Source organism: Pelobates fuscus, chromosome 7, assembly GCF_036172605.1.
Source record: "Pelobates fuscus isolate aPelFus1 chromosome 7, aPelFus1.pri, whole genome shotgun sequence".
In the NCBI taxonomy this organism is placed as follows: Eukaryota; Metazoa; Chordata; class Amphibia; order Anura; family Pelobatidae; genus Pelobates; species Pelobates fuscus.
The window spans coordinates 162,988,471-163,049,418 of record NC_086323.1 but is presented as its reverse complement, the minus strand read 5'-3'; the positions used below and the strand labels follow the sequence as shown (position 1 = coordinate 163,049,418).

Sequence of the window (60,948 nt, the reverse complement as noted above, 5' to 3'; positions counted from 1 at the left end):
AAAAAACTGTACATATGCCCATTATATTTGAAAAAAATCCCTTCGCCCCCCAAATGGCGAATCAGCAGAAGCTTATACATGGGGACATATCAAAGCAATCGATGGGCAGAAGATGGAATGGGATCAGATCACCACATAATCATGCTGTGCCACAGTTAACAGATCTCATTCATAACTCTTTGTTTTGATAAATAGTGCTTTCACCCTGTGTATTGTCCTTGGCAGCAAAGCTTGCAATTAAGTAAAAATAGCTATTGCTAAACTAGTCAGGCGTCAAGACGTATTGGATAATTGAGATGATATTCTAATAAAAAAAAAACCAAAAAAAAAAACAAGTAACCTACATTTTATGTTGAGGCTGAAGAACTGGGAGATTTAATTCTGTGGGTGGGACAATGGCAGGTTTACCAGCTGCAAGTAAAGACACCTTGGCCAAATAAGTCATATTCCTTGTAGATAATGTAATCTTTCAAGCGATCAGGCAGTGGGAGGAATGACATAAAAACAGGACAGCGAAGGTGTAGGCGACCCATGCACTTCCGAATCTTCAAGCGGCAGAGATGTTTCAGAGGGCGAGGGTTAGCTAGGAGAAACACAAGAAACTGCATCAGAAAAGAATGGTTTAATCCTGAATGTAACATTTTCAAAAATATAGTTTACATCCAGAGAAAATCAGAATTAGCTCAGGATTTCTGGAATCAAAACCAAACCAGCAGTAGCAGTCAAATCTTCTGATGTGATCCTCCCTTATCCCTTTCCTGGTTATTTGCAGAAATCAATAGCAACCTCAACGAGCACGGCTATTGCAACTGTGACATACTGTGCCAACAGAATTGCAGGTAAGGAGTTTTTTTATCTATCAGCAAAAACACACCATAAGGTTGAGTGGATTTTAAGTCTGGAGATGGAACCGGAGAGGTCATTATATAATAACTTTCAAATTATTTTAACCCCTTAAGGACCAAACTTCGGGAATAAAAGGGAATCATGACATGTCATGTGTCCTTAAGGGGTTAACGGCCCACTCCAGACTCCATGAAAAAGTTTATGTATTTAATAGATTTTTGCTTAATTACCGGCATTTTCCATATGCAGAGCAGCAGAATTCACAAGTGGCTAGATAAATGGACAGACGTTAAATACTTTCCTTTTAGCTTGTATTTAACACCCTCTAATTTTAATCAAAAGTATTCAACCCCCATTGAAAATCAGGTTAATTGTCAAAATATACAGACGTTCAGCTGTTTACAATAAACAAATCAAACAAAAGCAATTGAAATAGCTCAACACAATGAATGTTTCAAATGGTTTCCCCAAATTCAACTGAAAATGCAACTTAAAATGACTTCTCCAGTCTCAAAATTATTCAAACCCCTGAAGAGAATGCCTCACAACAGGAGAAATATGCAAAATGTGTTGTCTCAAGCACACCTGATGCAACTAATCAAGGACTTCGTTAGCTGCACCAGGTGTGCTTGAGCTGAAACACTTGAAATACCTGAACTGGCTAAGGCAGGGATAGGCAACTTTTGGCACTCCAGATGTTTTGGACTACATCCTCCATAATGCTCTTACACCCATAATGCTGGCAAAGCATCATGGGAGGTGTAGTCCAAAACATCTGGAGTGCCAAAGGTTGCCTATGCCTGCTGAATGTCACATTTGACTGCTAGACTGTTGGAAATATGGCTTAGTCAAAAGAATGGTTCACAAATTTAAGAGACTATTTCATTGCCCTTCACAAACAAGGAACAGGATGCAAAAAAGTGAAGGCACTGAATGTTCCTAGAGACACCATTCAAAGCATTGTTCACAAGCTCAAAGGTGATCGAACAGTGGTTGCACTACCTGGACGGGGCAGAAAAAGGAAGCTATTAATGGCTGATTGCTGAGAATGCAGGTTGTAAAAAACCCTCGAGTGACTGCAAAAGACGTGCATCAAGACTTGGTGGGAACAAGCACAGAGGTTTTAGTGAGCACAGTAAGACGTGTACTAAACGCAAAAGGTTTCCATGCCAAGTTGTACACCACTACTGACCCAAAAGCACAAGAAAAGTCAGCTCCAATATGCTCAAAATCATGTAAATAAGCCACAGACGTTTTGGAGTTCTGTTCTGTCGAGCGATGAAACAAAACTGGAACCTTATGACCCAATGGATCAGCAGTATGTCTGGAGGAAGAAGAATGAAGCTTATGCTGAGAAGAAAACTCTGCCTACAGTTAAGCATTGTGGTGGCTCAGTGATGCTCTGGGACTACTTCGCATCCTCTGGCTCTGGAAACCTGCAATGTGTCCACCCGGGTCTATAAAAAAAATTAAAAGAGAGGCAGCGAGGGTGGGGCTTATTGCAAGGTGAAGGCCGGGCTCATTACTACCCGAGGCCCCTGGTAACTGCTGCACAGAAAGAGGAAAGAAGGAAGGAGTGCCTGCTTCTCCAACAACCAACTGCATCCACTCCCCCTTCCTGCCATAATGGAAAGAGGCAAGTCTGTGTGTGTGACTCCAATTGTGTGTGCCTGTATGTGTGACTATCTGCCTTTAACTGAGTGTGTGCCTATCGGCGTGCGTTAGTGTCTGCATTCCTGTAACCGTGTGTGTATGACTGTCTGCTTGTAATGAAGTATGTGACTGTCTGCTTTTGACTTTGTGTTTGGCTCTTTGACTGTCTGCCTGTAACTGAGCGTGTGTGTGTGTTTGCTTGTAACAGAGCGCCGTGAAAACTTTTCGCAACTTTTCAGTCACCTGAACCCCATAGAAAATCTCTGGTTGGATTTGAAGAAGGCGGTTGCAGCATGCAAACCCAAGATAATTACCGATCTGGAGGCAATTGCCCATGACGTTGAATTATTTTGAGACTGGAGAAGTCATTGTAAGTTGCATTTTCAGTTGAATTTGGTGAAAAGCACCAGTTGTGTTGAGCTATTGCAATTGCTTTTGCTTGATTTAATTGAAAACTGAAAGTCTTCATTTTGACAATAAAACAGATTTTCAATGGTGGTTGAATAATTTTAATTACAACTGTATTTCACCCCAATAACCTATAAAATGTGTTAAATACAAGAGCTCTCCGGTACTTCCCTGTTCGTCTGCCAGGCTCGTCAGTTTGGTGGTCCCTTGTGGACAGTGCATGTGACAAAGGCTAATTCTAGGGTCTCAGTAAAATTCAAGTATTACGTTTGCCGTTTTTTTTCCCATTATACCCGCTGGATGCAAGTGCTACCAGCCAACATAACTGGATGGCATGTACATCATTTCCTCCATTTTAATTGGGTTTGGTTCTGGTTGTAGAAGTAATTTCAAGAATGTGATGTTACACTTCAGCATACATTCATTCAAATAGCCATAAATCTGCTTGTCCTTTTAAAATGGATGCTGAAGTACAATTGGGTGCAGATCAGTTCAGCAGACAAAGCTTCTACTTTCACCCCAAATGCTCCCAGAGGCCATAAACAGTCAAATCTTCACTAGAATATTAATAGCCTTATTTTGTGTCCTAATAAATTTGGTTAGCTTAATCATATCTATTAAGCTGCTTAATTTATTTCTGTCTAAAAAAACAAACAAACCTGAATTTCTAGTAATACAAGCCAACATCAAAATAGTATGTCTCACTTACTGGCTATGCTGTTGATTTCCGGCCAAAGTTCATGATCCAGAAGCACCTCTCTTAGTTTACAGCAAAACTGTACCTGATCCATATAATCCAGCATGACCCGAACCACATTCCCGCAGAGGTGTCGAAGCCAGTTCACTGATATCACTTCACAGAACTAGCAGAAGGGGAGAAAAAGCCAGTTACAGGATGCTGGAGATCGGCACATAGACCACCCATTATTGGGGGGACATTTCCAAAAAGCACAACATATGACTGGTAAAAATCTGTTATTTTATAGTTCGGATTAAATAGGATACATTTTAACTGACAGCTCCTTGACATTTCTTTTACAATTGTAGGAGCTGCAGTCTAATAAAACCACAGTTCTTGCATCGAAAAAGATGCATGGAGGTCCCTGTTCCTTTCTCACTTTTTTTTTTTTTTAGAAAAGGAATTGTTTGCAAATAAATACTGGATCTATTTTGTTGCCAAATGGGTAAAAATGAAGAAACATTTAATTTTCACTTCCTCCACCACCTATAAATGCGAGATGCCCCCCATTTAAATGAAAAGTGTATGTCAACACTCTATTATTACTTTTTAAATAAGATGACCTCACTCCAAGCACCATCACTGCAACAGTCTGCTCTGGTGACTGTTTCCAAATGTTCGCTGGCACCTTCCTACTGCAACCTGGCATATCACTTTAGCATGGTTTAACACTTAACTGGGTCCCACTGCGCACCTGTGTGGCTTCCAGTCTTCTAGACTAGAGTGTTATATAGGCCAGAGCTGTCTCCCTCCAGCATCGAGTCAATTTCAATGCAGGACGTTACACCTGTACAAACACTCATACTGTGATAGTGTCACGTCATTTTAGTGTCATTATTGAAGAGATTCTGAGTGTTTGTACACATCTTGAGTAGTCGCCTCTTTCCTGCATCATGATTGGCAAGGCTGAGCACCCATACTGATTCTAATGATCGGTCACGTTTTGTTGGTATCAATTATGACACGAAGCTTGCTCCTCATTTCCCATGTACCTTATGATACATTGAATTACTCAAACTAATAGATATTTACCTTTGTGAATACAAACCCTTTCTGCCTCCAACTGTGTTCCCTCTTGTGGTTATTGCTGACCTCATAGTGTTCAGATTTTGTGGTTTGACCTTAGGAGTACAGAAATCAGGATAAACAAACCAACCTTTGGTTTATTCCATTTTACCCTGTTTTCTCATGCCCTTGACTTGTTCTCTGGCTATCCTTGCCATTAAGTCAGGCCTCTCAAATTACCAGTACTACATACATACATACATACATACATACATACATACATACATACATGTCTGTTCCTGTTCTTTTAATGCATTGTATATATAATACGTTTAACAAAAGTATGATACATATGAAGTTTTTGCGTTTGCATTTAAGGGATATTGGGTATGTTTGAAGTGACACTCTACTGCCCAGATATATATATAAAAAAAAAAAACACTGTTTAGTTGATAATATATATAATTGAAGTTTTTCACCCCTCCTGAGTGGTGTGTTCCTTATTCTCAGGTCCGCTACCAGAGGCCTGGGAGCTTGAGGGTTCAGTGCTCCTATCACAACTGGGACTACTACTGCATTCACTTTCCACATCCTTTCTTGCTCTTCTTTCAGTCCTTGGTATTCAGTCCTCCACCTTCTCATGTTCCTTCTTCCTGATGTTATAGTCACTGGGTATTGCCACATCGACCACAACTGCAGTCGTCTGTTCCTTGTCTACCACCACAATGTTGGTTGGCCAGCACTTGCTTATCTGGCTCGATCTTGAAGTCCCACAGGATCTTAGCCCTGTCATTCTCAACTACCATTTGTGGTATCTCCCATCTGGACTTAGGCAGGTCCAATCCATCTTCTGTGCATATATTTCGGTACACAATCCCAGCAACTTGGTTTTGTCTCTCTGTATATCCTGTCCCTACTAACATCTTGCATTCTGGTACTAGGTGCTGGACTGCCTCAGAGGCCTCTTTGCACAATCTGCACCTTGGGTCTTGTCTGGTGTGGTAGACTCCAGCTTTTATTGATCTGGTGTGGAGTGCCTGTTCCTGTGCCGCTAGGTTTAGTGCCTCATTGCTGTCTTTCAGTCTTGCCTATTCCAACCACTGGTAGGATTTTGTCATGTGAGCCACATCCACTATCTGCTGGTGGTACACCCCATGGAGAGGTTTTTCTTGCCATGAAACCTCCTCTTTTTCCTGCATCCTCTATCTGTTGTTGTCTCAGGCATTCCATTAGCAGACCATCTTCGTAAGGTACTTGTGGATGCTCTGTGTTTCATCCAGGACAGGACCTACTCATCAGGAACAAACCTCCTTCTAGCTGGTGTACAGTCTCTGGGTGCTGAATTTCGGGTGGAATCCTCCATTCATAGTAAATAGTTTCTGTGTGTTGACATCCATGGTGACCAGTCTTTCTCTTGGACAGGTTGTTATTCTAGTTGGGTACCTGATGGGCATATCAGGGCATATGTGTTGATTGCTTGGATCTTGTTCTTGCCATTGAGCTGGGACTTCAGGACCTATCTGACTCTTTGGAGGTACTTGGATGTTGCTATCCTCCATGCCTCTTCCTCATAGTTGCCATGCGTTTGTGGTACCCCCAGGTACTTGTAGCTGTTCTCTACATCTTCTATTTGGCCTGCTGGAACTTGTACTCCTTCTGTCCTGATCATCATCTGCCTGCGCTTCTCTAGTCTGAACAACATTTTGTTGTCCTTGTTGTATATCCTAGTTCAGTGGATCAGTGAGTCAATGTTCCGCTCATTCTTGGCATACAGCTTGATGTCGTCCATGTAGGGTAGGTGGCTGATGGTAGCTCCACTCTTGAACCTGTATCCGTATCCACTCTTCATGATGATCTGGCTATGGGGGTTTAGAGGCCTAAGCAGAACAGCATTGGAGATAGTGCATTACTTTGGTATATGCTACATTTGATGTTCACTTGTGTTATTGTCCTGTAATTGGCTTCTAGAGTAATTTTCCACTTGCTCATAGAGTTCTTGATGAAGGCTCTTATTGTCTTGTTTACTTTGTATAGAGCCAAGCATTCCGGTATCCATGTGTGTGGCATTGTATCTTAGGCTTTCTTGTAGTCCATCCAGGCAGTGCACAGATTGGTCTGACAGCTTGGTCTACCAGTACTTGGTGTTTTGATCCACTGGTGTTGTTTCCAGTCCCCTTCTGAGTATTGCTCATATATTGACTCATATGCCCTTGGATCTTGGAGGCCATGATGCCTGACAGGAGTTTACATGTTGTGGGGAGGCAGATTATTGGTTAGTAGTTGGATGGTGTGGTTCCTTGTGAGAGTCCTTCATGACCAGTATTGTTCTGCCTTGTGTTAACGAGTCAGGGTGGGAGCCTGTTGCTAGTAGCTGGTTCATTTGTTTTGCTAGATGTTCATGCAGCGTTGTTAACTTCTTTATCCAGCTGGTGTGGATCATGTCAGGTCCTGGAGCTGACCAACTCTTTATGTGTGCTACTTGCTAACATTCAATACAAATATATTAAACATTAAAGAAGAAATACAAAGTACAAAGACAGTATGCCTCCTAGTTCTAAAACTAGTAAATGTTTTACTTTATTGAGGAATGCACCATCATAGGCAAAGAGTATTTCTGATTTAGGAGTTAAAGGGACTCTCCAGTGCCAGGAAAACAATCCGTTTTCCTGGCACTGCAGGTCCCCTCTCCCTCCCACCACCCATCCCCGGTAGCTGAAGGGGTGAAAACCCCTACAGGTCACTTACCTGAGACCCCGCCGATGTCCCTCGGCGGTGGTTTCTGCTCGCCACCGCTCCTCCCAGTGATTAAGTCAGCCGGTGGGCGAGACTGATCCCGCCGGCTGAGGAAACCTAATGCGCATGCGCGGCAATGCCGTGCACACGCATTAGAGCTCTCCATAGGAAAGCATTAAAAATGCCTTTCAATGCTTTCCTATGGGGAATTGAGCGACGCTGGAGGTCCTCACACAGCGTGAAGACATCCAGCAACGCTCTAGCACAGGTTTCCTGTGCTATGGACACGGAAGTGCCTTCTAGTGGCTGTCTATTAGACAGCCACTAGAGGTGGAGTTAACCCTGCAAGGTAATTATTGCAGTTTATAAAAAAAACTGCAATAATTACACTTGCAGGGTTAAGGGCAGAAGTGGTCTGGGTGCCTGGAGTGTCCCTTTAAGGATCTGTGCCTGTAAACCTATTCTATCCTATTGCACAACTTTCCAGGTTGAAAGGCTATGGGAAAGGCTTTTTACAAATTAACTAAATAATGTGTATTATGTAAACATTTTTAACAATGATTATTGGCAGCCACCTTATTGGCAGCAAATGTCAACATAACCTAATAATCAAACACCCTTATCTTATTTTTTGTTAAATGCATTCTCTATACAGTGCACAAAAAGTGCTTAAAGTGTGCTGAGAGAAATATTACAGTGTTAGGAATACAGTTGTAAGTATTCATCCAATTGCTGTTTAACCCCTTAAGGACACATGACATGTGTGACATGTCATGATTCCCTTTTATTCCAGAAGTTTGGTCCTTAAGGGGTTAAACATCTGTATAGACTCTGATAAAACTACCTCTTCAGGCGGAGAATTCCATATCCTTATTGTTCTTACTTTAAAAATCCTTTTTGTTTGCCTTAGGCTAAATCTCCTTTCTTCCAATCTAAATGCGTTGTTTTAGTGCTTGCAGTAACCCTTTAATAGAAAATCAATAAAACTAGTAACACTGTTAAAAATGGGTTTGCAGGGGGCGTGGCCGACCACGGAGCTGAACAGTCGCATATCTGTGGAGCTCCGCTTCAGCCCCACAGATTCAGAGACCTAAAGCCGAGAAAACCGCTCCAAAATCACCCAGCTTACCTGCTGCTCGACAGCAGACAATATGGGGCGCAAGCACAAGTGACAAAACTACACGGAGCGACCCGAGGCTCCCGACATAAGGCTGGCGTCCCAGAGGCCTACACAGGCGCGGCCTGCCAAGATGGCGCCGGAACCCCTGAGTGAGGTGGAGATGTCTGACGACTCCCAGGAAGAGAGGGACTCCCAAGCCGCACTCCCAGGTCTGACTCGGAGGAAGTTGACTCCCCAGCCACTAAAGGAGACATCAGGAGGCTGCTGACTGACCTAAGACAGGTCTGGAAGGCTGATCTAAAAGAGACCCAGGATGACATAGGGGTCTTGCAGCAGAGAGTCCAGGAGGTGGAGACCAAAGGCAAATCCAGGGATGTCCAACTCCAGGACACCAAGCAACAAGTGGAAGGACTTGCTGAGCAGGTCCGGCGCTTGCAAGGAACGGTGGTAACACTAGAGTCTAGACACCGCCACCGTAACATTCGCCTCAGGGGCATCCCTGAGACAATAGGCGGAGAAGACCTACTACCGTTTGTCCGGAGACTTATCTCCTCCATGGGGCTCAGATGCAACTCAGACACCCCGCTGATATTATCCACCTTCCGGGTACGCAAATCGCCAGCAGCACCGGCCGGTGCCCCCAGAGACGCGATAGCTACCACCAGAGACATAGCGGCGAAAGCCGCCATCATGGCCGGATCCAGACCACTGGGATCGGTGAAATTTGAGGGAAACGAGGTGGCTATGTATAATGACCTCCCTTTCGCAGTGTTGGCTGCAAGAAGACAACTAATTCCGGTCACAAAGAGACTGAGAGAGCACTCCGTCCGATACCGATGGGGCACAGACAGCTCACTGGTGGTGCAACAGGGCACTGACGTACTCACCTTGTCCTCAGGGGCAGACCCAGAGACTTTCTTCAAAAAGCTAGATTTGCTAGCCACCGGGCACAGCAAGAGAACCGAGAAACGCAATACTTAGTCTTGCAACACTTAATTAATATGATGCTGTAATCCAGGTGTCTTTATGTTTATGTATATAGTTTCAGAAGGTTTAGAAGTTTTACACGCCTAATCTACTGCCCCATGCATAAATACCATCCACCTGACTTCACAGACACAGAAGGTGACGGTAGAGAACGCTACACTTCTGCATACTCGTTTAGCAGGGATCCTCGTATAACAGCAATAAAAGTTTAACAGTAACAACAGTATAAAATATAAATGTGAAAAGTAGAATAAGCAACTTGACACCTCGCAATGTAGATGTACATATTTCACCAACACTGTGATTAATGCCATGTTTGCATCCCACCGAAATGTTACACGATCTTGTCATAACCTATTCAATAACCCATACAATGGAAAAATGTATACTGTGTGTACAAAACCAAATAAAATACAAATTATAATAAAAAAAAAAATGGGTTTGCAGAGTCAGTCTCCTAGGATCAGAAGCACTGTAGAAATCTATGGTGCTTGGAGTGTACTTTGGAAAGTGAAAATACCTCACAATTTGGAATATTAAAATTTTTGTTCTATAATCGGAAAAGAACACTCTCTTACAACAGGGGCCCTTATACACACTGACTTCTGCTCTCTTATTGTAATTATTTTGTAATGAGCTGTTTAACTAGTGGGTGTTTTATAAGTTATAAAACTTACAGGGTTATTCACTAAAGTGTGAACTGCCAGGAAAAATAAAAGTTTAAAATGTTCACCCAAATAGCTAAATTAGAAAATGTCAGGTATGTATTCAGCTTGCCCCCAACACACAGTCACCCTCCCCAAACACTGCCCCCACTACACTGTCATCCTCCCAAACACTGCCAACGCCACAGTCACCCTCCCAAACACTGCCAACACCACACAGTCACCCTCCCTTAACACTTCCCGCACCACACTGTCACCCTCCCCCAACACTGCCCCCACTGTTACCCTCCCCAAACCACTACCCCCCACCCTGTTATCCTCCTCCAAACACTGACCCCAGCCAAATGCCACCTTCCCTAAACACTGCCTCCACCACAATGTCACCTTCCCTAAACACTGCCAACACCACACAGTCATCCTCCCTAAACACTTCCCGCACCACACTGTCACCCTCTCCAAACACTGCCCCCCCACTGTTACCCCCCAACCACTACTCCTCCCCCAAACACTGACCCCAACCAAATGCCACCTTCCCTAAACACTGCCTCCACCACAATGTCACCTTCTCTAAACACTGCTCCCCCACTTTCCCCCTCTCCAAACACTGCCTACACCACAGTCACCCTCCCTAAACACTGCTCCACCACACTGTCACCCTCCCCAAACACTGCCCCCACATACAGTCACCCTCCCTAACCACTTCCACCCACTCTGTCACTATCCCTAAACACTGCCCTCCCACACTTCCCCCTCCCCAAACACTGCCCCCACCACATTGTAACCCTCCCCAAACACTGCCCTTACTACACTTTCACCCTCCCTAATCACTGATCCACTGTACTATTGCCCTCCCCAAACACTGCTCACCCACACTTTCACCCTCCTCAAATACTGCCCCCCCCTCCCGTCACACTCCCACACACTGCCTCCCTCCTCCACTCTGTCACCTTACCCCACAGGATCACCCTCCCCACACACTGCCTGCCTCCACACTGTCACCATCCCCAACATGGTCACTGTAAACAATGTGACCAGGCCCCTTCTTATATGCAGGGATTTCTAGGAGGAAGTGAGAGACAGCCACTTCCTCCAAGCTGACACAGGCCCAGCTTTGCAGGAAGTAGAGGAGGAGGAGGAGCAGCAGCGGACTGGGAGAGTAGCAAGCCTCAGCCAGCAAAACCCTGCACCCAAAAGGTAGAAAACTAGCAGGTGGCTAAAAGTTTAAATTGTATGTGTGCTTTTGTTGTCTGTACATGCATGTATGTAGTGTGTGTATCTGTTTTTCTGTATCTGTGTACATGCCAGTGTATCTATCTGTATGTGTGTGTTTGATACAAACACACAAGCAGATACACAGATGCAATGTGTCTGTGTAACTGTATGTATGTCATTGTTTGTATCTGTATGCATTCCAGTGTGTTTATCCATGTGTCAGTGTTTTGTATTTGTATTTGTGTAAGTCAGTTTATCTCCATGTGTGTCAGTGTAAGTATCAGTGTGGCAGTGTGTCTGTATGTGTATCAGCATTTGTATCTTTGTGTCTGCATCTGTATCAGTGTGTGTATCTGTGTGTCTGTGTATCTGCATGTGTGTCAGAGTGTGTCGTTGTTTGGATCTGTGTGTCGGTATATCTGTATGTCAGTGTGTGCATCAGTGTGTCTCTGCAACTGCATGTGCATCAGTGTCTGCATCTGTGTGCCTGTGTATCTGCATGTGTGTCAGTATATGTAACGGAGCCTGTATTTGTAAGTGTGAATGGTTGTATCTGTGTGAATGTGTCATTGTTTGGATCTGTGTATTTGTACATCTGTATGTGTATCAGTGTTTGTATCTATTTCTTTGTGTGATTATGTGTGTCTGTATGTCAGCATCTGCATGTGTATTAGTATGTGTGTCCGTTTTTTTAGTCTGTTTATCTGCATGTATGTCAGTGTGTGTGTCTGTGTATCTGCATGTGTGTCAGTGTGTCTATCTGCATGAGAAGCAGGGGGAGCTTTGGGCAGAGGAGAAGCAGGGAGAGCCTGGGTCATAGGAGAAGCAGGGGATCCTGGGGTAGAGAAAAATAAATGTAAAATAACATCAACTACATTAATAACAAACATTTAGCTAATATAAGGGGTACAATTTATGGAAATGGGCTGCCAAGTGGTAGTCAAGTAAAAAAAAAAAAGTTGGGAAACACTGCTCTAAGCTCATTAATGCATAAGATTGAGAGTCTTACAGGAATTTAGGGGGTTATTGCCAATTGATCCACCCAGTATATGAAAATATATTAAATTAATTTATAAGATGTACCATTGTGTCTTTGATCACCGTGGAGGTCCATCCTTCATAATCATACGGAACATGAGAACTATCTCCTCTTGGACAATCAAAGCATTTATAGACGTTGTAGCCATAATTGAGTAGCATTCGGAGCAGGACTTCGTCTTTCAGTGCATACTGTAAAGCCGATGGGAAATGGAGGGGATTTATTTTGCAGACATAGTTCACATTGGCCCCGTGCCGTAGAAGCAGATTTACCAACTCGTAGTTCCCCATCCTAAGGGCCACCTGGAGACAATTAACTGGGTCCTGGTTAGGAAGGGCCCCTGCATCCAGGAGCAGGTAGGCAGAAGTAACATCATTGTTGGAAACCGCAAAGTACAAGGCAGATTTCCTTTCATCATCATAGCCTTTGCGTACACGTTGGTCCAGCATGAAATTAACATCAAACCCAGATTTGAGGAGGAAAGCAAGGCACTGAGGGTGTCCTCCAGCGGCTGCCGAATGAATAGGGCTGATACCACTTCTTTTAATTGCTGCATAATCTGTCACTGGGACAAGGAGCTTCAGTGCTCTGCACAAAGAAAATTAGAAGCGCTATAAACATTCACTCACAGATAAAATATCTGCATCACGGGATATTTCTTTAAGCATGGGCTGAGCAAGGCAGGAAAAAAAACTTTAGACAGTATCCAGATTCTCCCTTTAAAAATATACAGGTATTTGTACTATCCAGTGCTGTATTTAGCCCAAGGCAAACAAGGCATTTGCCTTGGGCGGCACTAACCTTGGGAGTCCCCAGTGTTTCCCCCTGCCATGGGGTGGTCCATAAGGTGGCCTGCTAGCGTGCGTGCCTGGAGCCCTTGGCGTGCGGCTGTGTTAGAATCATAGGCGGTGAGGAAATTGTGATCTCCCTGCTCTGCTACCTCGCACACCGTTTGCTGATGCTGTGCTGATGCTGAACCGAAATATGACGTCATACTCCGGCTCCAGGCATCAGTAGACTGCCTGAGAGATCACAGCTCCCTCGCCGTCTCTTATTCTAGCACAGCCACACTCACAGAAAACCCCCACTGGACCCCCAATGACAGGTGAAAAATTGAAAAGTATTATAATAATATTAATAATTAGTGTGCATGTGAGTGTATATGAGTGTCAAATCAGCGAGAGTCTGTTTGTCTTCAAGTCTATGTGTGACTATCAGTGTATATCTTTCAATGAGTGTCTGTCAGTGTTTGTGTGTGTGTGTGGGAGACTGCCAGTGTGTGATTGTCAGTGAATGTGTGTGTGCGTAAAGGGATACTATAGACACCCAGACTACTTCAGCTTATTGAAGTGGTCTGGGTGCAGTGTCTCCCTGCAAGTTTAATTATTGCAAATTACCATGAGGGGTTAACTCCTTTTGGATGGTTAGAACTGATGCTGGACTTCCTCACGCTGTGCCTGAGGACAGCCAGCGTCTGCTAAATCCCCATAGGAAAGAATTGATACAATGCTTTATTATGGGGAAGCCTAATGCAAGTGAGGAGGAGCCTGACCCAGCGCCGAGGTACATCGCCGCTGGATTCAGGTAAGTGATTTTTTCCAAGATTTTTGACAATACTGGGAGCAATGATATCTGGCGATAGTTAGATACCAAAGTATTGTCACCACTTTTATGGATTGGTACAACTTTTGCAGTCTTCCAAAATTTGGGTACGTATCCTGACACCAGGGAATCATTGATAAGTGTAGTGACAGGTTTAGCAATTGCTGGCGCACTGAGCTTCAGCAACATTGCTGGGATTTGATCTGGTCCACACTGTTTTTTTTCATTTTTAAATTATTAACGACACTAACAGGCACAGGTCTAAAATTGAATTTCTCTATATGAGAATTTTGAAGATTTGGCAGGGCCTGATCTTTATTTGTGGTTTGAAAATGAATATAATTTATCTTAGCAATCAGGGTGGTAGCAGATCCAACAAAATAATTATTAAAGGCATTTGCTACATCTATGGGGTGTTGCAGTGTTTGGTTGTCCATTATGACAGTGGAGAGTTGAGAGTGGATTGTGGGGGTTTGTATGCTATTTATGATTTTTCAGAAGTTTCTTGGGTTTGATAGGTTGTTGTTCAAATTGTCACTGAAATATTGGGACTTGGAAGAAAGTGATGTAGTGGTTATAGGGCCAGGAATGCCCAGGTGCCCTCCATACCCTATGCAATTAGTCAAACTGTTTGCTTTGACTACTCACCTGGAATCTGCTGTATGCCAGTCACTTCTGGATCAGAAGCTGGATGTTCTCTGCTCCTCTGACAATGCAGGCTCACTGGCTGTGAGTGATGAGCTGGCACTCCAAACAGGAGCGTTTGGCTCTCCATAGAGGCAGTGGATGGTATCACAGACCATTAGATATATGAAGCCAAACCATTTGTAAACGGTTTAAATACGGACATTAGGAGGGTGCCAGGGCACCTTTGGCACCATAACCACTACTGCGTTTTGTACTGGTTATGGTGCTTGAAATATTCCTTTAAGGGACAATAAGCAAAAAAACAGCTTTTAGCTTATTGAAACAGTTTAGATGTATAGATCCAAACTGTCTTTCTGCTCAATTCTCCAGTTTTTAACTCCTTAATGACACTTTGTTTATGCAGCCCTAGCCACAACTCCCACCTTTACTACAGACTGCTTGAAAGAGAGGTGTATTCCTTTAATGAGATATAGCAGAATAATTACTCACAAGAGGTGCCCTCTGTAGGCTGCCCTGTGTATAGGTAAGTGCCCAGAGTGCTTTGGCACATTGGCATCTGCTCCATATTCCAGCAATAGAGATAATGAATCCGGGTTCCCTGCTGATGCTGCTTCAAACAGAATAGAAGCAGAATCTGATGCCTGCGCCACAACATTACTACCTAAAAGAGACAGACAACAAATGTGAAAGTAGCGCATATATCATGTTACTATATTTTATAATAATAGAATAATTGCTGGCAAATTTATAGCTATTCAGGCAACAATGTAAACATTTTGTTTCTCCTCTCACTTATATATTCAATTTACTTTGGCACTAAAAATTGGAGTAGAATGTTTTTTTTTTTTTTTTTTAAAGCCGTTTTATTGGTGCAGTTGTACAGATATACACATTGAATGCCATAATAACTCGGGTATTATACATCATGGTAAATCACAGTCGTAATCTAGGTATCGGCCATTACAGATCAGATCGAATGCCGCACCGCGCGTTGATCTAGCTGACATTCGTAGCGGCAGCAACGTAACATATTGGCTTAATATTATGAACCATAACAATATTCAACTTTTTTACTGGACTCTCCATTTTGCTTGACTTTCCTGTGTGTGTACCTGTTCTCCTTCTTCCTCCCTAACTGTCAGATTAGTTCCCCCAGGATCTCTCTTCAGTGTTTGTGTATTTGTGGTCGATGTAACTTGGTTACCCCCCGTCTCTTAAGTGTATATTTGTTTAGTGTAGTGGGGGATCTAACGTAGGATCTCCCTTTGGTTCGTGCCTGTCTCCTTCCCCAATGGTTAACGTGAGACCGAGATCCCCCCTCCTCTCTCATAGTTGTCCCCTCCCTCTCATCCCATGTCCCTCAGGTATTTTCCGTGTTGGATTGTAATGTCCCAACTGTCTCCCTCCCCTCTTCCCCCCCTTTTTGTGGCCCATCTTGGTTCCTATGCTTCCTGGTCGTTGTAGGGACTGGGGCATTGAGGATCCTGTTTGTATGTCTAATGGGTGCGTTTCCTTTAGGTGCCTAGTATCTACCCTTCCTACCCAGGGGCGACTGCCAGAGGAGGGAATCGGAATGAGGAGGTTTTGGGCATGGGATGGGCATCAAGCAGATACAAGAATGTACAGCAAGGAGAGGGTAGAAAAGAGAAGTCAGCGTAGAACCAGCTCATTTTAGAGAGTATTCTCAGGCCCACCCCCTCTCCCACCCCCCGCCGGGACCGCCACCTGCCCCCAGCGGAGCCGCCAGTCCCAGCGTCCCCCGTCCACCTGCCGTGTCGTCCGAGAGTCATTTTGTCCAGTGGTACCAGGTCTGGTGATATCGTTGGGTCCGCCCCGTTGATGTGAGAATGAGTTCCTCGATCTCTCTTATTTCTTCCACTCTGTGTACCCAATCTCTAGTGGAGGGGACTGTTTTCTGTCTCCAGTGGCTGGGTATAAGGCTGCGTGCCACATTAAGTAAGTGCGGTATCACCGTCTTTTTGTATTTCATGGGTGGCATAGAGGTGACATGTAAAAGATAGGCTTCGGGGGTGAAGTCCACACCGGCATCTGTTATATCGGTAATGATCCTGTGCACCCCCTCCCAAAAGGGTTTGATGTTGTGGCAGTTCCACTAGATGTGAAATTGCGTGTCCAATTTCTTTTCGCAGCGCCAGCATTCTGTGTTACAGCTTAGGCCCGCGGTGGAAAGCCTTTCAGGAGTCTTATACCAGTGAGTGACTAGCTTGTATCCTGATTCCTGGTATTTTGTGCTAATGGAAGATTTGTGTGTGTTCACAAAAAACATCTAGCCATTGATCGTCAGTCAGCGTATGCCCCAGGTCTCTCTCCCAGTATTTGGCAAAGTATGGGGGCTGATTTCCACTGTCAGTTGGTAGTACCATTTGGTATAGGACAGAGATCCCATGTGCTAGGGGGGTGTCTTGATCGCACAGTGTTTCGTATGCAGTAAGTTGTCTGTTTGCCGATTCCAGATGAGGGATAGCCTGTACGTGCCTGGTCAACTGGTGATACCGGAAGTGCGTCAAGAAGCTCGTAGGGTTTGGTGCTGGTAAGTCCTTGAGGGGCACCATTCCACCCCCTGTGGCTATGTTTTTGAGTTTGCACCTCCGGGGCAATCCCAGGGACGACAGGAACTGCAGGGAGGATGCCGGCTTGAAGCACGGATTTCCCGCGATGGGGTACATAGGTGGTGCCATGTTTTCCCGCGGTGCCAACCTCTGCCACATTTTCATCGAGGCCGTTCTCCATCTTAATCCAGAATTTCTCCAGGGGTGCCTGACTCCATTCTACGATCCTCTGCAGGTGCACTGCTTGGCAGTATTTAAGCAGGTCCGGTAGTCCCAATCCTCCCCTTTGTTTAGTTTGTGTGAGTATCTCGTACCTCAGTCTTGCTTGCCTCCCGTTCCACACATATTGGGTGAATGATTTGCGTGCCCTGGGGTATAACTCTTTAGGTATATGTATTGGCAAGGTTTGGAGAAGATACAGCAGTCTGGGTAGTGCATTCATTTTTAATACGTTTATTCTCCCTAGCCATGTGATATGCGGTAGTGCCCATTGTTGGAGATCTTTCTTTATCTTCTCCAGGAGTGGGTCAAAGTTGTGTCGGAATAAGTCGGTCAACTTTGCAGTTATCCACACGCCCAAATATCTCAAGGCCTCACGGGACCAGTGTAACGGGAATTTCCCTCACCGTGTTCGTGTTGCATCCTATGTTCAGGATTTCCGATTTCTTATAATTTATCTGTAGGTTTGAGAGGAGGTGATATTCCTAAAAATGCTTGCATGATCGCCCGTAGGGACGTACCCGGGTATGTGACTGAGAAAAGTAGGTCATCGGCATACGCCGATATTTTACTTTCTCCCCAGTGCCCCCTCACCCCTCTCACCTCTGGGTTCTCCCGTTTTGCGTTGAGGAATGGTTCCAGGCTGATGATGAAGAGTAGGGGCGATAGGGGGCATCCCTGTCGGGTTCTATTGCGTATGTCAAATGGACGGGATAGAATCCCGTTCACACAGACCCGTGCGGCTGGTTTGCAGTAGAGGGCCTGTATCCACAAGAGCATATAAGGCCCGAATCCCACCAGTTTGAGCGCCATCATGAGAAAAGACCAATCCACCCTGTCGAATGCCTTCTCCGCATCCGTCGATATCATCAGTGCTGGGGACGATTGCTTTTGAGCTGCGTGAATGAGGTTGATCACTTTCACCGTGTTGTCCCTGGCCTCTCTGCCTTTGAATCCCACCTGATCCGGGTGAATAAGTCCCGGTAGGTAGGGTTGGATGCGGAGAGCTAGAATCTTCGTAAAAAGCTTTAAGTCAGCGTTCAACAGGGAGATCGGTCTATAACTGGCACATTCCTTTCGGATCTTGGCCGTCAAGCAAGACTGTAGTTTCGCTCTAGCCGTCGTCAGTTGCTTATATGTGGTGTCGTCCAGCTTGGCCTTGTGTGAGGATTCCATAGTAGCTATTTGGGCCAGCAGATCTGAGATTTCTTTGGTGCAGAGTTTCTTTTGATGCGAGCCGTGTTTGATCAGGAGGCCCTGAATCACACACTTGTGGGATTCCCATACTGCTGATGGCTTGGCTTCCGGGGTAGCGTTAGTCAAGAAGAATTGTTCCAAATTTGTGAGAATATCTGTGGAGATCATAGGATTTTCGATGAGGGCTTCGTTCAGCCTCCAGATCCATAGCTGTGTGGTAGGGACAGGGGGTCTGACCGATATGAGTACCGGCGCGTGATCTAACCATGTCATTGGTGCTATAGAAGGGTATCCAGGCTTCGGTGTTGCAGAAAAAAGTAGTCAAGTCGGGAGTAGGATTTGTGCGCTGTCGAGTAGAAGGTATAATCCTTCGCCTCATGGTGTAGCGTGCGCCAACAGTCCACCAGTTGGTGGTCTTGCAGCAGCGCTCTGATGCCCCTTATTACATGGTCCGGAAGCGTCGTCCCTCCGGAGGATGTGTCCTGTCGTGGGTCCATGGGGATATTAAAGTTTCCCCCCAGCACAATCGTGCCTTCCCCAAAATGCCTCCAGGGCTCCAAGCGTTTTCTTTAAGAAGGCCTTTTAGCCCTTGTTGGGGAGGTATACATTTGCGGAAGTGTACTGTACTTGGTGGATTGTGCCCTTCAGGAAGAGGAATCTTCCCTGGGGGTCAGCTTGTTCCGCCTCTCTCTTGAAGGGAGTGTCTACCGAGAAGAGAATGGCCACCCCCGTATACTTGTGTGTGTGGCATCGGGCGTCCTGTAGTCTCCGTCCATACAAGTCCCAGTTCTGTAAGCTCAGTCTCTGATGTCGTGGCCCTTGTGCCATGTATGTGTGTTGAGCAGCCTCAGTCTCATCTCTCTCCTCTCTCTGCAGCCGCGGTGATCATTCCTCCGGGCCGGCCTGGGGGAGCATGGTGAAGTCCATTCCGGTCTCTCCCCCAGTCGTGTACCTGCGGCTCCCCGGCAGCCCTGTGTTTCGCTCATTTAACGGGCAGGTGAGCCAGTTCATCACTTGTATCCGCGGTAGCCCTAATGCCTCTGTGAACTCTGGAAGCCGGATTATAGCCCCGTAATTCCTCTGCGGGCAAAGGGAAACATCCATCTGTAACCGATCCGTTCTTGCTGTAGTGCTGTCGTGATTGGCCTTAGAGCCCTTCTTGTTTGCAGCGTGAGGTGTGACAGGTCGTTATATAGCTCTACCGTTTGGCCCTCAAAGTGCCAGGCTCGTTCCGTTCGTGCTTTCATCATAATTTCTGCCTTCAGCTGGAAATCCTGTACCCTGCAGATTGCGTCTCGTGGAGGGGCTTCTGGAGGCGGTCGCGGGCGCAACGCTCTATGCGCCCTGTCCATCGCCACCCGTGTCTCTGGTGGACGGCCCAGAATCATATTAAAAAGGCGGGTAAGTGATGCTCTGAGGTTTTCTGGATCTGAGGCTTCCATCAGGCCCCTATGTTATGTCGTCGGCTTTGATTATCCAGATCCTCGATGTGCATTCGCATGTCTGCCATCTGTGCTGCGTGTTGACGGGTAGCTGCTGGGTCTGGGGCGCTCCCGCGGGAATCTCTCTCCTCTTAGGCGCTGATTCTGGTTTCCAGCGCGGTCATTGAGGTGCGCACCGCTGATATCTCTGTCTGCAGTGTGCCCTTCACTTCATCCACCAGCTTCTGGAAATCTTTTTGGGGCAGCGAAGCAAATGAGGCGTACCAGTCCGGAGTTGGTGGCGAAATCCCATCTTGTTCTGGTGTGGGTTCCGCCTCCGACAGTGACGACCCTGGCGAGGTCGGCGCCATGTTTGTGGCCTCGAGGCGTGCCGCCAGCACCGCCGGCGTTTGGAGGTACCCCCGGATAGATGTTGAGGGGGGCTCCCCCTGTGTTCTAGGGGTTGACGGTGTAATTTGGGTGCGTTTTGTGCAACCCATGTAGGCCATCCAGTGCTTATTGTAGTGGAATTAGGGCATTCAGGGACGGAGCCACAGAGTTAGGCAGCCATTCTCGTCCAGCGTCGGACCACGCCCCTGTTTTTTTAAATGTATTCCAATTTGCTTACGGAGTAGGATTACTTTCTGTAGTTCTGGATTTTCATAAACAATAGCTGCCTTTAGAGATTCCATAAATACATGCATATAGGACTAAGGAACGGGACTGGACTGGACTAAAAGCAGCCCTGGAAAGAATCCTATACCTTCTCTATTATGCGTCATCTCAGCCTAGTGTGCAAATATACAGGTGGAAAATATCATTTTCAATTGTAAAACTTCAAAATAAACATAAAAACTGCTTCATTTTAAGCAGACATACATCTGTGTGAACAAGATAGTTTTATTCTGGAATATAGGACAAAAAAAAGGATACAACGTTTCGGCCGTGAGGTCTTAATCATATCCTTTTTTTTTGTCCTGTATTCAACAATAAACCTATCTGGCTCAGCCTAGGCTGTGCAGCCTGTGGCTCTTCTGTTGTGGATATATTTGGAGGTGCTACTGATACCACTAATACACGTGTTTGGATCTTGGATCTATGTATTGTACTAACCTGTTCCTCAGCCCCCACAGCCTTCCCCCGGGGATGTAAAGGGTTAAATAAACCTTTATTCCATTACCCAATCCTAGCAACGAGCATGCCACCCCCAACATCATCTAATGAGAGGAAATAATGCACATGTGCAGTGAGCACTAGCGCAGTAGAACATCAGCAGCCCACCAGATAATTTCCCGGTGTTCCTGTGGGCCAGTCCAGCCCTGCTTAGGAAACACACACATAAAGAGATTAAAGGGAACACTTCAGAACTCTAAAGCACTTCATCTTGCTGGAGTGCTATATGTGTGAAGAATGTGTAATTTATTTGTCCCCCTATTTTACAAAAAGTGCAGATTTCAATAAAAATGAATTAACCTGGTCACACTCATTGGCTGTCAATGGGACAACCAGTCCTTTTACTTCCTGGTTTTGTTTAGCTCAGTGGAGCTAAACTCATGAGTCAGACAACTGCCCAGAGAACCTTACTTGCAAAGACTTCTCATTGAGATGCATTGGACAACCACAGAAAGTCTGAGCTGATTAAGCCTGTTTTAGATAAACTCCTAAGGTAAAATAAAAATCATAATGAAATGCTGGCAGGGCTTTAGAGAGTCTCTTTAAGGAAATGCTAACACACACACACCAGGATTATTAAAGTGTAAATTGTTAAAAAAGTCTAAGTAATATTCACTTTTTAGGCCAAGATTTCAGAATTAGAAACATTCTCCACATCAGCTAAGTTTGGCTATTTTTACTTCTAATTTAAAATTCATTTTTAATTCACTTTCAATTCATGACAATTTATTCTTTAGTTAACACATCGCGGACATGCTTTTTGTACCTTTCAGAATTAGCATTTCCATAATGTCAGGGTGTCCATTCTGGGCTGCGAGTGCCAGCGGTGTAAACCCAAAGTTGCTGGCAGCATTGGGGTCAGCGTGGGCCCGGAGTAGGAGACCAGCAATATCCTTTTTGCCCAATTTTGCAGCTTCATGTAAAGCGGTCCTGTTGTCGGCGCAAGTTAAATTTACATTTGCATTGAAACGCAGCAGGAGGGAAGCAATATCATAAGACCCACGTTGTATACCTTAGGAAAGAAAGAAAATAAATAAATAAATATATATATATATATATAAACATATACATGTTATTTAAAGAATTCCAGGGATTTTGCCAATTCTAATGTTCAATGGAGCGAGCAGGAAATCGCAGGTGAATAAATATATCCCTTACAGGAGATCTCAATTAGTGATGTCGCGAACACGAAATTATCGGTTCGCGAACAGCAAACGGGAACTTCCGCAAACATTCGCGAACCGGCGAACCGGGCGAACAGCCATTGACTTCAATGGGCAGGCGATTTTTAAAGCCCACAGGGACTCTTTCTGGCCACAAAAGTGATGGAAAAGTTGTTTCAAGGGGACTAACACCTGTACTGTGGCATCCCCCATGGCAAAACTCCCATGGAAAATTACACAGTTGATGCAGAGTCTGGTTTTAATCCATAAAGTGCATAAATCACCTAACATTCCTAAATCGCAATGGATATGGATTGACACCTGACATATGACATATTGACACATTGACATATGGATTGACACCTGTCCTAAGAATCCCTGATACACACTGACACAGAGCAGAATAGAGACTGTTCCCCCTACATAGGGTCACTTGGCAGGTATGGATTGACACCTGTCCTCAGAGACCATGATACACACTGACAAAGAGCAGAATAGAGACTGTTCCCCCTACATAGGGTCACTTGGCAGATATGGATTGACACCTGTCCTAAGGATCCCTGATACACACTGACACAGAGCAGAATAGGGACTGTTCCCCCTACATAGGGTCACTTGGCAGATATGGATTGACACCTGTCCTCAGAGCCCCTGATACACACTGACACAGAGCAGAATATAGACTGTTCCCCCTACATAGGGTCACTTGGCAGATATGGATTGACACCTGTCCTCAGAGACCATGATACACACTGACACAGAGCAGAATAGAGACTGTTCCCCCTACATAGGGTCACTTGGCAGATATGGATTGACACCTGTCCTCAGAGCCCCTGATACACACTGACACAGAGCAGAATAGGGACTGTTCCCCCTACATAGGGTCACTTGGCAGATATGGATTGACACCTGTCCTAAGAGACCTATTTGTGTAATAATGGTAATACTATTACCTATTATATAATATTGGCAGGGGCAAGGAAATCCCCTCTAAATAGATGGGTATAGGCAGAGAGTATGGAGACCGGAGTGATAAAGTGTCAATAAGGTGATATAAAGTTAAATGTATCACACAGACACCCTTTCTCTTAGCTAGTTTCCAGAAATGCTGGATAGGTAGAAGGGCTATAAAGACTCAGAGAGGTCTAAGAAGAATCCTCTAAACTAGCCCTAATCTCATTAATCACCTTCAAGGGTGTTCTAAGCTAAAGCTCAATCTAAACGTTTAGATGACTGCCTGATTTCCCATCACAGATGCTGGCTAGGAATAACACTGTGAAAGACAAAGAGTGGGTCTAAGTGCCCCTAGTGAAGTGAAGAATAACGAGCTGGCGCCCAAGAGAATAGCGAGCTGGCGCCCTATCAGGGGACGTGTATATGGCATCGATTTTAGGAACCGGGAGATGGAAAAAGATGCTTGGTCGGTCCTCCTACTTCAAATTTGGGGCACTGCGCGTGCAATCTAATGTGCCACCAGATAGGAGTGGTTTGTTAAGTAGTACTATTCCTATCAGTTTAATCCCGATTATGTGCCTTTTTTTTGGTTTGGTTTTTGAAGCCACAGTGCAGCACCAGAGGGCCGAAAAATTAGGCATGTACACATGCCTGAAAAATTAGGTATTGTTGCAGCTGCAGCGGCCATAAAAATTGATGTTTGTTTCCCAGGCAGAAAGTGCCCTAAAACATTGTGGCTTGAACCCTAGTTGGTGGCGGATAAGTCACGCAAGTCAACCGGCATTCAGAGCTAAAATACAGCAGCGTGTGGACCATTTTTAGCCCAAGGCAGCTCATCTCATCAGGCCTTTTTTAGTTGAAAGTATCGCCCAATGTCAGTCCCTTCGGGATCCATCCCTCATTCATCTTAATAAAGGTGAGGTAATGTAGACTTTTTTGACCAAGGCGACTTCTCTTCTCAGTGACAATACCTCCTGCTGCACTGAAGGTCCTTTCTGACAGGACACTTGAAGCGGGGCAAGCCAGAAATTCTATCGCAAATTGGGATAGCTCAGGCCACAGGTCAAGCCTGCACACCCAGTAGTCAAGGGGTTCATCGCTCCTCAGAGTGTCGATATCTGCAGTTAAGGCGAGGTAGTCTGCTACCTGTCGGTCGAGTCGTTCTCTGAGGGTGGATCCCGAAGGGCTGTGGCGATTCGTAGGACTTAAAAAGCGCCGCATGTCCTCCATCAACAACACGTCTTTAAAGCGTCCTGTCCTTGCCGGCATGGTCGTGGGAGGAGGAGGATGACTTTCACCTCTTCCCCTGTTAGATTCCCGTTGTGCTGTGACATCACCCTTATACGCTGTGTAAAGCATACTTTTTAATTTATTTTGCAAATGCTGCATCCTTTTCGACTTGTTGTAATTCGGTAACTTTTCCGCCACTTTCTGCTTATACTGGGGGTCTAGTAGCATGGACACCCAGTACAGGTCGTTCTCCTTCAGCCTTTTTATACGAGGGTCCCTCAACAGGCACGACAGCATGAAAGACCCCATTTGCACAAGGTTGGATGCTGAGCTACTCATTTCCCGTTCCTCCTCCTCAGTGATGTCAATGAAGGTATGTTCTTCCCCCCAGCCACGTACAACACCACGGGTACCAGATAGGTGACAACGAGCACCCTGGGATGCCTGTTGTGGTTGGTCTTCCTCCTCCTCCTCAAAGCCACATTCCTCCTCTGACTCCTCTTCCTCACAATCCTCTTCCAGCGTTGCCGCAGGTCCCGCAAGTGATGCTGATAAGGCTGTTTCTGGTGGTGATGGTGACCACAACTCTTCCTCTTCCTCTTCACGCTCATCTACGGCCTGATCCAGCACTCTTCGCAGGGCACGCTCCAGGAAGAAAACAAATGGTATGATGTCGCTGATGGTGCCTTCGGTGCGACTGACCAGGTTTGTCACCTCCTCAAAAGGACGCATGAGCCTACAGGCATTGCGCATGAGCGTACAGTAACGTGGCAAAAAAATTCCCAGCTCCCCAGAGGCTGTCCTAGCACCCCGGTCATACAAATATTCATTAACGACTTTTTCTTGTTGGAGCAGGCGGTCGAACATTAGCAGTGTTGAATTCCCACTTGAAGGACACTGAAGGACACTGACTGCTATTAGCTTACAGTGAAAAACTTTGCTTTTTAAAGGCACGCTATTGTGACACCAGATATGAGTGGCAAAGTGCACTTGCAGAGGTTGGCAGAGTACACGCTGAAGGCTTGACACCCGCTTTAAGGACACTGACTGCGATTAGCTTACAGTGAAAAACGTTTTCGCTTTTTAAAGGCACGCTATAGTGACACCAGATATGAGTGGCAAAGTGCACTTGCAGAGGTTGGCAGAGTACACGCTGAAGGCCTGACACCCAGAAGCTGGCAGACAACTAACTGCTATTCAATCTATTACAGTGAAAAAAAAAATGTTTTTAAATGCAAGCTTAAGCTATTGTGACACCAGATATGAGTGGTGGCACTGGGCAAGTGAGCACAGTATCCACTGTGAGCCTGACACAGAAGCTGGCAGACAACTAACTGCTATTCAATCTATTACAGTGAAAACATTTTTTTTTGTTTTTAAATGCAAGCTTAAGCTATTGTGACACCAGATATGAGTGGTGGCACTGGGCAAGTGGGCACAGTATCCACTGTGATCCTGACACAGAAGCTGGCAGACAACTAACTGCTATTCAATCTATTACAGTGAAAAATAGTTTTTGTTTTTAAATGCAAGCTTAAGCTATTGTGACACCAGATATGAGTGGTGGCACTGGTCAAGTGGGCACAGTATCCACTGTGAGCCTGACACAGAAGCTGGCAGGCAGGCAGGCAACTGCAATTACATTACACAGGAAAAAAAATAAAAAAAAAATAAAGCAGACTGATGTTCAAACCCTAAAAAGGGCTTTTTGGGGTGCTGTCCTTACAGCAGAGATCAGATGAGTCCTTCAGGACTGTAGTGGACACTGAATACCCTAGCCTAGCTATCCATTTCCCTATTAAATGAGCAGCAGCTACACTTTCCCTCCTCTATCTAAGAATGCAGCTTCAGAATTAATCTAAAATGGATGCTGTACAGGAGGTGGGAGGGTCTTGAAGGGAGGGTCTGCTGCTAATTTGCTGGAATGTGTCTGCTGACAGTGAGGCACAGGGTTAAAGTTTACTCAATGATGACGAATAGGGGGCGGATCGAACCGCGCATGTGTTCGCCTGCCGTGGCGAACGCGAACACGCTATGTTCGCCGGGAACTATTCGCCAGCGAACAGTTTGGTACATCACTAATCTCAATCTATTCATGGAAGTGGATTTCATGAGGAAACCAGAAAGACACAAGCTGTATACTTAATGGATGAAAACAGTAAAACCTGGGTGTTTGGGGCAAGAAGATATCCCCTGATGGCCAAAATACTGCGAGTTTCAAGATATGGATGCTTTTGTATGAAGTTATCAAAAATATACTTTTGGGCGGCGCCTAACCGCCGGGCTGGAAAGACGCACCGAGCATCAGCTCCTAACAAACAGCGACCTAATCAGGGGTAAATACCTTGAAAACCGGAGCAATCACCAGCAGGACAGCATGAGGGACGACAGGGAATCCCTGGGGAATCGACTGATACCAAGAACGAGACATTTCCTCCCAGGGAACCCGCAACAGCGAATGGGGCCTACTCGGGACCAAGCCAGAGAGAGGCGGCCGCTCTCCGCGACGGCAAAGCCTCGAGTGAACCCCTCAGCACACTCATTGCCTACCTCCCCCCCCCCCCCCATTGACCGGAGGGGGTTATCCCGGTCCTCACTGCAAGTCTGGGGCAGCCAGCCTGGAGCGCAAGACAAGCGTGAACCCAAACAACAGAGTTGCAGCACTCCACATGGCGCTCCCAAGATGGCGGCTGATAGGCGGAACAAGCAGGGCAAGCTACTGACACACGAGCAACAACCAGACCTCTCGCAGCGCCTGGAGGCGATTTTCAACCGCTTCTGGGAAGCGCTGAGAGAGAAACAACTAGCAGCCCGAACAGACCGGCTTAAAACGCAGACAGCGACTAACCGGAGCCGCAGGTGGCGAGAGGTGAGGGGGAAACTCTTAGGCGTAAAACTACCAAGCCAGTCCACTCACACTCCCCATGGTCCACCCGGGCAGCCGACTGCAAGGCCGAAAGCCCGAAAGCAACGCCCACAAGCATGGAGACACAAGCACCACAAGAGAAGGCTGACCGCCGGATCCTCCGACCTTCCTAAACAGGGAGAACTCTCAGGCCCCAGAAAAGGCCAAGGATGCCAGGAGACGCAGGCCTGCACAACACCCCGAGGCTGGAGTGACATTCTCACCCACATCAGCGCAACTGCGGACTCCCGACCAAGACCTGAGGATGAAGGAGGACTTGACAAAATCGGCCTGCCAACACGAAAACCCAGATTCCGCTTGCCTCACGCATGTGGTATTGGCTGATATAGACTTACAGACTATACCTGTGTCATTCTCTTTAGTTGTTATTATGGCATTCAGTTTGAGTTTTCGTTTAGTTTAAGACGCAGAGCCTGTTATCAAAGACATAAATAATCTTTACATATACTCCCCCACTAGCTTGCCAGACTATCACCTTATAGCCAGACAAAATGTTTCACACGCTTGGTGGCCCTCTCCCATCTGAGATACGCTTCACCATCTCAACATAAAATGTTTAACCCATCATAACCCACTTGTGCAATAGGCATCCAGAGTCAGGCTGTACGCACACTTACACTTGCACACACGCGGGACGACATACGGGTATAGTTAGACGCAACCCGCCCTACTAACCTAGAATGTGCCCTCACAAGTGAATTTCACCAGTCTGCAAACCATGTAGCATGCCTATCAAGCACACCCACGGTGTCAGGTCATAAGGGAACCCTCAACGCTAATTATAAGGGACCACACGGTGACAACACCAGATCAACCTGCCACTACACTCCTTAGCAGGTTACCACACCATAAGCAACTACGACTTGTTACAGGCAACAATGGTTCAATGAGGAAGCACACCATCGGTGACCATAGCACACCTAGCCTACCACGTCTTACTATGACAGAGCAGCAGCCTAGATAAGCGTGCCACAAACACAGGTGGTTATGAAATCTTTTGTTCGATTTATGTACCACTATGAATCTCCTGACACTCCACCACTAGCTGAAGCACTCACTCACTCACTTATTCCCTGCATAACGTTACTCCAGACATCAGTTATTGTTACTAACAATATGCAGGACTGCTATATGAATATAACCCTACAGTATAAGCATGATTATACTATATAAAACTGTGCTTTTATTTCCTTTGCCATGACGTTATATAACAGTTTTGTTTATATCGGTTTGTTGTGCTGTTGTGGCTCTACAGACCAAATTGTAAAACCTAGCACGAAAAAATAAAGAATTTAAAAACAAAAATATACTTTTGATGTGAATGTCCCTGTTAGAGAATAATACAGACAACTCTACTAAGCAGAAAAAGAAAAAGAAAAAACACACAACACACAACACACCATGCAATCCAAAGCAGAAAGAAAATATAAAATATATGTAATAAAAATAGATGTGAGTAGCCATTTCAGTGATACTACATCCCAAAACCATAAACCATTTGACCATTTACCTGTTGAATGTAAATGAACAGTTACACAACGTACAGTACAGCTACAACCCAACACATTGGAAGCAACGAGTTTGTTTTTTCTTTTTAAAAAAAAATTGCAGATAATTATTTTCCTCCAAGTGAGGTAAACCCACTAAGGGCAAGTTAGTTTTAATAATCCGTGTTCTGTTGCACCATTTTTGTTATAATACCACCTTTTCTGCCGCAACCAGCAGCGTTTCCTTTTTTCTCCAAAAATATTGCTAGATATGATGATGGTCCTGACTAACTAGAAAGTGGACAACATCTAAAATTCCTAGAAACAGTTTATGTGGCCAACACAGGTGCTGTAGAAAGTTATGCGAGCAATATAAATGGCTTAATAAGAACTCACTGCAGAAGCCATAAATCCTCCATATTTGCAGCAAATGCTGAAAGATCAAGCATACCCCCAAACATACAATGCATTTTCGGTGCGGCTTTACCTGCAATTAGTGGAGTATCGCCTGCATAATTCTGAACATCTGGATCAAAGCTGTTAGATAGCAGAAAATTAACATTTTCCAATTTATTGCTGTCAACAGCCAAGAAGAGCGCGGTTTCCCCTTTCAACGTTCTCTGTCCCCACACACTGTAACCGGAGGCTAGAAGATACAAGGGATAAGATGTGTTGACACTGTATGCGGACTATAAACCACAGGCATTTTGGTAAATGCTGTTGACTCACATTTAAATGTAATTTCCAATATATTTTTATCTTTCTGGCATACTGCCTCATGGAGGGGAGTCCAGCCTCTATCATCAGCCTCTTCAAATGCAAACTGGTGGCAGGATAATTTTGTTAAAGTCTTTTCATCACCTGTGATGAGATCAAATAATAATTATTAATTTAGATTAAATAAATAAATATTATGACATTGCATTCTAAATACAAAGACATTAATACGTAGTTGGTCTCCCCTTTGCAGCTATAACAGCTCCCAATCTTCTGGGAAGACTTTCCACAAGATTTTGAAGTTTTTCTGTGGGATTTTTGCCCATTCATCCAGTAGTGCTCAAAAGGTAGATCCCCAGATGTTGTAGAACTACAACACACATGATGCTTTGCATGTCTTTGGAATGCCTTTAGAATGGCAAAGCATCATGGAAGCTGCATGTGACGGACCGCTGGCACTGCGACTGAGTACCTCCGCCAATCGATGCGCCTAGTGCTTGCTAAGGACTCCAAGCACTCCAACCCTCACCATCAGCACTGCAGACCCCACTTCCAGCGATGCAGCTGTATCCACGACCAGGATCCAGCTCCCAGTGGGTGAACCTCTCCTAAATCCAGAGAGCGTAGCAGGAACAAATCAAGCTCTTACAAGAGCTTACTCTGGGGAGTAAGTGAGTATAGCAATCCCCAGAGTGTAGGTATCCCTTCCCCTAAGCATGAGCCAAGGCTTCAAGAAAGGTGCAAGTAGGTCTGGTTTATTGAGGGCTACCTGCCTGGTATTTATGTAAGTGTCCACCAGGTGACCTGATGGAACAATGGGACACATATTGGATATAAGCCAATCACAGACAATACAATAATATAGCTTAGATCTGAGCGCACATTATTACCAAATGGCGCTCAGATCACCTACATACAGTTCAATTGCCATTGAGCCAAAGTCTTTTCCATAGTCTTTTGTTACACAAATAGGCTCCATGGCATGGCTATCTGGGGTAGCACTACTCACATACTGAAAGTCCCGAACGCCCCAGCAGAAATACACAAATAAACCTTTCTGCAGGAGAAAATACAGCTATCAGCACAGGGGCCATAGTCGGAAGGCAGGAGGCTAGCCAGTAGTCCCCTCCAGGCACAAGTGGCAAAGGGCACTTTGTCACACTGCAGTTTTAAAACCTCTGGAGATCTACCTTTTGGGTACCCCTGTACAGAGGCAGATCTCTAATTAGGCGATTTAGGTGGCCGCCTAAAGCCTCTTGTGGCCACCTAAATCACCATAGGGCAGACTGACATGTTGGGTGTTCGATCTATGACCAAGGGCTCGACACAGGAGGGGGCTCGGCAGCTTGCCTATAATGCCGCCGGGTGTGAGGCCCCTCCAGTCAGTCTGCCTGGGACAGAGCCAGCCTTCAGACTGCAGCTCTGTTGGGTGCAGAGGTGTCTCGGGTTACCACGGCAATGCTCTGACTGGAGATCGCGAGACTTACCACGTGGTCTGTAGCCCTGCACCCAGCAGAGCTTCAGACCGGAAAACCAGCCCACCGGACCACCAGGCAATCAATTTAATAAATAGGTATTTATGACCCCATGCCCTGTCACAGTCTCAGCTCCCCCACCCTGTCACAGCCCCACTACCACCCACTACCCCCTTTCATTTTTCTTTTATTTACATACCATCAGCACCTACATCCTAGAGTAGGGATCATAACATTTCACGCCATACTTGGGGAGCCACTTTCAAGGCTCTATAACACATGAGTGCAGATCTTTTATGGTTATTTATTTCTATAATTTAGTCTGGCATACTGCAAAATATACCTCTGATTTCTCCCACATATTCGCAAGAGAAGCTATTACTACAAGAACTTCCTGCAGAGCTTGTACTCCACCATATCCTTCGGCAGGGGTCATTCCTCCCAAGTGTTCAAGCTGGAGCTGTACTTAAAGGACCACTATAGTGCCAGGAAAACAAACTCAGGGTCCCACTCCCGCTGGGCTGAAGGGGGAGGAAGGGGTTAAATTCTTACCTTTCTCCAGTGCCGGGCTCCCTCGGCGCTGGGTACTCTCCTCCCTCCAACGACGTCATCCGCCGAATGCGTATGCACGGCAAGAGCCGTGCGCGCATTCAATCAGTCCATAGAAAAAGCATTTCTCAATGCTTTCCTATGGATGGCAGCGTCTTCTTACTGTGAAAATCACAGTGATAAGCGTGGAAACGCCTCTAGCGGCGGTCAGTGAGACAGCCACTAGAGGCTGGATTAACCCTAATGTAAACATAGCAGTTTCTCTGAAACTGATATGTTTACAGCTGCAGGGTTAACCCTAGATGGACCTGGCACCCAGACCGCTACGGCACCCCCTTTTACCTGTTTTTCTACGGGACAAGAGAGACCCCAGATTTTGTAATTAAAGGACCACTTTAGTGCCAGGAAAACAAATTTGTTTTCCTGGCACTATAGTGCCCTGAGGGTGCACCCACCCTCAGGGTCCCACTCCCACTCTGAATCCCTTACCTTTTTTTCCAGCGCCAGGCCCGGCACTGGGACTCTCCTCCCTCTTCTGATGTCACCGACTGAATGCCGCTGGCGTCTTCTCACTGTGAAAATCACAGTGAGAAGCGCGGAAGCGCCTCTAGCGGCTGTCAATGAGACAGCCACTAGAGGCTGGATTAACCCATAGGTAAACATAGGAGTTTCTCTGAAACTACTATGTTTACAGCAAAAAGGGTTAAACCTAGATGGACCTGGCACCAGACCACTTCATTAAGCGGTGGTCTGGGTGCCTATAGTGATCCTTTAAGCTGCCTTTGGACTGCACCAGTACTCCATAAGCTCTGAATCCCTTACCCTTTTTGCGGATCTGTCTAAGGCCACCATGGACTGGCGACGGTCTTTGGACTCTGCCCCTGACCCAGGAACTCACTAAACATAAGGTGCCATATAAATGTAGCACCCCTCGCTGCCTGCTCCTTCCTAGGGTTACGGGAACGCTCAGTGTCCACGACACATCAGAGAGACCTGACATTCTGCAACAACTTGGCCTAGCTACTAATGCCGCCAGGCAATCTGTCATAGCGCCTGCAACGACATCACAGGAGATGTCTCCACAACATCAGTGCCATGACTTTTGCAGATCGTATTATACACAATACCTACATTTTGCATATTACACAAGTTACTTATTTTCTTAACTTCCTAACTCATAGTACTTTTTGTGTTCCACCTTACACCCACAGAGTGCTCTCAGGCACACTATTTTTCCACCCCTCATGCGCACTAAATCATATATAGGTTGTAGACCTCAAACCGATTAAAACTCCTAAACCACCACCACCCCCACCCCCTGCGACCTAGCAGTTCTCAGAGCTGACAGTTCGCTAACAGGGGTCCTCTGTAGCCCTCATTGAGGTTCCAAACTTCTACCACCTTACGAAATACCCAGAGGCATATGTAGCCCCATGCCCACACGCAACACTATAGATAGATTACTATTCCACAGCAGTACTGTACACCTTCAATACTTCCCTGTGCAAACAGGAGCATAGAATTCACAACAATGTTCTCTCTTTTATCTCACATTGTGAACCTGTGTTTATAATTCTAGTTTCCTTTTCATTTTTAAAAACATGACTAGTCTGTTAATCTACGCAGTCTTTACTTTAAAAAAAAAAAAAGTTAAATAATTTGTGCAGAAACTCATAGCCATTTATGTGTAACCTATGTTGACCATTCTGTGCTTGCTACACCTATTGTAGCCTCGCAAGCTATCGGGTTATATTATGCACAATGAAAAATAAAGAATTTAAAATATATATATATAAATAAACCCAAGAAAGTTATTTACTGCTTTATAAATAGAAGTGGTCCAGAGGTCTGTAAACACTTTGAAAAAGTTTATAACTTAGAAATACGTTAGTGTATTTTAATATTTGTATTTATAATAAAAGATTTCTTCCTTTTTAACACCATTCTGGACCCTCTTGTAAGTTTTTTTTTTGTTGTTTTTTTCTAATAAACCAAACATTTATTTGTAAATTACAAACTCCTTGCCAAACTACGGTACACATATATATATATATATATATATATATATATACAATATTCACCTTACAAATAAGCAGTCTCTCTAATTACTGAGCTTTAACTACATTGCCATCAGTTCTACAATACTATGATAAGGCTAGAAGAACTTGTATTTTTTTTTTTTAATTTAATTTTATTTTTAGTTTCAAAAGGTGTAACATATACAAATGTAACATTACGAAATGACATAGTTTCTCGTTCGTTTGCATAACTGTTGTGTATAGCATAGTTTACCAGATATAGTAACAATTATTTTACATATTAAACAAGTGTGATTAACGTAGTGTTTCCATTACAAAAATGCATATGATCCCAGTAATTTACATAGCTTCATATGTAGCCTAGCGCATAGTTAAAAGAAGAACAGTTATTTTTTGTCAGTTCTTGTAAGTTATTTTAAGATTTTATCAAGAGGAAAACTCCAGCTATATCCTTGGTGAGGATTATACCACCTATACGACTGGGATTGAGCAAGAAAACTTTTTTTTTGCTCCCCTTTTGTGAGTACCTCTTATTTGATTTATTTGATTACCGTATTTATCGGCATATAACACGCACTTTTTCTCCCTGAAAATAGGGGGGAAATGATGGGTGCGTGTTATACGCCGATAAATACGGTAATCAAATAAATCAAATAAGAGGTACTCACACCATATTTACTTACCTGTCTTGAAGCGTGGGCCGGTGTTCAGCGCACACCGTGGTACTGGAACTTCAATTTCAGGTTCCGGTTTCCGGCGGGACTGAAAGGAAGTATGCACACTTCCTTTCAGTCCCGCCGGAAACCAGAACCTGAAATTGAAGTTCCTGTACCGCGGTGCGCTCTGTGAAGCCGGCCCACGCTTCAAGACAGGTAAGTAATTATGGGACAAAGGAAAGTGCACTATGGGACAAGGGGAGGGGGGGCACTATGGGAGGGGGGAGAACACTATGGGAGGGGGTGGAGAATACTATGGAAAGGGGGGACACTATGGGGGGGACACTATGGGAGGGGGTGGAGAATACTATGGGAGGGGGAAAGAATACTATGGGATGAGGCGGGGACACTATGGGATAAGGGGGGGAACACTATGGGAGGGGGTGGGGAACACTATGGGAGGGGGTGGGGAACACTATGGGAGGGGGTGGGGAACACTATGGGAGGGGGTGGAGAATACTATGGGAGGGGGTGGAGAATACTATGGAAAGGGGGGGGAACACTATGGGAGGAGGGGGAATTTCCTTCTTAAAATGAGGTGCGTGTTATACGCCGGTGCGTGTTATACCCACGATAAATACGGTTTGATTTTATACCAGTGAGCATTATTTGCGGTTTTATTTTTTCCATACGTATCTACAACGGTTGCCCACTGCTTTCAAGTTTGGAGATACACACAATTTCTACTGCAAACAGATCCAGATACAACATCTGCCAAGGCCGTACAGGACTACCACCAGGCCCGGACTGGCCATCGGGCATACCGGCCAAATGCCCGGTGGGCCGCGATGGCCGTGGGGCCGAGGCCGGCAGGGGAGATCACAGGATCTCCCCTGCCAGCCCCTGCAGGGCCAGCGCTATCCGAGCGCCGGCCCTGCTGTGTGTGTCCATGGGCCAGTGGGGAGATCAAAGATCTCCCTCACCGGCCCACAGGCACTGTTACAGGCGGCCAGTGCTGGGGAGTGTGGGAGGGAGAAGAGGACCGGCGGAGCTCTATCCAGCAGCTCCACCGGGTCCTCTCGCGAGGTCTGAGCGTTGCCGCGGCAACGCTCAGATCTCGCGAGAGTGAACTCTAGCCGGCAGGGGCTAGAGTTCACTCTCACCACTGGACCACCAGGGAAGTATGGCACCCCTCCTCCACCCAGGCAGAACGGATCTCCCCCCCCTCCCAGGATAAAGGTAAGAAGGGAGGGGGGGGGGATATAACTTTTTTTTTTTAATTATTAATAAAAAATATACTTACATTTAAATTAAAAAATCACACTAACAGCCCCCTCACACACACATCACCCCCAGACACACACAGCACACCAGACACACACAGCACCCCAGACACACACAGCACCCCAGACACACACACAGCACCACATATGTGTCTGGGGGTGCTGTGTTTTTGTCTGGGTGCTGTGTTTGTGTTGGGGTGCTGTGTGTATGTATGGGGGTGCTGTGTGTGTCTGGGGGTGCTGTGTGTGTGGCTGGGTGTGATGTGTGTGTGGCTGGGGGTGATGTGTGTGTGGCTGGGGGTGATGTGTGTGTGTGAGGGGGCTGTTAGTGTGATTTTTTTATCCAATAAAAAAAATACTTACATTTAAATTAAAAAATCACACTAACAGCCCCCTCACACACACACATCACCCCCAGCCACACACACATCACCCCCAGACACACACAGCACCCCCAGACACACATACATTTAAATAAAAAAATCACACTAACAGCCCCCTCACACACACACACACACATCACCCCCAGCCACACACACATCACCCCCAGCCACACACACATCACCCCCAGACACACACACAGCACCCCGACAGAAACACAGCACCCCCAGACACACACAGCACCCCCACACACACACACACAGCACCCCCCCACACACACACAGCACCCCCAGACACACACACAGCACCCCCAGACACACACACAGCACCCCCAGACACACACACAGCACCCCCAGACACACACACAGCACCCCCAGACACACACATCACCCCCAGACACACACACATCACCCCCAGACACACACACATCACCCCCAGACACACACACATCACCCCCAGACACACACACATCACCCCCAGACACACACACAGCACCCCCAGACACACACACACAGCACCCAAACACACACAGCGCACCCAGACACACACAGCACCCTCAGACACACACAGCACCCTCAGACACACACAGCACCCTCACTCACACCCAGCACCCTCACTCACACACAGCACCCTCAGACAGACAGCACCCTCGCTCACACACACACACACACACACACACACACATTATATATATATATATATATATATATTATAGAAAATAACCCTCAGTGAGTTAACAGACAAAGAAAATTAGAAACCTAGAATGTGGTGGCAGATAAAAACACCCTCACACACAGCACCCCTCTTACATACACACACACTGCGCCCCTCACACATACAATACGTCCAAATATATATATATATACACACACACACACACACTACAGCACCCCTCACACTGCACCACTACACACATTACGCTCCAGATACACGCTAGATCCCTTACCCTATATGCACTCTTAATCCTCTACACACACAATCTCCTATACACACTCTGGGTCCTTTACACAGTAGATTTCCTACACACACAAACACTGCACCACCTACACACACACTACATTCCTTATCAGCAAACACAAACACACCCTCTCTACAACCCCTACACACACTACGTCACCTATACACACACACACTACAGCCCGTATGCACACACTCGCTACATCCCCTATAACACTATGCCCACTATACACACACTCTCTACAGCCCCTAGCCACACATATTACACCACAAACACAAATTAAATTGACCTATTTACACAATACCACACCACACTCTACACACACGCAATCCCACATGCACCATACACTTTCCTGGCCCTTTTGTCCTCTGGTATCTCACCTGTGGAGACACCAGAGACAATTTAAAAGCAAACACAGCGCAAGCATGTTATTAAATTTGCTTGCGCTGCGCAGAACAAATACAGGGCCTTTTTCTAATGCCAGAGCTCTTCAGCGGGGCTCTGTGTATTGAACCAACATGCTCACTTTGAGAGGGGGCGTGATTGTCATTAGTGATGACAAAACACACCCTCTCTGGCCCCGCTCCCTTCTTAGGGGGCCGCTCTGATTGAAAAATGCCCGGGCCTAATTTTTTTCCCAGTCCGGCCCTGACTACCACATCCATAGGCGGGGATTGTACTGCCCAGGCACAAACATCTGTAGCCGATCTACGGCTCCTGGAAATTGTAAGTGTGTTTTTATACTCCTTTCACCAACTCTCAGAAAATACTACACTATATTGTTTTCTCTTGGTTCTTTTCTCTCCACATATCCACTGACCATCTCCTGGATGAGAGAGAGAGAGAGAGAGAGAGAGAGAGAGAGAGAGAGAGAGAGAGAGAGAGAGAGAGAGAGAGAGAGAGAGAGAGAGAGAGAGGAGAGAGAGAGGAGAGAGAGAGAGAGAGAGAGAGAGAGAGAGAGAGAGAGAGAGAGAGAGAGAGAGAGAGAGAGAGAGAGAGAGAGAGAGAGAGAGAGAGAGAGAGAGAGAGAGAGAGAGAGAGAGAGAGAGAGAGAGAGACAGAGAGAGAGACAGAGAGAGACAGAGAGAGACAGAGAGAGACAGAGAGAGAGACAGAGAGACAGACAGAGAGACAGACAGAGAGACAGACAGACAGAGAGACAGACAGACAGAGAGACAGACAGACAGACAGACAGACAGACAGACAGACAGACAGACAGACAGACAGACAGACAGACAGACAGACAGACAGACAGACAGACAGACAGACAGACAGACAGACAGACAGACAGACAGACAGACAGACAGACAGACAGACAGACAGACAGACAGACAGACAGACAGACAGACAGACAGACAGACAGACAGACAGACAGACAGACAGACAGACAGACAGACAGACAGACAGACAGACTGAGTGAGTGAGTCATGGTGGGGAAAATCGTGATTAAAATACATTTTATATGTGCAGTGTGCAGCCAGCGAGAAGGAATTCTCTCTCTACAAAACAAGGGTTCTTATAAAGAGTTAAGAATGAAAAAAAAAACATCTAAATGCACTATAATTGGTCTCAAAACTACTATTTATACATAACCACCACTTTTCTGCATTCAAATATTGACATTAAACTAAAGCTTTTCCACATTTAAAATAGCTTTATAAACCTTTAACGGATATGGTCAGAAAGATTAAACCAAAGGTAGTAGTACCATGCTGATAAAACAAAGTGGTGAAACATCTCCATGCTTTGGGCTGTGTCTGGCTGCCATGACTAAGTGTCTAATTTTGGGGGGGGAGAAGGTAAATTGTAAATCATATAATTTACATTTTTTTTTGGCACATTTTGCCTTCTTTTACTTTTTTTCTATTTAAATTACAGTGCTGTTGGATTGTCTGGGTCATATTTAACTGTCATTTATATTATACCTTGCAGGAACAGCGAAAACAAAAAAGGAAAAAAATACTAACCAACCCTTATCGCTGCGACAATCTGCTCATATTCAGGACTCAATAATCTGCAGCAAAAAATAAAAATAAATAATTAACATCCATTATGTATTTGTGACACTGATTCAATACAGAAAACCACATATTTAGTGATTTTAGTGAGATTATAATGAATAAATACAAATAATGTATTTATTTAATATATACACACTATTTTATTCCATTTAAAGGACTGGCCAATATGTAGCAGACTGCAAATACTCTATGTTCTGAATTTGAGACAAATACAAACAAAATCATCTTTTTCATTTATTGTCTGGTTCTGAAAATGTGAAATGTGTTTAATTAAATGAGATGCCTAGGTAACATTGGCCCAGAGACGCAATCTCTGGGCGCCCGTAGCGTGGCCGAGTGGACCGCAGGTAGAGGATTTCAGTATTCTTTACCCGGTCTGACAGGAAGTGATCACGGAGAGCAACAAATAGCTTCCTGTCAGCAAGTTAGAGGAAACAGAATATCCTCTACCGCGGTCCATCTGAACAACTACATTGACAAGTAAGCAAGCACAGGAGGGGAGAGGGGGAGAGACAGACAAAGAGGTGCACAGAAGAGTTGGGGTGCACAAAGATACACACACAGGGGCTGTGGGAGACAAAGAGGTACACAGAATGGGTGGGAGGCACAAGGAGACACAGAATGTCTAGGTGGCACAAGAAGACACACACAGAGGGGCTGGGGGAGAGACACAGAGGTGCACATGGGGCAGACAGGGACAAAGAGGGCTGGGGAGAGGCACAAAAAGCTGGTGTGAAGAGGCAAACAAAGGGACTGGGAAAGGGGGAAAAGAGATGCACAAAGGGGCTTTGGGATGAAAAAGACACACAAAGTTGCCAATTTTTTGGGGGGGGAGGGCTAAAAGTAGCTGGTCTTCCCTAGGGCACAAAATAGTATCACAAGCTAAGGTATTACACTGGTAAAATCTCATTCTCCTTAATGATCTCCAATAGATAAATAATGTCATTAGCTGGCACAGAACAAAGGTCCGGGCTGGCTAATGTAAGTTTTCTACAAAATGGGCATCAGACACCAACACGCTCAGCATGCTGGTGCCAGCACTGCCAGACCCCTAGTGATGGAACCCTCCTGTCACACCTCTGCCCTCCTCTCAGTCTATCCTCCCTCCACCCTAGTGAGGGGAAGGACATCAGCCAAAAATGATTGGGCTGAGGGGAGAATTTGGATTAAGGGATGGAACGTTGGTGAGTTTTTACATTTTATTTTTTTAATTTGGGAGGGGTTGGACCACCTCAGAAACGGTTATTCTAAATAAAACCAGTGTTTTATGGTTGGAGTAACCTTAACATACATCCAGCCTCAACTGTAACACTTAAGAGACACAAATAGTATCTCCCTCAGTGCGAGCAATTGGAAATTACCCTACCATGTTGTATAGTTTCTCTTAATGAACTAGTGACTCGAAACCTCAAAACTGCACCTCACATTTAGATTTTATTAAAATATATTATCTTTGTAACCCTACTTTTAGATTTATATGCCATTTACAGTTAGATGTTGATTACCTTGTACTTTCCATACTCTCAGTAACGAGTGTCTTTCGGAACACTTCATGCAAACTTCGCTGAATAACATATTGTGTGTCAATGGAATCCTCAAAATCGTCATCATGTGCGCAGAAATCCATCTTAATTGATCATTGTCTGAAATCAGAAACAAGGGGAAAGAAATGGTTAGAGCTGCAACAATTATTTTAAATAACACTCTAGCGTTGGGAATAAAAATGCGCATTCCTAACACTATAATGTTCTAGTCACCGATTAGGTCACACCCCCTCGCAAGAGTTTAAAAAGATGTTGCATAGTTATTCTCCCATGCTGCTCTGCTCTCTCCGCAGCTGGCCCTGTGTGCAAGTTTGATGATATCGGCCAACGCAATGCTTTCCCTGTACAAAATGCATGGCAAAATAAAGTGCTGAGAAAATCAGGTAGCTGGCTGCTATAAGACCATCTGATTGGAATTGTAGAGTTTCACATTCACTTTTTACTAGTTTGTTGCAAAATTGGAAAGTGCTTTAAACTGTTTTTTTTTTTGTTTTGTTTTTTTGATCAACAGCAAAAACCAAATGTGAGGAAGGCTGAACTTGATGGACACATGTCTCTTTTCAACTATGTAACTATTTCTGCAGTAGCCCCTCACTCGTAGCTTCCATTATGAGATTTGCTGTGACACCTTCTGGCCTAATTCATGAAAAAGCATGCCAGAGAGGCTAATGGAGTATGGTCTTCTGTCACAGAATTGTGTTTCCCCACAGGCCATCTAAACCACAACTCCTTTCTGACCTATGGTGACACTTTTTTGACTGTGTGAGTGGTCAACTACTGGGCTCATCAAGTAAGACTGCTTCTATAACCGTATTAACCCATTTTACTGCTGCGGAATTCCAACTCCAGTTACCACAACCAACCAACTCCGTAGGGGTCCCACTTCCAATCACCAAGCACCACAAACTAGACCCAACAGTTTATTCGCTAAACACTGAATTGGAGTGAAGTGAAATATAAAATGGGCACGCTGAGGCAGCTGCTAATTTGTAGACAGTGGTATGCAATGAAGACACTGTTTAAATATGTTTTGCAAGGTTTCCATTACATTCCAAGCATCCTTGCTCACTCATATGATCACTGTGAGCAGGGAACCTGGAGAGCAGACATACTGGAAAACAAATGCTCTGCGAGCCTGTCAGCATTTCAAGGAATATGTGATCAAAAAAATGCTGGTAGAATGTCTGGTACGGTGAGCTTGGCCTCCGAGCTGCCTGAATCATTATTTACCTGCTGATCTAACAATATGCTGAGATAGTCACATGTCCTCTAGGGACATTTTTTGTGATTGTCCCAGCATGTCACCCATCATGTAGGGGAGAAAACTTGAAATGTCACGTCCAACCTTGAGTTTTGTCTCCTCTCTTTAAAGTATATACATCCAGTTGAAGAAGAGGGAACCATGCCGCTCCACCCCTACCCACATGTAAGAAATCAAATAGTCTAACAACTTCTTACCAGTCTCACTCACCGCCTACTCTCAGCTGGAAGCTTTCAGTTCTAAGACAATGTGATGGACCTACCCTGCAGGGCTTAGGTCATGAGCTTCCTGCTCCCCTGAAGACTTAAAGGACATACCTCTGAAGTGTCCCTATTTAGGAGGGACAGTCTCTATATTGGGCCTCAATCTCTTTGCTCCTCTTTTGTATCCTAATGTCCCTCTTTTCTATGAGCTCCGTAGCAATGATACAGTAATATGTATTTAAACTACAATAAATGTGTCTAGAAATCAGTCTGAGTAAGCTACATTTTTTCTAAATTACATTTTAGCCGCATAAATTGTAAATAGTAAATCACCCAACATTTTCAGAATAGCCCACCCCCCTGTCCACACCTAAAATTAGTGTCCCTCTTTGTACATTTGAAATGTTGGTTGATATGAAAGGTGGTGAGGAGGATTGCATAGCCAAACTGTTAGTAAAATGGTTGACTACTTATGTTGGGGGGAGCCAGGGTACTCTGGCACCATAACCACTTCAGCAAGCTGTATAGGTTATAGTGCTCACAGTGGTCCTTAACGGTCCCCAAACTGCAGAAAATAAATGAAAACATTATGTCAGTTAAATTGTGCGGAAAGCAAAGTTTTTTCTTCCATAACCCTGGCCTGACAATCTCTTGGAGTGTAAACTGGGCATTCAAAGATAATTGTAGTTACTTTGATTCCACATCATCAGGCAATGTTTCTCAAACATAGTGAAATCTATGCATAAGTTGACAACTCACTAAAATTTTTACTTCTTACATTGGAGTGGTGCTAGGGCACGCCTTGTATAATTATCGCTATAGCACGCAGCAGTTGTTATGGTGCTTGGAGAGTTCCCTTAAAACTGATTACTCTTTTCCTTTGAATTTTTTATTTTTTTTGCAGATGAGCAAGTATAACACGTGAATCAAATAAATCAAACAACATATGCATAGTATAGCACAGTGTTGACAGCAAATATGTCTGCGATTTAACACCCATTTGTAAAATTATACTTACGATAGCTTCGGTGAAGCAAGGTTGATATACAGTAGCGTTAGCTTATATGCAAGTGTAGAACATGGCAGCCATCCGAGACTAATAACAAATATATACAGAGTAGAACGCATTGTACCTGGGGCGTGCATGTGTGAAGGATATGTGTCTGCCGGTTAGCCTACTCGTATGGAGATACTACATGGAGATTTACTCAGAGATGTGTATCTGGGCCGCCTGTCTGTTGGCATGTGTCAGATCGTGTTCTAGCCCAATTGGGAATAAGATGAGCTCCATAACCCTAAAGCTTGATGGGGTGAGGGGGTTGGAAACTGTTCCTTAGAACGGTACATAGCTTAGGTTCTGCTGAGTTCCATAGAGGGCAGTTGACTAGTATAAGTCACTACTACGATGGTGAAGTGTATGCGTACAAACTTATTGTGGCTGGCTAGCTCCGCCCCTCCCATTTTTTTTATTTTTATAATCAAGCCAAATATAGTTTTTTTATGCTAGAAGTAAATTATTTATACACCAAAGGAAAAAAGGTTATTTACTATTTTTTCCATGTCTTATTAAAGGGACACTATAAGCACCCAGTCCAAGTCATCTTGTTTTAACCCTGCTACTGAATGTGGAGGACCGCCTGGCACCGCGACTGGGTGTCTCTGCCAATCGCTGCTTCCAAGCTGCCGCCAAGTACCATAAGCACGGCACAGGACACCATAAGCACCGTAGCCCCCGCAGCTTGGCTGAGGTCCCGCCGTCCCATCTCACCCTGGATCCATGTCAGGGATCCAGCTCCCAGTGAGAAGACCTCTCCTCTAAGAGAGTATAGCAGGTATAGCACTGTAGCTCTTACAAGAGCTGGTGATTATAGCAAGTATAGTGGTTCCCTACAAACATGAGATAAGACTCTATGTTGAGGGTAAGCAGGAACTGGTTTATTGGTAGCCACAACTGGCCTATTCTGTCAGCCCCCATGCAAGGGGCACTCCCCCCTGGACCTGAGAGTAGACTACAATAAAAACATACACACCATTACATTGGCTCTCAGGTCCAGGACACTCCCACATAAAACAGGATAATCCCTCCTATGTGCCTGGGAGATAATTACTTGAGTACACAAACGTAATTAAATTATCTATCAGTATAAGAAACATGCAATGCAACAACACCCCAAACGTACCCCTAAAACACATGGAAACCCCACAAATGTCATATCCACTGATCTGGGGGACCAACATATCCAAAAATCACCCTGATCGGTTAAAGGTTCGGGATTTCCATGGAAGTCATAATTTGACCGACCGCACGCATGGGCCCATGCCCAAAACAGTTCCAGAGAATCACAGCTTGCAGTCAGTCTAGTTCGGCAGTTTAAAAAACCGAACAAACTACCGAACATGGTCAATGTTCTTACCCTGGAGCATTTTCCCCTCATCCAGACTAACGATTCCACTGAACAGTGCCCTTCTAAGTTGTAAAGAACCAAATGCAGGCGATGATGGAAGTCCAGTGGTGTTCAGGAGTTTCTGTGTCCGATTTTAGTTCCAAGAACTCGACAACCAAACACCGCTGCTTGCGTTCATGCGAACAAGATGGCGGCCACCTCGTGGTCGTTCATGCGAACAGAGGCCACCCAAACAGACAATAAGAACACTGCAGTTAGAATCGTTACTATGTGTTAATAGGGTTTAACAGCTCCAGGCTGTTTGGAAACTGAACCATATAATCCCAATTGCACGAACAGAGCCTTTTAGAAGTATTTTAGCCAGGTCTAACGCAGGAGGCTGGCAAGCAGGCTCCTCCAAAATCCTGTGGCAAGGTTCTGTTCGCCACACTGAAAACATTGCTGTTTTGTAGGAAACGTGGTCAAAATGCCTTTTGTGGTTGTCACACTAAAAGCCATTAGAAACACTTCTACCGAATTAGTGAATATATAAAATTGATGTTTTCAAAGGATTAATTGCTATTGGGCCACTGATTTTCACATGGATTTACACACCGTAGGGTGTCTTCTATTAAATACACTTGTCTTTAGGCTGACTCAATGGTGAATTGGGCATAAAGAAACAGTGCCTATCCTGCCATGAAAGCGGTTTTTCATCGTTTGGAATAGGTAACTGATGTTTCCAGAGAGTTATTTGCAGTTGGGCCACTTCTATTCACATGGATTTACCCAGAGTAGGATGTCCTCTGTTAAACACAATTGTTTTTAGCCTGGCCCAATGGCAGTTTGGGCATTAAATCCCGAATCAGAAACCAACTTCCACGAATCAAAAACCAACTTCCACGAATAAATAACTGGCCAAATAAGAAATCAACTTCAGTCTTGCCTTTAAACAAATTAATGATTGCAAAAAAAAAGGAGGGATCCGTACTCTCATCACCTGTAGACCTCAGTGCACTGTACATAGGGCTTGCAAACCCCAATTCCATGTAGTAGAGAGACACAATGTAGTCCAGACACACAGGGTCTTTCTGTAAAGCAGCAGTTTTATTGGAAAAACACGGCAAGCTTGACAAAGATCTCAGTGGAGAACGAAACGTTGCTGTGTTTTTCCAATAAAACTGCTGCTTAAAGAAGACCCTGCGTGTCTGGACTATAATTTATCTACTATTTGAAACAAATTAATGGGATAACAAATAATAAAAAAAAGACTGTCTCAGGAAAGTCTGGACATCAGGCACATAAGTGACACTTGCATTAGATCGACTTATGTGTTTTGGATATTGATTCCCAATGGTAGGTTTTTCATCACAAAGGATTGTGATTATGTCTTTCTTTATAGTAAATGGTAATGAAGTCCAAGTTGTTTTGTTCTTCTTTAGTTAGCAAAGTTCTTGTGGGTATGTTGTGAATACCATTTAAATACAAACAGTAAAAGGTTTGTCATGGACAGTCACTTTTTTCCTAGTGGTTTTGGTGCAAGGAGACTTGAGTGTCATACTGTGTTTGTCTGAATTTTTGGGCTACCTTATGCTACCCAAAGGCTGCTTTCCTGCTGCTGCTCAGTTATTGCACAAGTAAACCACATTGCAAATCTACCCACAAACCAAGATGCATAGATAATAATGCACAGGCTTCCGTCAAAGCAAAGATTTGTTCTCCAGGTACGGCCGCTATGAGCACATGGGCAGAATGCTTCACACTAGACTAGGCTGACACAACCCCGTTCCATATAGGACTGTCCCTCAGCATGCCACTAGCCAACCCCAAAGTGGTCCACTGTCCATCGCCAATGCTGGTGTAGTGCTAATGTCCACATTCTAATGTTGGTGTAGTGCTAATGTCCATCTTCCAATGCTGGTGTAGTGCTAATGTCCACCTTCCAATGCTGGTGTAGTGCTAATGTCCACCTTCCAATGCTGGTGTAGTGCTAATGTCCACCTTCCAATGCTGGTGTAGTGCTATTGTCCACCTTCCAATGCTGGTGTAGTGCCATTGTCCACCTTCCAATGCTGGTGTAGTGCTATTGTCCACCTTCTAATGCTGGTGTAGTGCTAATGTCCACCTTCTAATGCTGGTGTAGTGCTAAAGTCCACCTTCTAATGCTGGTGTAGTGCTAATGTCCACCTTCTAATGTTGGTGTAGTGCTAATGTCAACATTTTACATTTATGGATTTACTTAGCTGGAGTCTGCTCTCCAATAATGTTAAGGCCTTCTGAAAGATCATTTGAGGTATTCGTGTAGATCCGTGGTTCCCAACCCAGTCCTCAAGTACCCCCTAACAGTCCAGGATTGAGGGACTACCCAGTTGTGTTTAAGGTGTCAAAGAAAAAAAAAACCACTTCAGACACAACAGGGTAATTACTAAATCATGGACTGGTAAGGGGTACTAGATGACTGAGTTGGGAACCCCTGGTGAAGATAGTCTTAAAAGAATCATAAGAGGTGTCTGGTTTTATCTGCAAATTTGATAGGGCTATAATTGGGGATAGTGTGATATATGTGATAGGACACAGTTCCATTCTGTAATTAGCCAATCTGTTGAGTAGTGTGCCTTTTATATCACCCATTTACTGTCCCGCTTGCTCTAAACTTTAAAAGAGCATTGAAAGGATGTCCCTATCTCCCTCCCCAAGCAGACATAAACCTGCAGGCAACTGCATACTAGTACACCTGGCCTTGGCTGTCCGGCAGTTTAGCTGTGACTGTGTTATGATTTGAAGGAACGTTAAACGGATATATAAACAAAAATCAACCTAATTCTGCTTAATCAGAGTAGCAATAAAACAAAAACTACATATATAAAAAAAAATAGTGATAAGAGAAAAACACAAAACATTTTACGCCAATGCAGGATTCAATATACAGCAGTTAAATTAAAATGACACGTTTTCACAAATATGCCCAAAATAGCAGAGATATAGTTTGTCTTTTTTTGGGGGGCTATGCAACGTGACATAAAACATATGAAATACAGAAATACATGTCTTCTTAAAGATCATGACTCACAAAGCCTTCAAAAAGTTGCTGATAAAGAACATGATCATTACTCATACGACAGCAACACCATAAATTTGCACAAAACAAAGTCATTACTGAAATGGACATATGCTGGGTGCAGTCTTCACCGGTCAACAAACCCTGATCCCAATTCCCCACTAAACATTTACTAACCCCAATCTAGGACCACCCCATCACCAATATTTACACCTTTAGTCCTGTAAGATTAATGCAACCCATTACCGGCATCATTTTAAACAAAAAATGTTTGGGGTGTTTTCTGGGCCACTCATGCAGAGTCAATAGAATGTTGCCCTATTTAAAGGGAGACTATAGTCACCAAAACAACTTTAGCTTAATGAAGCAGTTTTGGTGTATAGAACATGCCCCCTGCAGCCTCACTGCTCAATCCTCTGCCATTTAGGAGTTAAATCACTTAGTTTTATAACCCTAGTCACACCTCCCTGCATGTGACTTGCACAGCCTTCCTAAACACTTCCTGTAAAGGGTCATCTAATGTTTATCCTTCCCTTGTTGCAAGTTCTATTTAATTTCGTTTTTCTTATCCCCTGCTATATTAATAGCTTGCTAGACCCAGCAAGAGTCTAAAGTATGTGATTAAAGTTCAATTTACAGAGCAAGAGATACAATTGTTTAAGGTGAATTACTTTATGATTGAAAGTGAACCCAGGCAGGCTGTGTCAATCAGAGCCAGGGGAGGTGTGGCAAGGGCTGCATAAACAGAAACAAAAGTGATTTAACTCCTAAGTGGCAGTGAATTGAGCAGTGAAACCTGAGAGGCATGATCTATACACTAAAACTGCTTCATAAAGCTAAAGTTGTTTAGGTGACTATAGTGTTCCTTTAGGGACAAACAATGCACGTCTATTTCGTGATCACCATTTAAATGTACACGCCATAATGATATGTTAACCTTGGCACTGCAGTTTACATCGGTTTGTGAAATACATTTCCCATGGTGCCTAGCCAGGCTTGAGGCAATTAATCATCATGGGAAATTTAGATCACAAACATCTGTAGTGCCAAAGTTGGCCATCACTATGCACAAGTCTAACCTGAGTCTGCAGCTTTACACACAGTCAGTCATCAATTACTAAGCCATCTGTGCTTTGCTTGTATCGCAGACGCCATAAATGGAAAATGACTAGCATTTTTTCACACTGTGTGTGGTATTTTAAATATTCAAAATACCAGGCATTAGAAAGCACAAATATGTGACCAGTTGAAATTACCCAAACTCGACAAACTGAGCTAATTTGATCACTTTTCAAAACATTTTAAAAATTATAAGACTTCTTCCTCAAAAAAAAGAAGTTAACAAAAACTCTGAACATATCACACTTCTCTCATATGCTACTCATCTTAAGGCCCTGTTGCTCGCCACACAAAGAGTTCATTTTGCAGCCCAATCTGATATTTGGACCTTAATTTTGAATGTCACTTGTCAACTCATTTAGTAAATAAACCAATATATATCTGTATCATCTCCGCTCCTGCAAACTACCGACTGCTATGGGATTTAATAGCTATTGGACATGTTTGTATTTAACACAGTGTATGTTATTTTTAAAATAATCTTACCTTGACGTGTATTAGCAGAGATGTCTTAAGGTACTTGCTGCGTCTCGAACAACTGCTCATGGAACTTATATCTTTGCCAAATCAATATTAGCTGTGATAAATGACTCTGATTGACGACTAGAAACTATGCTATTGGTCTTATATTGAATGTGCATCACATTGCTCTGTATAAAATCCTATTTACTTTATTCTGTCCTGCGTCCTCTGGGTTTCTATTTACACAGAGCCACTGACCTATAAATATGTGATCATACGACTATGGGATTTTCTCCATGACCTCCCCACGTGGCTGAGCTATGTTTGGCAACACAATCAGGTGGATTACAGACCAGGACAAGAAGAGATTTGGAGGCCTGTCTGCATACTGTAACATTATTACTGCATTGGCACACACTGTCATACCAATGTGTTGAAAAGTAAAGCACTAACAAGCATGCTTATTATTCACTCATAAATAAACTTCTATTTAAAGGAACACTATAGTCACCTAAATTACTTTAGCTAAATAAAGTAGTTTTAGTGTATAGATCATTCCCCTGCAATTTCACTGCTCAATTCACTGTAATTTAGGAGTTAAATCACTTTGTTTCTGTTTATGCAGCCCTAGCCACACCTCCCCTGGCTATGATTGACAGAGCCTGCATGGAAAAAAAAAACTGGTTTCACTTTCAAACAGATGTAATTTACCTTAAATAATTGTATCTCAATCTCTAAATTGAACTTTAATCACATACAGGAGGCTCTTGCAGGGTCTAGCAAGCTATTAACATAGCAGGGGATAAGAAAATCTTAATTAAACAGAACTTGCAATAAAGAAAGCCTGAATAGGGCTCTCTTTACAGGAAGTGTTTATGGAAGGCTGTGCAAGTCACATGCAAGGAGGTGTGACTAGGGTTCATAAAGAAAGGGATTTAACTCCTAAATGGCAGAGGATTGAGCAGTGAGGCTGCAGGGGCATGTTCTATACACCAAAACTGCTTCATTAAGCTAAAGTTGTTCAGGTGACTATAGTGTCCCTTTAAGGGATGAAAGAATTGCCTAAAACTGGGAAACAAAAGTGTTTAGTCAAACTGAGATAGACACCATTTAAAAACTTGCTTGATTCTGGGGAGGAGAAAAAAACATTAAAGGACAAACAAAGGCACTCAGGACACTTCATGATCACTTCATGAAGTGCGTTGGGTGTAGTAGTCCTTTCATTTTAACCTTAGAATATAAAGCATAGCAGTTTAGTAGACACAGGTTTTAAAATGTCTACCTGAGAGAAGCTTCCGCTGTGGGAATCGAATCAAACTCTGTTCTCACAGCTAATCCCCATTTATTCTGCATGCCATGCATGAGCTTTTCATAGGAGCAATTGTGGTGGACATTTAGAAGTGTTTGCAGGATGTCGAAAAAGGCAGATTGAGTGGCTCCAGGAACTTTTTTTTTTTCCAGGAATTGAAAAAAAACTAAAGGTGAAAAAATGTTTCCCCAATTTGTATTTAGAATTAAGGTGGGCTTGAATCTACATAAAGAGAACAGTAAAGCATGAGGAATACAGGTTTGGATTCCTAAATCTATTATGTTCCTTTAAAGGTGAACGGTCACTTTGCTGTAAATTGCACCATTCAATAAAACATGGAAAATCATCACCAGGGATTGCAAACTAAATAAGTCAAGTGTGTGAGTGTATGAATGTTAGTGTATGTATATGTGCATATATACATGTGAGTGTGTAATTTACCAAACAGAATGCGCGTGTGTGTATGTTTATATACAGTCATGGCAAAAGGTACACCCTCTTTAAACTATATAGATCTACATATCAGGACAAATTAACAATCATCTGTTCCTTAGCATGTCTTAAAATTAGGTAAATACAACCTTAAATGAACAACAACACATGACATATCACTGATATGATTTATTTAACAAAAACAAAAGCCAAAATGGGAAAACCATGTGTGAAAAAACAAGTACACCTTATGATTCAATAGCTTGTAGAATCTTTAGCAGCAATAACTTGAAGTAATAGTGTTCTGCATGACTTGATCAGGCCCTGGGGAGATAGTGCAGCTAAGAGGACAAGGGCACATGTAGGAGTGTGGGGATAGATGCATGGGATTGGTTGGGAAAGAGTGTGTGGGTGGGATCATGTTATGTGTAAGGTTGTGTGGGGGAGGTCTTACCTCAGTGCCACTTGGGATTCGGGCCAGAAAACAGCCTCCCTCCCACCCGCCCTATTGGTATATTTAGTCACAGCTAGCCAGGGGTATGTCCTTGCCAACTGAGTTTGAGGGGTTACGTTTAAGTATATGGAATGAGAAGAACAAGTTTTTAAGGTCTCAACCTCCCCTGCTTCAAAAGGTTAACATTAGGTTGCCTGAGGTGTCGTGCCCATCAAGCGTGGATAAGGTCAGCTGATGGCGGGCATTGGAAAAATATGATTTTTATGACGAGGGGCGAGGTGAGAGGAAGTTGTGATTAGGAATCACTGTATGTTTATTGGGAAGGACGGTTGGCTCACTGTATAACACTATGTGTGGAGTTGTATATGTATATATGTTAATTTATGCCTATTTATGTCAAACGTTTTGGTTACAGAAAAAGAAGAGATTTAATAAATAAAGTTATGGATGTGTTATGCAGTAATTTAGTTTGTGATAATACATGCTGTGGCCTGTTTCATCCATACTAAGTGGTCTGTTGTTATTGGGGGGTTGAATGGGGTTAGTTTTTGTTCTAGGCTGCATCGCGATTCCCCACTACGTACATACAAGTCTCTCACATCATTGTGGAGAAACTTTGGCCCACTCTTCTTCACAACATTGCTTCAGTCCATTGAGGTTTGTTGGCATTTGTTTATGCACAGCTCTCTTAATTTCCTGCAACAGCATTTCAATCTGGTTAAGGTCTGGACTTTGACTGAGCCATTGCAACATCTCACTTGTTTTCTTTTACAGCCATTTTGTTGTAGACTTGCTGGTGTACTTGGGATCCATTGTCCTGTTGCAGGACCCAATGTCGGCCAGCCTTTAGCTGTTGAACAGACGGCCTCTCCTTTGACTCTGGAATACTTTGGTATAAAGAGGAATTCATGGTCGAGTCAATGATTGCAAGGTCCAACCCAGGTCCTGTGGCTTCAAAACAAGCCCAAATCATCACCCCTCCGCCACTGTGCTAGACAGTTGGTATTAGGCATTTGTGCCGATATGTTGTGTTTGGTTTTTAAACATGGCGCTGTGGATTATGGCCAAACATCCCCACTTTCGTCATATCTGTCCAAAGGACATTGTTCCAGAATTCTTGGAGTTTGTTCAAATGCAACTTTGCAAACTTTAGCTGTACCGACATGCTTATTTGTAGAGAGAAGAGGCTTTCTCCTGGCAACGCTTCCAAACAAACCATACTTGTTTAGTCTATTTCTAATTGTCACGCTAACTGAGGCTTGTAGAGCCTGAGATGTAGCTCTTGGGTTTTTTGAAATTTTTCTGAGCATTGAGCTGGGATGTTCACTCCTGAATATTCCTGAGGAGTATTATTAATACAGTACCAACATATGCTTTGGTGCAGTATAGCAGGATGATAAGCAATGTTCTAAGAACACAGACACATATATCAGTACTGCAGCAACACGTAACCTATGTTTTAGAAACACATTATCTCCTAACTTGGTTAGTAAATACAATAGTGAAGTAATTTTTTTAAATTTTACTTTTAATAAAATATAAACATTCCACATATGCTCTTAATATCAATTAACACAATCAGTAAGGGGTGAATGTAAACTTACGGATCTGAATACAGTATTTGAAAGAAACACAAACGGACAAAGAGAAAAAAAAAAACAGTTTAGTTTGAACAGGTTTTGTTTAAAGAGCTGATACCTGAGAAACTGACGGAAGCCAAGCACAGAGAGATGGACACAGGTTTCTTCAGGAAGGAAGAGATTCTTTATTGGATCACCGATCGGGACTCAGAGGGACTAGCGTCACCAAAATACAGCAAATTCTGAGCCCCGGACAATAGTGCAGGCTCCTTATATAGGCATATAACTCCTCCCATATTAAGCTCCACCCGCACATTCTCTTAACCAATCAACACAAATAAGAATTAACTTCCTGTTTGACCGCATGGCTTGTCCAGCACAATGGAGGAGGGGAATACTATATCCTGTATTCTTGCACATGCTCCGTACACTACTGATCGTATCTTGCCTCGTGCAACCAACTGATCGATACGTCAGCATATGCACGTACACATGCCACGTGGTAATCTCGGCCTACTAAATTTATTTTTACCGAGATTCCACCACATTCCCCCCTTTGATGCCTCTTGATATTTTACAATTACTTGAGGCATCACATAACCTTAGTTTTGCTTACACCGCAAGTTACCTTGAACCAGACCAGACTTATCTTATGATGTGAATCTTTTAACACTCATCTTCCTGCATTGGTTCTCCTTGATCTAGAGCCTTATACTTATATATCGCCATTATCTGTGCAGCAGCCTTCCTCTCTGCTATACTTCCTATCAGGCTTTGCACAGACCTAACTACTAAGGGTATAAGACACGGTAGGAGTAGACACAACAGTAAAATCAGTAGGACTCCACCTACCACTGCCTTAAGCCCTCCAAACCACTCATACCAGCTACCAAACCAACTACTTGGATTGTACCCTTTCCATACCTGAGTAGGCACATGCGCTAGTTTAACCATATGGCTAGTAAGCTCAGCTATTGCTTGCCCTTCGTCATCTATTTGAAGACAGCAATTGCTTAGGTTAAACTTCCCACATACACCTCCCTCTACTGCCAAAAGGTAATCCAAGGCTAATCTATTTTGGTAGACTGCCGTCCTCATCCTGGTGTTATGCTTCGCTAGAAGATTGAGCGCTTGTGACGTCTCGTTGGTGATAATCTCAACCACCGCCTGTAATCTTATAATGCGGTTGAGCATATAAATAGGGGTTCTATAACCAAAGGTACCATCTTCTGCCCACGTGGCTGGCCCATAATAATCTATGATACGCTGGGGAGGCCATTCATTATCTTCCCAGGCGCCTATCTCTATGGGTCCCCTTTTCTTCCTATGATTCACATCATACACTTTAACACCTAAAGTCTCACCTGTTTCAATCGGTAACAAGAAGAAGGATGGTTTGAGCATACCCAACACACATGCCCCTTCCCAGTCCTGTGGCAACTCCGAATAGGCTTTCTTACCACAGATCCAGTACAAATTTGCTGGGGCTCTCCAGGTAGATGTGATGGATAAATCAAACCACACATCCTTTAAACTGGCATATCTGGCAAACGGGTTAGATGGTTCTGAGACATTTGAAGCCGACCACCAAGTTGTATTCTTTGTATCATCATCATAAGCTTTTTGCCCTAGACAAGTTAATTCTCCTACAGAAGTATTATACATTATTCCTTTCCTTGCTATGCAAACATAACCTATGATGGAGGTCTTTAATCTCCACTCAGATTTACCTCTAACACTCAAATGATAATCGGCTTGTGTAGATATTAGTTGGTCAACTGCCTCAGAACCGGACATTACCTCCTTTGCTTCCCAAGGCCATTGGTCTCCCATGTTAGTACCTCCACACACATAGCAGTTGGTAACATTAAGACTACCGGCAATACTTTCAGCTAGGTCAATGAACAGGTTTTTAGCGTTATGGGGGATCTTATTATCTATACTCATCTCTTCATAAAAGGAATGGTATACTTGATGAGTCTGGGAGGATACCGTATCAGTCTCTATTCCTATAAACAATAATGTCCCAGGATCTAAACCCGTCCCGTATATCTGAAACCCAAATAAATTTCCATACTTATCTAGGAACTTGTCGGGGTTATTAATAAGTATATGGACTGGGTTGCATTCCATAGACTTACAATAAGGGCTAGTCGGCAACTTAGTCACTATCATGTCTTTATCTACTGTCTGTCCCCAAGTCGCCCACCCCACACAAGACCAATATGGGCAAAAGTTATAGTCTTTATTTGGGCATCTAGGACTTACATACTTATTTTTACTACTGGGACAAATATATTTATCATTAGACCCATACGTCCTCTCCCATATAAGATCCCCACATACATTCCACGGCTTTCTACCACTTGATATCGCTTTACACGCATCAAATAGCAGAACACCCGAAGAATATACGGATTCTAACACCGTCTTATTAATTAGGGTCCCCTGAGGATCTCCATTCCTGAGAGTCAACCAAATTGTACGAGGTTGATACTCTGGACTGAAGCACTTAGGTTCTCCTACTCCTAAATGGCACACACTATAGTCTATATTTAGGTATCTACATCTTGATACCTCTCCTTTACATTCGTATTGTGAATGCCAAATTAGGGTTTGGGAAATATGGTTACCTGTTCTCGTAGTCTTAATGCATACCTCACAGCTAGGAGTGTCGGTACCTCTACCTTCCTGAATATAAAAACACATATAAATAAACACAATCAAAAGCACATCTTTCGTCGTCATCCTCAGTCTTCGTCCGTGCGATGGAACCTCAGCTTCCAGGATGTGAGGGCTGCAGGGAATGGAGTTCTGCTCGTCTTCACAGGTGTCCCTTCGAGACTTTCCTGGCTTATACACTATGTGTTGGTAAGCGGACAGGCTTTATTATGGCCTTCTCACTCACACCTGTAACAATAAAATTTGTAATCCACAATAATTCCTCGTTACTCCGACTGAGTAGTGCGTTTCAACCGGATCTTGCAGGGATTCTCTGGGTCTGCTGTAACTTGCCAAGAATCAACTGCTGCTGGTTTAACCCTGGAGTGATGTATCCACGGAGTTACTTCGGCTACTTTTATCGCTGTAGGGGTAGACAAAAGAACAACATAAGGACCTCTCCACTTGGGCCCTAACGGTACATTATTCCACTCTTTAATCCACACTTGGTCTCCTGGATGATAACTATGAACAGGGGGATAAATATTCACAGGTAATCTATCTTGTACCCATTTCTGTACCTCCTCCATAGTCTTACCCAACTCTACAACCTGCTGCCGGGTAATTCCTTCTCCCAACTGACTCAAATCCCCCCTTAAGTTACCAAGTACGGGAGGTGGTCGCCCATACATGATTTCAAAAGGAGAGAGGCCCATCCTTCTGGTAGGGGTACTGCGGATTCGCAATAGAGCTATGGGTAAGAGAACGTTCCACTTAAGTTGGGTTTCCTGACACATTTTAGCCAACTGGTTCTTAATAGTTCTATTCATTCTCTCTACCTTACCAGAACTCTGGGGTCTATATGCAGTATGAAGCCTCCACTTTATACCAAGCATATGAGTCAGTTGTTGTAGGCACTGGTGAACAAAAGCTGGACCATTGTCCGATCCTATAGAACAGGGTAGTCCATATCGGGGTATTATTTCTCGTAGCAGGAATCTTACAACTTCTCCTGCTTTCTCTGTACGAGTAGGACATGCTTCTACCCAGCCTGAATAGGTGCACACAATTACCAACAGGTAACGATGTCCACCCGATTTAGGCATCACTGTAAAGTCTATTTGTAGATCGGACATGGGGAGTCCCCCCATAAACTGGACTCCTGGTGGCTTTACTGGTCCTTGTCTTGCATTATTCTTAGCACACGTTACACATCTGCGTACAATGGCCTGAGTCAAGTTGGACAATCTTGGTATGTAGAAATGTTTCCTGAGAGATTCTTCAGTACTGTCTCTCCCAGAATGTGTCCCGTTGTGATAATTTTGGACAATTTCTACCGCTAGTGATGCTGGTATAACTATTCTTCCATCTTCTAGCTGATACCACTTGTTCTCCAAATACTTTCCCGGTTCAGTCTTTAACCACTCCTCTTCTTGAGCTGTATAAACTGGAGTCCATTGGGACAGTGGAGTTGGTATAAGAGCAGCTATATGCCCCACATACTCCTGTCTTCCTGATTCAGCAGCACGCTTAGCTGCACTATCTGCCATCCGATTTCCCTTGGTTACATCACCATCTCCTCTCAGATGCGCTCGACAATGTATGATACCGACTTCTTTCGGCTCCCACACTGCTTCCAATAGTTGTAGGATTTCGGCTGCGTATTTGATTTCTTTGCCTTCTGAATTCAGTAGTCCTCTTTCTTTATACAAAGCTCCGTGGGCATGAGTGGTTAAAAACGCATACTTAGAGTCCGTATAGATATTCACTCTTAAACCTTCAGCCAATTGTAACGCTCGTGTTAGTGCTATTAATTCTGCCTTTTGTGCTGATGTTCCTTTCGCCAGTGGCCGAGCTTCTATCACCTTGTCTATTGTTGTTACTGCATATCCTGCATAGCGGATCCCTTCTTTCACATAACTACTGCCGTCGGTATAATATTGAACATCGGGGTTCTGGATGGGAAAATCACGAAGATCTGGTCTACTTGAAAATACTTCATCCATTACTTCCAAACAATCATGTTGACTTTCAGTAGGTTGTGGCAAAAGGGTAGCTGGATTTAAGGTGTTTACAGTCTCTAAATGCACTCTTGGGTTTTCACACAACATTGCTTGATACTTGGTCATACGGCTGTTACTAAACCAATGATTTCCTTTGTAATCCAACAACGTCTGTACTGCATGTGGGACTCGTACATAAAGTTCTTGACCCAGAGTGAGTTTATCGGCTTCAGCTACTAGCAGGGCGGCTGCAGCTACGGCTCTTAGACAAGGTGGAAGTCCGCTGGCCACTGCATCCAATTGCTTAGACATATAGGCAACAGGTCTTTGCCATGATCCCAAGTACTGTGTCAATACTCCCACAGCCATTCTTCTTTGCTCATGTACATATAAGTAGAATGGTCGTGTGTGATCAGGTAGACCTAATGCTGGGGCACTCATCAAAGCCTTCTTCACATCTTCAAATGCCGTTTGCTGTTCTTGGGTCCATAAGAAGGGGTCGTGCTCTGTACCTTTGATAGCTGCGTACAGAGGTTTTGCCAGTATCGCATAGCTGGGAATCCATATCCTACAGAAGCCTGCTGCCCCCAAGAATTCTCGCACTTGTCTTCTATTCTTGGGTATTGGTATTTGGCAGACAGCTTCTTTTCTCTCTGGCCCCATAATCCTTTGACCTTCAGAGATATGGAATCCCAGATACTTGACAGTTGGCAAACACAACTGAGCCTTCTTCCTGGACACCTTGTATCCTGCCTTCCAGAGAATATGTAGTAGATCGTGCGTTGCTTGCTGACATTTTTCTTTTGTAACTGCTGCTATCAACAAGTCATCTACATATTGTAACAATACACATTCTCCTGGGATAGACTCGAAATCCAGTAGATCTTGACTTAGAGCTGAACCAAATAGGGTAGGTGAATTTTTAAACCCTTGGGGCAGTCTTGTCCAAGTCATTTGGCGTTTTGAGCCCGTTACAGCGTTCTCCCATTGGAAAGCGAAAATACATTGACTTTCTGCGGCAATTCGGAGGCAAAAGAAGGCATCTTTGAGATCTAAGACTGTGAAGTAAGTAGCCCCGCCCGGAATTAAAGCAAGCAGGTTATATGGATTGGGTACAACTGGATGTATACTAACAACCGCATCATTGACTGCTCTCAAGTCCTGCACAGGTCGATACTCATCTGTACCGGGCTTTTGAACAGGCAGCAATGGGGTGTTCCAGGGGGAAGTACAGAATTTTAGGATACCATACCGTATGAACTTATCCAGATAGGATTGGATGTTCTTCTTAGCCTTCTGTGGGATGTGGTATTGTCTTAGGCTCACTGGATAAACCCCAAGTTTCAGTTCAATTTTTATAGGTGGAATATTGCGGGCCAGTCCTGGTGGGTTGTTCTCTGCCCAAACTCCTGGTATGTTAAACAATGTCTCATCACTCCTAGGGTTTTGACTAGTCAACACTGTATAAAGTCGCCACTCTTCTTCCTTTGGTACGGATAAAGTCATAATACCTGAAGGTCCATTAAACTTTAAGGATGTTGTTCCATTTGGTAGGAACGTAATCTGCGCTTGTAATTTTGATAGCATATCACGTCCCAGCAATTGGACTGGACATTCAGGCATATAAAGGAATTGGTGTTTTACTACGTGGCCTCCCAATGTACAGAGTCGACTTTTAAGAACCGGTTTTTCAGCACTTCTTCCAGTTGCTCCTATCACAGTAATAGTCCTTCCAGATGGAGGAGCAACTAGATTAGTCACCACTGAATGTTCAGCACCAGTGTCGATCATGAACGCACTCCTTTTTCCCCCTATTGATACATCGACCATAGGCTCCGCTCGACCAAGGGGGATGGAGCCCGGTCGGTATCAATAGTCCTCCATGACCGTGTCAGCCAATCCTACAAAGTCCCTACCTTCTCTATCGCGGGACCTTTGCGCTGCTGGAATGTACCTGTCTTCCCTAACACTTCCTCTGTTTCCATTACTCCCTCTATAACCATTACTCCCTCCGGGGCCTCCTCTACCTCTCGCTCTGCCTCTAAAGTTTCCGTAGCCTGCCCTGGGTTGGTCTCTCTCGTACTGCTCTCTTTGCGGACATTCGTTCCTCCAATGCCCTTCTTCCTTGCAATACGCGCATTGATCCCTACTCAAAGGCTCTCTACTCCATCTATTATTGCCTCTATCTGGGCCCCGTTTATCTACGCCTGCGATCGCTACCGCTAGCATATCAGCCTTTTTACGCATCTTGCGCTCTTCCTCTTTCTTACTTTCTGTATCCCTGTTCATATAGACCTTATTTGCTACCTCCATTAGTTGGGTGATGGACATACCTGCAAACCCTTCTAACTTTTGTAGCTTGCGCTTAATATCCCCGTATGCTTGGCTGACAAAGGCGGAGTTAACCATTCGGGAATTGTCTGCGTCTTCCGGATTAAAGGGGGTATACAAGCGGTATGCCTCCAATAATCGGTCATAAAAGACACTGGGCGCTTCATCGCTTTTCTGGATCACCTCAACTGTCTTCGACATGTTAATGGCTTTCTTTCCTCCTGCTTTCATGCCAGCAATTATAGCGTCTCTATAGGCTCTGAGTTGAACCATATCAGCACCATTTACGTTCCAATCGGGATCAGTGTTGGGATAATGTGTTGCGGCCCATGCTGCTGGATTAGCTTGGTTCAAAACACGGGCTCTATCCTCTAGTGCTTTTATGGCTGCTTGATTTATTCTTGTCCTTTCCTCATTGTTAAATAAAGTCATTAGTAACTGCTGGCAATCAGCCCATGTCGGATTATGCGTCTGTACTATTGAGGTGAACAGATCAGTCATAGCTTGTGGTTTCTCAGTATACGAGGAATTATGGGTCTTCCAGTTTAAAAGATCGGTTGTGGTAAATGGGACATATACGAAAACTGGGTCAGCGTGTGCCATTTGACCTGCGGCATCGATATAAGCTGACCCGGGATTCAGACGAAGAGGCATCTGATAGTGCTTTAATTGTTGGGCACCAGTCAACTGTCGGGTTTGGATGGGGCTACGTAGAGGGGCGTCAGTCATGGGTTCCGGTCGGGGAGAGATAGGGTATGGGGATGTGGGAGGTTGGTTTTGGGAAAAGGTCGTAAATAAAACACTTCGAGCCGAGCTAGATGAAGCTTGACCGGAAGTCTGAAGTGGCGCCAAATCAGGATATTCGTTTCTAATGGGGGTGGGTTCTGGTTCCGGAAGGGGAGATTTAGTACGAGGGGGGGTGGATCCTGTACTGGAGGAGGAAGCGGAAGTGGATGGGGGTAATGAGGGGAGGGCTGCAGGACTTCCTGCGTTTGCGTCACTTCCTCTTAACGGAAAGTAAGGGGGCGGCAAAGGGATCTCGGACTCAGGGGGCGTGTCCAAAATGGGCCT

General features: G+C 44.4%; 1 protein-coding gene across 2 annotated transcripts; it reads right to left on the bottom strand.

Moving 5' to 3' along the window:
- Positions 1 to 320: 320 nt before the first annotated feature.
- Positions 321 to 49,374, bottom strand: ASB14 (ankyrin repeat and SOCS box containing 14). Of its 2 annotated transcripts, XM_063426885.1 has the most exons (10): positions 49,132 to 49,374; positions 40,582 to 40,719; positions 39,023 to 39,069; positions 29,727 to 29,858; positions 29,485 to 29,643; positions 22,004 to 22,249; positions 15,147 to 15,318; positions 12,452 to 12,995; positions 3,617 to 3,770; positions 321 to 583 (listed from the first exon to the last, which is right to left on the bottom strand). In XM_063426885.1, exons 2-10 carry the CDS (start codon positions 40,701 to 40,703, stop codon positions 405 to 407), a joined length of 1,755 nt encoding a protein of 584 aa, XP_063282955.1. In that variant the 5' UTR covers positions 40,704 to 40,719; positions 49,132 to 49,374; the 3' UTR covers positions 321 to 404. The 2 variants fall into 2 exon arrangements, with proteins under 2 accessions (XP_063282955.1, XP_063282954.1); XM_063426884.1 differs by lacking the exon at positions 49,132 to 49,374 and having other exon boundaries at positions 40,582 to 41,037.
- Positions 49,375 to 60,948: the final 11,574 nt, after the last annotated feature.

Coding starts and splice junctions, on each gene's coding strand:
- ASB14 (XM_063426885.1), bottom strand. CDS start 40,703: ATGGATTTCTGCGCACATGATGACGATTTTGAGGATTCCATTGACACA. Junction 15,319..22,003: donor GGAAATGCTAATTCTGAAAG/GTACAAAAAGCA, acceptor TGTCTCTTTTAG/GTAGTAATGTTGTGGCGCAG. Junction 3,771..12,451: donor CGGTGATCAAAGACACAATG/GTACATCTTATA, acceptor CCCTTCTGCTAG/TTCTGTGAAGTGATATCAGT.